The sequence below is a fragment of the Cricetulus griseus genome, chromosome 6 (assembly GCF_003668045.3).
Source record: "Cricetulus griseus strain 17A/GY chromosome 6, alternate assembly CriGri-PICRH-1.0, whole genome shotgun sequence".
In the NCBI taxonomy this organism is placed as follows: Eukaryota; Metazoa; Chordata; class Mammalia; order Rodentia; family Cricetidae; genus Cricetulus; species Cricetulus griseus.
Genome location: NC_048599.1, coordinates 83,634,484 through 83,706,572, shown reverse-complemented (window position 1 = coordinate 83,706,572; position 72,089 = coordinate 83,634,484).

Below are 72,089 nucleotides of genomic sequence, written 5' to 3'. Positions count from 1 at the left end.
CCATTCAGGCCACAATCACTAAACCCTACACTCCTCTCACAGGAGTGAACCAAGTACCAGAAATTCTAGCTCTCTAAAAACTAACAGAGAGGGAGAAATAAACAAAATAGATAAGTAAGGCATAAGATGTGTTGTGAAGACAGAAAGCAGGAAGCTGACATAGGGAGCTGTGCAGGTTACAACTCTCAACAGGAAAGTGTCCCAGAAGGCAATGTTTTGGCAGTCCTGGTGATGGAGATGAAGGCACATTAGAGCTAAGTGGAGCGCCATACCACAAGGAGATGGAGGCTCTGTCCGAGGGCAGGATAAAGACATTGCTCTGCTGTACTCATTCCACGCTCTTGAACCCACACACTCACCAACCATAGATTCACTCTTTCCTAGGCTGTCCACAGACACGGATGCCTCTCCTCTCTCCCTCCACATCCTGCACATCCTTCAAAGCCCAGTATGAAGGCTTCCTCCTCTGAGGAGACTGTGCCCTGACTGGGACTCCTCAGCTATCCCTTTTGCCATCTAACCATAATCTATGACATCTCTGGTGCTTAGCTTTTCACTGGCCTGTGAGCTGTGTAAGGCAAGGACTGTGTGGCCCAATCCTGGCAGCAAGAATATATGAGCTTGACGAGGGAGTGAAGGGCAGGATGACACCCAGTCCCAGGCCCCAGGCTTTCCCTCCTGCAATTTTCTGGGGGGGACGCCACCAGTATATGTACACTGTGTGTGTGACACTGTGTGTGTGACACTGGCCCTCTGGCCCCCACAGTATCAGCTGATATGAATCTGCAATAGGAAATGGGCTTTTTAAAAATAACAGCACACATTTTTCCTCTCTCTCCCTCTCTCTCTCTCTCTCTCTCTCTCTCTCTCTCTCTCTCTCTCTCTCTCCCCCTCCCTCCCTCCCTCCTTCCCTTCCTCCCTCCCTTCCTCTCCCCCCACTCCTGGCTTTCTGCACGGCTTGTTTTTCCAGCATGGCCCCCGGGCCAGCTGCCAAGAAGCCCCTCCCTAGCCCCACTCTGAGAACGTGGGGCTCTGGAGCCTCCAAGGACTTGCAGGCTCTAGTCAGAGGTGGAGATTACCAGGCAGCTTCAGAACAAGTCCTCAAGCCCCACTCCCAGGTACTCCTAGGACAGGCACTCCTCTGCTCAAACCTCCAAATTAGAGGGGTGTCCAGAGGGGTCATTTGACCCCACATGATACTTTCACAGAGCTTGCTCTATTACACTCTCACACCCACACACTCACCGGCCACCAAGACACTCTGCCTCTCCCAGGCTGGCCATAGGCTCCTTCTCCACATCCATTGCCTCTCCCCTCTCCCTCTACACTCTGCCCATCCTATTCAAGGAGGTCCCAAGGGCCTCTGCCTTTGCTCCAAGATACCACTCTCAGGAGTTGGTGACATCAGACTGCCACTTACCAATTCTGATCATGCCATTAGCTCTACATCCCTCACCCCACCTCTCAGAGCCTTGATTTCCCCACCTGTAGGTGTCTCCAGGACGGGAATGCTGTGGCCAGCACTTGAATGTATCCCTAGTGGTTCATGAGAAGGCCCTGCAACACTGCAGAAGTGGTAGCACTTGAGAACATGGGGCTTATTAGGAGGTCCCTGGGTCACTGTGGGTCCTGTCCTGAAAGGAACTACTGTAGTTCTTTGAGGTCTCTGAATACAGTCCTTCCAGACTTCCTGTCTTGCCATGTGATCTCCCCTGTCACATACTCCTTCTACGGTGTCATCCATCACAATGAGACACTGTCAAGGGGACCCTCTCTAGAGCTGGAGCCATGCTGTTTGGACCTTCAGATTCCAAAACTGTTGGCTAAATGAATGCCCTTGCCTCAGCCAGTATATAGCCTCGGGTGTTTCATTATCATAATGAAAAAATGACCTATACAGGATGGGGCTGCTTAGTGTCTGATGGGCGTAAGCCCTTAGGAAACACTAACTGCTATCAACCATCCTCTCCACCTTTAGCATCCGGGGTCTCCACCCATTGGCTCTTGCACTGAATCACCATCCCCTTACATCAGCAGAGACCCTGGGGTCTCCAATCTTACTCTCCTTTACTCTCCTGGAATTGCCTAGCACAGTTCTCTAAAGCTCAGCACTGCTGGGCCCAGACATCTGCAAAGACCAAGAGCTTCGCATTTACCCTCTACAAGTTACCTAATGCTGTGTCTGAAACCTTCCAGCTGTGATTGCAGCTCAGAGAGGCTTGGAGCATACTGCCTGTCCTCGGCCTCTTCCCATGGTGATTCCCAGTCAGGGTCAAGGACTCACAGAAGACATCCATCTAGCAGCTCTCAGACACAAGTCACTACCTGAAACATGGCCTGTGGCCTGGTGATGGTGTAAAACCACCACCAATTAAGGATGCCAGCATGTGGAGAGTTGCTACAGAAAGAGGAATCTAAGGAGAAGAGGATAAGACCAGAAGTACCTGTAACCCAAGGATTAACCTAACTCACAAAGGTGTCCTGGAAGAGGTGACCAAAGCTATCCTGAAATAAATAATAAGCAAGCCAGGGTCTCGGTGGTTTAAAACAACAAAGGTCTATCTCTCACTTACACTGCATAGTTATGAACCATTAAAGAACACTGCTCACAGAGTGACCCAGAAGCAGTTCCCATCCTGCTATCAGATGCCATACCACCAAGAATGAGATGCCAGGAGAGTCTCCATTGACAGTTAAATGCTTTAAACCTCAAGTAACACATCTCTGTGGGTCCCAACTCCCTAGCTAGTCACATGGCCTCATCCTAATATAAGAGGACCTGAACTCCACCCTGTAGTATGCCCGGATTCACCACCAGACATTTCCACACCGTTCTGCCCCTCACCATCTTTCACTCATTCACAAATCCTAGGTCAGGATTCAAAAAGAGGTGACCAGGGCAGAGTGGGCTGGACACAGAAAGGACAGGGCTGGACATGAGGCTGAGGGGAGGGGCACATTATAGGCAGACTTCTAGGTCTAATGACAATTTGGTCCTTTATCCGGAAATGTACTGGGCAGACGGAGGGGGAGCAGGAGCAGGGACTAGGGAGCCTGAGGTGACCCTAACTGCAGTGGGGAGCTGGACAAGAGCAAGCACATTCTCCCGGACTCTAGAAGTTGGGCAGTGTAGCTTCACCAACGTGCTGGGAAGAGAGGGGAGGGGAGAATTAGGAAGCCAGGATGGATTGACTAAAGAGAGCTTCCTGGGCCTGGAGATGGGTGAAGTGGCTGAGGGAGGCAGAGACACCAGCATGTTTCGCATAAAGACCTGTGACATTCTACACCCTGGTGGAGGAAGCTTATGAAGGAAGGTTATGAATAGATTAGCATCCTCAATCGAGAGACCACAGAGGCATCTCAATAAATGGGCCTGACCCTCCAGCTCCGCCTCCTATGGTCTTTGCCTCTTTCTCACTTGCTGATAACCCTATGTTGAATCTTGGAGAAGAGTAAACCAAATGGTAGACAGACAACTTGGAGAACCAATCTGAGAAACATGAGGACTGGAAAAGTCCAATAACTCAGGCGGGAGGAGATGACTGTAATGACAGATTACAGGCTCCTGGGACAAAAGCCCCTCATCCCTGAGAAGGACACTCAGAAAGTACTCCTAATAACAGCTGCTCCCTTAGGAACTGTCAGTTAGGGGCTGGGTAGAGCAGGTGGGGTCTGGCAAGCAATTATGACATTGAAGATGGTTCACAGAGCATTGCCCAGGCTCAGAGCTCTAGCTTCTGAAACCATGAGCCGGACCCTGGGCCAAGTACTTGATTGTTGCTATCTCAAGGCTCTTCCGGCTGACTCCCAGACAGCTGCCCTGATCCACTGCAGGAAGGAAAACTGGCTTGAAGAGGTCAACTGCAGCCCTGCAAAGTCCAAAGCCCAGTGGGAAGAATCCTGAAGATGCCCTTTCCAAGGGGCCTGGGCTATGGGCCCAGAAGGTTCCTGACAGAGACCATGCCCCACTCCCCAAGGATGAGGCAAACGAACTTAGTCTTCTTCTGCAGGGGACAAGTGGGCAAGGCAAGCTGTGGTGCCGCAGGCATCACACTTAGTGGAAAATGAATGGACAAAACTCCAAAAGTTTATAGGGTTCCCAAGATAATGCACAGCCTCCGTTCACAGCTCGCGGTCCCCACGCACAAAGGACTGGGCGTGCTGATCATAGCCATTCTCCATAAAAAGCCATGGTCGGAAAATAAAATAAAATAGGAGGTTTCCTCCTCTAGGTCGTCAACTCATCCTAAGGGTCTAAGCTCCTACTCTGGTGTGCTCAAGACACCAGCAACTTTTTGCAGTCATCGCCCAAGGCTGCTCCTTAGTCCCTGCAGCGACTTGCCTAGGGCACGCTGGCCTTGACGGAGGAAGGTCATTGGCCACCAAGTTTCTGCAGTTTTTGCATCACATAGTACCTTGGGGACCAGGAATAGGGAGGTGGGGGTGGAGACGACACTCAGGAACGATTTCCCGAAGAGTCCACGCCGGAACCGAGACTTAAACAAATGAAAGCCACGCCCTCCCTCTGCCGCCCCAGGCCGGCGGTGGGTCACAGAGAAGGATGCGGTTCCTAAAGCCCCTAGCCTAGCCCCGGAGCACCGGCTACCAGGTCCCTGCAACTAGGCCAGCGGCTGCATCCCGCCCTCGCCCCGCCCTGCCCCCTGTCTACGCGTTCTCTTTCTGAACGCCGGGCCGGGGAAGCCGCTCCCATTGGCCGGCAGCCGCGTCTGTCAGCGCGCGGCGGAGCCGAGGAAAAGGCTACAGTGGAACAAGGCGGGCGAGTGCGCGGAGGAAGGAGGCGGAGGCTGGGCCGCCCGAGGCCCGCGGCGGGCGGCGGCGGCTACCTGCGGGCCCGGGCCACCTTGGGGCTCGCCCCGCCTACTTCCAGTGCTCCGGCCCGTGCCCCGTCGCCCGCAAGCGCCCCGTTGCCCAGTGTCCCCGTGCGCGCGTCGCCGCGGTCCCCGCGCCGGTTGGCGAGCCGCCCAGCGCCTTCCGAAGCCATGTTCGCGTTCATGGCCACGGTGGCCACCGGGCCCACTCACCTTCGCGGGCTCCCCCGGGGCGGCGGGCCAGGCGGGGCCGGGGCGGCGGGGCGCGGCGGGACGGGCAGCGCGCGCGGGGTCCCCGGCCGGGCAAAGTTTCAGCGCCGGCAGCAGCACGGCGGCGACTCGCTGCTGCTCTCCTCCCCTGCTTTGACCACCATCTTATTAGTACAGGAAATGACATGGAAAACGGAAGAAAGCGGCGTTTGGGGCAGCCGCGGACCCCCCAATTCAGGGGGCCGGAGCCGGGCCTCGCCGAGCCCCGCGTCCCCCGAGCCGGCCCCGCGCGGGAGCTAGCGCGTCCCCGCCGCGCGCCCCACGGGGAGGGCGACGCTGCGGAGGAGGAGCGGGCTGCGCCAACTTTGCGCCCGGGATACTTTCGGGGGGTCGCGCTGGAAAGTTGTGGCGTTTGCGCAAGCCCATCCGAGGGTGCCCACTGGCTCTGCCCAGCTTCGATGCTGTCGGTCTGGAACCGAATAAATCGTCAGAAGACGATAGATGTGTTTATAATTTTTAACCCTTACTGGGTCCCCTTTCAGGCTCCTTTAACCCTTTGGGTGCTTGGCAGTTTGGAAATACCAACTGAAGCTGGGTGATGTGCGTCCCACTGAACACCAAGGAGAAGGGCCCTGGGGCGCGGAAGAAAAAAATGACTATTTCCGTGGGGCTGCAGGCTGAGACTCACATGCTGCTCAGATCTAAGAACAGTACAGAGACAGAATAGAAAACTGGGACTGGCTGCTCTCCAGCTGGTTTGGGAAAGATGCCTGGTGCCTCATTTTCTCCAACTGTGAAATGGGACTCAGCAAGAAAGATATTTGAAGGGATGTGGTGAGGCTGGGGTCTTTTGAAGAAGGTGTGGATGGGGAGAGGGAGGATCAGGATAGCCATACCCCAAGCCGCCCCTTCTTGGTACTGCCCCAAAAGGGGAGTCTTTGCAGGGTAGGTTTCCTGGCCATAGGAGGGCTCACCTCAGGTTGGAAGTTGCCAAAAAGGATTCTACCCGAGTAAGAGGTCTTGGAAGGCCTGCCCAGTGCCAGATGGTCCAGAAAGGTCCAGACAGTCCCAAGAAAGTGTCACCTCAGGGGCGCCAATTAACAAGGGAAAGGAGCTTGCATCAGAATGATCCTGGAGGGGTGTCCAACTGTGGACAGTACTCCTATGGTGTAGCTCCTGGAGACCTAATGGGGGCTGGGACAGAAGGGAACATCACAGAATGTTTCTCTTGACCTTGATATCACAAATGCTTCTTGGAATCCCTGGTCTGTCACTTGCTGTATGACCTTGAGTGTCTATAGCTTTGACCCTATTTCCTCATCCTGTGAAGCTGTAAGGTCCAGCTGCCAGCTCTAGTGTGAGACCTGGGGGGGGTGTGTAAAGAGCCCAGAAGCAACTATAATACTGCAGAAATATCTAGATGCTATGCTGTTCAACAGCCAACAGCTGTAGCTTTCTCAAGCACTCGGTACTGCAGGTAATGTGGATGAAAACCTGGAGCTGTGTTTTCCAGTGAGGCTCCAGTCCAACCAGAGGTCTGTAAGCCTACCTCAAATTCATGCCATAACAGTAGAGGGCAGGCCTAGAAAGAGGTGCTGAGGAATTAGCTAGCTACTTGTCTCTTCTGAAACAGCATCAAAGGTGTGCCAGGAATCCGGAGAACAGCATGCCTGGAGGGCAAACTGTAAAGACCTGGAGGTTTTGAAGTGCCCAGGGTTTGATACATGGCTTGCAGTGACTACTGCCTGGTGCAGAGTGGGTGAAATGAAGAACCTTAGAAGAACCTTAGAAGGATAGAGGAAAAGAAAGGGTGTGGCCACAGACCAGAAAGCTCTTTAGGAATTGAGCAGTCCTTGGAGACTGGTTTTCTCTGGTCTGAACCATTTGACAGGGTTTGTGGGAAGAGGTCAAGAGACAAGTGGTCAAGGCAAGGTGAGCCCCATGACACAAGCTTCCCTCTGTGGGTAAGTTGGGCCTGAATCTCAGAAATGTGGTGGGAGGGTGCTCACTGGAATTCCTGGAGGAATTCCTTGTGGACAGGAACTAAAATGAATAGGGTGCATGGCATCCCTTTGCCCTCTCAGTCTTCCAAAGTAAGTGTCGTTTTCACCAACAAGGAAACATGCTCAGAGAGGTTCAGCCTGCCTGAAATCACTCAGCTAGTTAGCCGGATCTGCCTCCCTGCATTGAGCAGTGTCTTCTCCTCTCCTCCTTAGTTGCTCTTTCCCAGAATGCAACCAAGAATTTCCTTTGCTTTCCTCCATAAATGTTGCACACAGAGTTCGCCAGTGTCTTGTGAGGGGAAGTCAGGTTCTCCCTCACCTTTTCTTGCAAAAATGTCCCCACAAAGATGTCAAGATGTGATTTGTGAATAGATCTTAGCTCTTCAAAGGTCAAGTCAGTGTGAGATCTTTTAATAATATGGATGCCCATCCAGACAACCAGGGCTGTAGAGAGAGACCCTGCCTCAAAAAGAAATAAGTAGACAAATACAAATAAAAAAAATAAAATAAAAGCCAAGCGTTGGTGGTACACGTCTTTAATCCCAGCACTTGGGATGCAGAGGCAGGCAGATCTCTGTGAGTTCGAGGCCAGCATGGTCTACAGAACCAGTGCCAGGATAGGCTCCAAAGCTACACAGAGAAACCCTGTCTCAAAAACCAAAATAAAATAAAATCCACTAATACTAATAAATAAATAAATAAATAAATAAATAAATAAATAAGGATTCCCAAACAGAACCCATACCCAGTAAACTACGTGGTAGGTGCCCCCCCCCAGGTCCCTAGAGAGTCATTTCCATACTTAGGGTAAGACAAGCATATTATTTATCCCATCAATTAACGATATCTCCAACAACCTCAAGGGAGAAATTTCATTCAGGATTTATTGCCTGGAAAAATGAAAACTGGAACAAATTACATCTCCCCCGAGGAACAAGCAAGCATCTTCTTGCTAATGAGAGGAACTCTGTAACTGATCAGGCTTCCCTTTTCACATGGGCTGCCAGGAAGCTCAGAGCCAAATTCCAACCTCATTCCCAACAGCATTGGCAGTTGCTTCCTTCTCCTTTCTGCTTTCCCACTTCTAATCCTACTGGCTCAGCCTTGTTTTCTCTGCCTTTCATTAAAGATGTCTCTCTTTGCTAATGGCAAGAAATAAATCATTCAAATGAATCCACATTTGGAAGAGTTGCTGATGTGACCTGGATCCCATGGGCCATCTACTTGGCCAGGCGTGGTTCCATTGTGGTCTTGCCCACTTGCCCAACAGCTGAGGGAATCTCTGTCTTGGAAGGAAAGAGAGACTGGATTAAGACCAAGGGATTGCTCACACAGCTGCCGGCAAAGGCTAAGATCAAACGGCCAGGGTCAGGTCATCAGAGCTATTTTGTTCTTACTGAAAGCAGCCAACCTCTCTCCTGCTAACTCCCTAGAACTACAAACAACCATCCCCAACTCAGCACTCAAGTGTTCCCTAAGGGTTCATCCCACTAAGACATGGCAGGAGACAGCCCCATCTCTCTGGAGGAGCCACTGTCACTGGATTCATGCCATGTGCCAAGCAAGGAGGGGCAATAGGGTTCAGGTGGGAGATTGGGGTGGGAGGACCAGGGCACTGGAGAATATCTTTAGACTGGGAAGACCTATCTAAGGAAGTAGTACTTCCGAGGGTTATACTAGATGGAAGAGACAGTCTTGCCAAGAGCAGAATTGCAGCATCCTCTGCAGGGAACACAGCCACTGCAGAGACACTAAGGAAGGACAGAGGACACAGTATGGGAGGGAAGCGGAGAAGACGATGAAGGCAGCAGTGAGGTCCAAGCCCAGTTTTTCCAGTTATATTTGCTTGAAGAGCATAAACTATTGAGCCTCAGAGCTGGGAGATAGGCTCTGATTTGTGTTTGCACAAGCTCACTCAGCTGCCACGGTCGGTGCCTTAGTTTCCTTTCTGTTGTTGTGAGAAAGTATTCTAAAAAGAAGTGACTTAAGGAAGAAAGGGCTTATTTTAGCTTGAGATGTAAGGTCTAAGTCACTATGGCTAGAAGTCAGAGTAGCAGGAGCTTGAAGTGGTGGGTCACATTAAATCCACAGTCAGAGGGAGAGGGGCATGAATACACACTAGGGCTCGACTTGCTTTCTTGGTCTTATACAGTCCAGGATTCCTTGTCCAGGATTGGCCTCACCAATAATTAAGATGGATCTTCCCACACCAACTAAAATAAGCAAGATAAGATCGCACAAGCATGCCTGAAGCCCATTTCCAGGTAAGCCTAGATTCTGTCAAATTGATAACATATTCCAGTTCCTTGTCAGCTTGGTACCCAAACACATCACTTTTAAGTCATAACCTTCTACACCTTGTCCTCAGAGTCTTAAGACATTATTATAATTCAAAATGCATCTCCAGGCTGTAGTGCTCATACCAGGGAAATGCTTCTAGGCAGTTGCTCTCCAGAAGGGAATCCAGTCAGTGGATCTTCACAAAAGGGAGCCTTTGATGGGTGGAGTTTTGCCCTCAGGATACCTTTCCCAGCTCAGGTCAGGAAGTTTCTCTTCAATAGTGCTGATCTCTTTAACAACTGCAGTGGCTTTCCCAGCACCAGCAGGAATGTCTCTTGTCTTGAAATTTTTCTGCCAAACAAGCTAGTCTGTTACCTTCAAATTCAACTTCATTCAAGTTCTCAGGGCATGGGCAGAATGAAGTCAGATATTTGGACAAAATACCACATGAATGGTCCCTCAACTAGTTCTTGACAGAGGCCTTGTCCTTTGAAACCTCTTGAGCTGGCCCCCACACTCCACATTTCTCTTAGAATTCTTGCCTTCCAAGCTCCCACCAGAATTGCCTATTAAGCTCTGTGTCCAGAATTCAAGGGCTTTTTTTAGCCCACATTTCCAAAATTTCAATTCTTTCATAAATTCCACCCACAAAACAGTTCCAATGAGCTAAGAAACACATGACCAGGTTTGTCTATCAGTGGTCCCAGTTCCCAGTGCTGATTTCTGTCTTGGTATCTTTCCTGGTTGCTGTGTTAAAACTCTGACAAATGCAACTTAAGAGAGAAAGGGTTTATTTGGGTCACAGTTCTCTTTCCGCTCCTCAGCCTAGCTGTGAGAGCTTTACCACCACAAATAGGGCAGGCCAAGCCTGATAATAGCTGGAAAGAACTGCCCTGAGCCCTGGGTAAAGCTACTGAAGCAAGTTGGATAACTGGGTGGGGACTGCCCTTTTCTTGGGAACCTGTGACTGGAGAGGAGCTGCCCTTACCATCACTCTGCTTTTTGTGATTTGCTGTAGAAGCGTTCTGCGGTGGCAGACTGACAGTGTGGCATGGATGATTTTGAGCATGCCCTTTCATTTCACAACGCACTGTGAAGATCTTATAAGACTTTTTAAACAGCACTTTTTATCTCTAAGATTTTAAATGGCTGCTTGTGCACAGCATGCTGTGACATGTTTGGATGTTGCCAATTTTTGCCGTTATATATAGTGGCATGATGATATCCTTATTTGGTTTGGGGAGAATTTTCTAGGAATGAAATTACTTGGGAAATCATCAATGCCTTGTTAAGATTTTTTCTTTAAGTTTCTCTCCAGCAGGAACTTTTCATTGACCTGTGATGATGTCAGCAGAGTCTGAGCATGTGAGCCTATACTTCCATTACTGTCACCAACTTGCCTGGTGAGCATGCCGTTTGTAACAATGAATGGTAAACTTTGTGACCTTGATTGGATTAAGAAATACTTAAGGCAATGCTGGGACACACCTTTGAGTTTCCAGGCAGGCTTAGTGAATGTGGGTGACACCATCCAGTGGGCTGGGGGCCTGGACTGGATAAAAAGAGGAAAAGGAAGATGGCCACTGGGCAGAGCACTCTTTCAGCTTCCTGCTCTTCCGAGGTGTGAATAAGCAGTCTCACATTCCCACTGCCACAGACAGGGGCTGATGCCTGACCTCCAGGCTTCTCATCCACTATGGACTACATCCCCTCAATCTGTGAGCCAAAATGAAGCCCCCTCCCCTCTATTCATTCTTATCAGGATTTAGGCTATACTAACTAGAAAAGTAATGTCTAGCCGGGCGTTGGTGGTGCACGCCTTTAATCCTAGAACTCGGGAGGCAGAGGCAGGCGGATCTCTGTGAGTCTGAGGCCAGCCTGGTCTCCAGAGCGAGTGCCAGGATAGGCTCCAAAGCTACACAGAGAAACCCCATGTCGAAAAACCAAAAAAAAAAAAAAAAAAAAAAAGTAATGTCTAATTCTCAGAGCCTGAACACCTCCATGTAGTCAGTACTGAATTGGGGAACAGAGCAGTTCCAGGCTCAGGACTTTCGCTTTACCCAGCATGTAGCAAAGGGACAGCCTCTACTTAAGCCACCATCTTGAATTTCCTGTAAAGGAAATCATACAGTCCATAAATGTCTAGGTTTGCTCCTTCTGCTTTTTGGATATGTGTGTGATTCAGCCACCATTCTGAGACAAGCAGACGTGTTCCTTTCATTGCTATATAACATTTCATTGTATGAACACACAGTTATCCATTTTGCCATTTGTAGACATTTGAGCTGTGCCTAATTCATGCCTCCTTTAAACAGTCACTATGAGTATTTGGCACATGGTTTTTGATAGATATATGTATATTGACTTTCTCATACTGTATTTAGATATTCATAGAATTCATATTACTCAGTGATGGGTAGATGTATAGTTAATTTCACTTTTTAAAATTCTAAACATCTTTCTAAAATAATTGGTATTAGTTTATCCCTTCAAAACTGAGTATTAGAACACGTATTTAGAGGGTATCATTTCCCCACTAATTTTCTTCTGTTAAACATCAAAGGGCCATGGAGATGGCTTAGTGTGTAAACACACTTTTTGTTTGGTGAAGCCCACATAACCTCCCCGCAAGGCTGATATGATGGCCTGCATCTGTAACCCCAGCACTCCTATGGCCAGAAGGAAAATGGAGACAGGAGAATCAGCCTGAAGCTCACACATCAGCCATCCTGCAGCAACACAACAGCAAAGACAGCAGAGAGCATGCCTCAACAAGATGGAAGCTGAAGTTGGGTGTGCTGGTGCACATCTAATCCAAGCAAAGGCAAGAAGATCTCTGGGTCCAACCCAGCCAGGGCTACATAGCAAGACCCTCATCTTAAAAGAAAGGAATATGGGAAGTGAGAATCAACTCTTGAAAGTTGTCTTGTGACCTCCATACAGGTGCCTGCCACTCCCCTCCCATATTATCAACCCACTTTCTATGTGTGCCCCTGTATCAATCAACTCTGCATGTGTAAGTCTTTTTGGATTCTTTCCTACCCTGTGCTGGCTAGTTTTATGTCATCTTGACACAAGCTGGAGTCATTTGGGAAGAGGAACTTTCCAATGAGAAAATGCCTCCATATGATTGGCCTGTTGACAAGTCTACAGTTCATTTTCTTGATTGGTGACCAACGTAGAAAGAACCATCTCTCTGTGGGTGGTGCTACTCCTGGCCTGGTGGTCCTGGGTGGTATAAGAAAACAGACTGAGCAAGCCATGTATAGCAAGCCAGTAAACAGTGTTCCTTCACAGCCTCTGCTTTAGTTCCTGACTCCAGGTTCTTGCCTTGAGTTCCTGACCTGACTTCCCTGGGTTGGTGCACTGTGGACTATAAGATGGAATGAATGATTTCCTCCCCACGTTTCTTTTGGTCGTGGTGCTTTATCACAGAAAGCTTAAGCTGGGTGTAGTGGTGGTGCACACCTTTATTCCCAGCACTCAAGAGGCAGAGGCAGGTGGATCTATATGAGTTCAAGGCCAGCCTGGGCTACAGAGCAAGTTCCAGGAGAGCTAGGGCTACATAGAGAAATCCTATCTCAAAAAACCAGGAAGAAAAACAAGAGAAAGGAAAGAAAAAAGAAAGAAGGAAACAAGAAAGAAAGAAAGAAAGAAAGAAAGAAAGAGAAAGGAAGGAAGGAAGGAAGAAAGAAAGGAAGAAAGAAAGAAAGAAAGAAAGAAAGAAAGAAAGAAAGAAAGAAAGGAAGGAAGGAAGGAAGAAACTAAAACACCATTCCCCATTCTCCTAACCAAAGCTGCAAGCACTCATCACTGTAGCTTGAAACTTTACTGTCTGGTGGGGTTTGGCAGTCCTGCTTCTCTGCATTTTTGTGCATGTTCTAGAATTAGCTCTTCGATTTGTTCACAAGGCACCAAGTCTTCCAATTGATAAACATACAATTTTTACTTTTTCTTAGCAATGCTCATAACATCCAGTGTGTATCTATTACCATTTATTCTTAAGAATTTAATTTTAACAACTCAATTCAAATGAAAGCCCTTTTCCATTTGTTTTACTTGTTTATAGAAATACAATTGATTTGGAGGTCACCTTATTTAAACAACACCTTAAAGTTTGCTTTTTATTTCTAACAGTTTGTTTTTAGATCATTTTGGAGTTCCTGTGTACACCATCATGCCATGTGTGAATAGATAGTGGTTTTCTTTCAAACCATATTTTTAAAAAATCTCTGTTGCAAGTAAGTACAATGAGAAGAGAAGTGCTGATAGTAGCTTTGTATTTCCTTAATTGCAGGAAGAGAGCATTTGCTATTTGAACTTTATATTCTCCAAAGGTGTTTCTAGACATCTGTGACTAGATGAGGAAGTTCCTTTTTGTTCCTGTGTGCTGGTGAGCTGAATTTTTGTCTTGTGATATTTCTGTTTCTCTTGAGTTGGTTATGTAGCTTTTTTCTCACCTGTTATGTTAATGTGGTTGAATTGCATTGAAAGATTTTTAAAACAATCTTAAACACACACACACACACACACACACACACACACACACACACACACACACACACACACACACAATAGGACTGGAAAGATGGCTCAGACATCAACAATGCTTGCAAAGGACCTGGTTTAGGTTCCCAGCATCCACACTGGGCAGCTCACGGTCACCTGTAATCGATGACTAGAAGTCTAGCCTTGGATACCCACAGGTACAGGTGTACACGCAGATAAACAAGCACATGTACACCTATATACTTTTTAATCAGTCACATTTGGTCATAGCATGTTATCCTCTTTCTCAGATTTGATTTGAAAATGTTCAACATATTATTTTTATTCTTATATTTATGAGAGATGTGGGTCTGTAATTTTCTTTCCTCTAAAATATACTAATAAAATGTCATATTTTATCATAAGTGGTAGCTGGCCTTGCAAAATGAGTTAAGAGCTGTTTCCTCTTTCTCTATTTTCTGAAAGAATTTATGCAAGATTAGCACTGGAAACTCCCAGCATAGTTAGCTGGCCCTACAACTCTCTGTGCAGGAAGATTTTAATTTAAAATACAGGTTCTATTTCTCAGTGCATACTGCCACATTTTAACTTCATTTCATGTGGCAAGTTGTATTTCCAATGAATGTGTTCATTTAACTTAAGTTGTTACAGATTAAATCAGATTGCATGCATAAAGGTCTGAGCAGAGTCTTGGCAAGTGACAGCCTGGTGTCAGTCACCAGGATCTCACAGTCGATTAGACAATCTGCATACTGATGGTTTGGTTTTTTTAGTGACTCTAATTTTCCAATTTCATTTGCTCTTATACACATATCTCATGATTCCCATTATATTCTCATTCACAATATTTAGGAATTACTATGGCATGGTATTTTCTTGCACCCATGGACTATTTTGAAATATGCTGGTTAATTTGCAAGCATTTTGGAGATCTTGCTGTGACCTTTTCATACATTTCACCATTTCATTCCACCTCACCAAGGAAGCATAGTCTACAGAATTTCAGGCCCTTGAAATGCTCCTTAGCTGCTGTGCTAAGATGGTCTATGCTAGTTGTAAATCTAGTCTGTGGATAAATGTACCATGGAACAACAAGCAGATACCCCTTCTGTAGTTATTCCGTATGGTGGTGAACATATGCCAACTGGATAAAACTGGTTAATCATGTCATACCATAATTTGAAAATAGTGTAAGTCACCAGGTAGCCAATTCCTGCTAACCCTAGTCCTTATTTCCCACAGAGAATTTGGGAAAGCATCAGGGCATGCACCCAACACTGACAGGTAGAGCACAATTCTCCTAGAGGGAAGATTCTATCTTCAAATCAGTTGGGTTATTCTGTATGAAATATTTCTCTCTCTCTTCAGTTTCTAACTTATCACATCACTAACTGTATCAGTGTGGATTCAAAGATTCTCACTTCTCACTTTCGTTTTAATCCAGCAGCACCTTATTGATTTTATTGCTGAGTTGTTCCAGCTTTAACCATTTACATTTCTTTCAGTTGGTTCCTAGTCTCTGACTAATTCCTCAACTTGTGAGATTTCTCCTTTTCTTTTAACTACAAGCTCTTCTGAGTTCATATCTTATATTTCCTTCCTCAGTACTAGAATCAAGAATCCTGATTCCTTTACTGGAGTGTGCTGCCCTGTGCAGGGCATCTGAACTTCTAGTGGAGATACGTAAAATAAACCCATCACAAATTGAAACTATTCTAAATCCCTGTGTATGATGACACATGTCTGTAAATCCCAGCACTTGGGAGGCTGAGGCAAGAACAACACTGATTTGAAGATAGATTTTACTACAAGCAAGATCTTGATCTCAAAAAAAGAATTTTGAAATAAAAAATACTTAAGGGGGCTGGGAAGACAGCTTGTTTTGTAAAGAGCTGAGTTCAGATTCTCAGTGTTCACCCACATACAAGCCAAGACTGCTCTTCACATCTGTAATCCCAGCACTGCTGTGGCATGGGGAACACAGATATAAATGGATACTTGGAGTCCAGCCAGTCTAGCCAAACTGGTAAGTACCAGGTTCTGTGAGAAACCCTGTCTCAAAAAATAAATAAATAAAGTGTAGGGAAAGATGGAGGAAGGCACTTGATGCCAGTCTCTGGCCTCAACATGCACATGTACACACACACACACACACACACACACACACACACACACACACACACACACCTAAACAAAGTAAATAAAATGGATACACCCAAGGGACTTCCATGGTGGTACTCACTAGTAATCTTAGTACACAAGAGGTAGAGGCAGGAGAACTGAGAATTTGAGGACAACCTGGGCTACATAATAAGTTCAAGAACAAACTGGACTACACAGTGAGTCTGTCTATCGTCTGTCTGTCTGTCTGTCTGTCTGTCTGTCTGTCTGTCTGCCTATCCATCTATCTATCTATCTATCTATCTATCTATCTATCTATCTATCTATCTATCTATCTGTCAGTCTATCTAATAAGCTCTCCCTACTGGACACCAGGGCTTATCTCAGCCTACCTTATACATGCTTAGAGCACACTGGCCTCCAGTTGGGCAAGATTGTCTAACACGTAGTCTGTTTTATAGTGAAGAGTTAGAACATGTCCTATAAGCTATTGGTTATCTACATCAGAAACTTCTGGCAACACAGTACACTGCAAAGTGTGGGTTGTTCACCCCCACAATCAAGTGACTGACTGGAGCTGTGGCTCATGACTATCCTGAGTGTTCTACCTCTTATGCTGCTAGCCAGGTGTCTAGTCAGGGTTTCTATTGCTGTGAAGAGATAACAGACTGTCTTTCAGTTTCAGATATTCAGTCCATTAGCATCATGGCAGGAGGCAAGGCAGCATGCAGGCAGACATGATGTTGTCGCTGAGACTCCTTACATCTTGATCCAAAGGCAACAGGAAATGCACTGAGACATTGGGTGACATCTTGAGCATGTGAGACCTCAAAGCCCACCTCCATAGTGACATACTTCTTCTAACAAGACTGCGTCTATTCCAATGAGGCCATACCTCCTATAGTACTACTGCCTTTAGGGGCCATTTTCTTCCAAATCACCACACCAGTTCTAAACTCTATGTGTGGTTTCCACTAAAGTCCTGCTGCTTTAGCAACATTTTACTATCAAAAGATCCTAAATTAGACCATTATCTGTAACAGTGTGGTAGGGTTACCTCTGCACAGGACAGGTAAGTGTCTTTCCTCACAACCCAAGGCTGCAAGTCTTGAACTCACTTTTAGTGGCTTTCCTCACATTTTGAATGTTGTCCTGACTTTACTGTTTAGACTCAAAGATTTTATAATTGCCTCTCTGATTGCTTCTTTGACTGATGCACTATTTAAAGGTATGTTGTTTAATTGCCAATTATCTGCAGGACTTTGTAGATTTCTAATTGTTATTGACATTCAGTTTGATTTTTTTGTTTGTTTTGTGAAAAACTTTTAAAAATAATTTCAAGAGGGCTGGAGAGATGGCTCAGAGGTTAAGAGCACTGACTGCTCTTCCAGAGGACCCGAGTTCAATTCCCAGCAACCACATGGTGGCTCAACAACCATCTGTAATGAGATCTGGTGCCCTTTTTTGGTGTGCATGCATGCAGAAAATTGTATACATAATAAATAAATAAAATCTTTAAAACAATAATTTCAAGTGTCTAAAATTTTGCTCAAATGACTGCAAAACCTGGAAAAGCTGTTGCTGCTATAGATGCATAACATACTGCTATTTTTGGTCTTTTTATATAAATATATATATATGTACATATATAATTTGAATTTTTGGAAACTTTAGTTGTGCTGTCAACTTTGGAAAAAAGTATCCCAATTGTTGAGTTGGCATTGTACAGAAATTAACATTTCTATACATATTCTAGGCCATATTGGTCAAGAAATGTTGAACTTAATTTGTTTTCCATTTGTACAGGGGTAACACGCTGTATTAATATGTAAGGTCTTATCTATGTAGGTTTGATTACAAAAACTAATAAAGTATTCTCTAAATAAAAAAATAATAATAATTTCAAGAAAAGTTAGTATATAATGTAGCACAATATGCAAACCATCAGTGTGGAATATTTTAAAATACCTTTCATAACTGGCTAGGCAAATAATTAAATATTTTATGTAAAATAATAAATCATGTGTAGAATTTTCAACAATTCTAAAATTCAACATTCCCTTGGATATATTAGTTTCTTTTTTAAAATAAATAATACAGTTAAAATATAAACTTCTGATTGTTTATTAGTAGCATATAAGACAATTCAATTTAACAGTTACTGACAGAAAACATAGTCTGAAAGATTTCAATTAAAAAATATAAGGCTACTAAGTAAGGGCAAGACTGTTCTATACATTTGTACAAATAATCTAGTGTAGTCATACAGTATTAAAGTCTGTAAGTGACAAGTGCATGGAGTCTGTGTAGTGCCGTTCAGATCTTCTGTATGCTAGCTCATCTTTGGTCTGTTCCATCATTTCTGAAAAGGTATTTGCAATGGGTAGTATTAATTGTCAACTTGAAAAAATCTAAAGTCACCAGGAAGACGGATTTCCGGGCATGCCTGTGAAGGACAGTCTTGATTACATTCGGTGAGGTGGGAAGAGCTGCCCATTGTGGGTGGCACCATCCCCTGTGTAGATCCTGTGTAGAGAAGGTAGCTGAACAACAAGGATGCACTTTCTGCATCCTCACCTCAGGTGCTGTGTGACCAATTGACCCAAACTGTCTTTTCTTGATTTCCCTGCTGTAATGGACCTCGAACGGAGTCAAAGTTAACCCTTTCTACTTTAAGTTACTCTTATCAGGGCATTTTATCACAGCAACAGAAAAGAAACAAAGAAATACAGCATCGTTGTAGATTTTGTCATTTTCTCTTTTTACATTTATCAGGTTTATTTTCACATGAGTTAAAGCTGTAGGGGGAAACACACATATGTAATTGCTGTGCTTTTTGGTAAGTTGATCTTCACAGCACACTCTTCATTAGAAAGCTACTGTCTGATTTAAAGTCATTGGACCTAATGCTAACATCACCGTTTCAGCTTCCTAATGTTGGTGTGGAATATCTTTGTCTTGCCTTTTGTTTTCAGCCTGTCTTTATATTGGAGAGTGCCCCTGCTAGGGGACAGGAGTCAGTTCTTATCCCTTTGTGCAATCCAGCCCTGCCTTCTAAATGGAGTGTTTAATCTGCTTACATTTAATGTAACTGCTGATATAGTTAAATGTCTACCAGCTTTCCCGTCTACATTCCTTCATCTTATGCATCTTTTATTCCACTGTTTCTCCTTCCCTATATTCTAATGAGTTAAACCTTAAAAATCAGTCCTCTTTTGACACTGGTGAGTTTCTGTGCATTATTTTGTAGTATTTGCTGTAGGAATATGTATTTACACCTACAGCTTATCATTCTGTCAAACTGTGCAACAACCGTCCCACTCTTCGTATTTCTTTAATGATATGATTTATAAACTCCATGATACCAAGTTACAATTTCTGCTTCTAGTAATTATGTATCTGTTAAATAAAGAGAATAAAAATTGGGTTTTCTTTAATGACTACTTACACATTTGCTTACTATTTTTAGTACTCATCATCCCTTCCTGTAAGTTGGAATTTCCTCTGACCTAAATTTCCCTGCACACTTGAAGAGTTTCTTTTTCTTATCTTTTATTCCTTCTTAAATATTTTTAGCCTTATTTCTAATTTTCTAAAAATACTATCTTTCAGCTAGGTATAGTAGAACATGCCTTTGATCCCAGCACTCAGAAGGCAGAGGCAGGTGAATATCTGTGAGTTTGAGGTCAGTCTGTCTACAGAGAGAGTTCCAGGAGAGCCAGAGCTACATAGTGAGACCCTGACTCGAAAAAAAATATTGTGCATGTATGGGTGTTTTGCCTACATGTGTGTTAATGCACCATGTGCAGCCCTGATGCCTGTGGAGGTCAGAATAAGGCAGAAGATACTCTGGAAATTGGCGATGAGCTGTCATGTGGGTGCTGGGAAATAAACTAGGGCCTCATGGAGTTTTTCTGGTGATGGTAACTGCTGCTGAGACATCTGGTGGGTTTTTTTTTTTTTTTTTGATACAACAGGTCTACTGGCAATGAACCACCTCAGAGATGTCTTTGTTTCCCCATGTTTGATGTCTGTGCTTTGTCATCTCTGCCGGGAATTCCCCAGCTGTCTATATGAGCACTCCTTGTGTGTGACATGTGCTGGAAAGCCATTCTTGCCACTGTTCATCTGTATTTCACTGGCTGCTTTTAAGATTTTTCTCCTCATCATGTTTTGAAGTGTGTACAGAGTGCCCAGGCACAGCTGTTTCGCTTTGTAGTGTACATCTTGTAACTTGGGGAACGAGTTGGGTGAATACATTGTTTTTTAACCACGTTTAGACTATTTAGCCAGTAGTTTTCCAAACATCTTTTTCTCCTCTGGTGCCCATTTTTTCTCCAACTTTAATATATATGTTAGACCCACTGATCCTGTCCCAGAGATGTTTGAACACCTGTTCTATTTATTTCCAACCTCCCACACATGTTCCGTGCTTCAAGTCTGCCAGTCCTTTAGTCATGTTCTGTCTGTGGCCACGCACATCCATGCGTTTTTGTTTTATACAGTGTACTTGTCTAAAATTGTTATCGTTCTTTAGAGTTCTCATTTTTCTGCTGTTTTTGTCCGCTTACTCATTGTGAACACTTTTCCTCTAAGTCTTTGAGAGCTTGTTCAATGTCGTCTGTAGGCTCTTTGTGCTGATTCTAAGGTCTTTGACACCCAGTATGGTTGCTATGCCATTGTTTTCTCTGGCCTCCTCACTTCTGATGAAGTACTGACATTTACTGCAGCAATCAGTGAATTCCTCCCAACTCCATCCACAAGCTGCCTTCTCTCCTTGGGCAGCCACCAACATCTTCTTCCTTTTTTCTCTCGCCTGCCTTTGCTGCTTGCAAGCTGCCTTGACCTCTCTGAGGTCAGCCATGGATTTTGTAGTTTAGATCTATTTTCATGGTTCCAACCTTTCTGGAATTTGCCCTCGTGGTCTGTTTGCTCTCTGGGCTCCATGTTCTGTTCTATGGCTCCTTGAGCATCCTACCTCAGTGGCCATTCTCCTCCCCTACTGTACAGGCCAGGGACTTATTTCAGGAGACACACCAATGATGTGCTTCTCAAATGGCTCCATTCCCTCACTCCTCTGCTCAATACCACTCCAATTTCTGAGGTTTTAGCTACTTTTATTTTCCCTCTGGTGTCTTCAAATAGTATAAAAATGTTGTGTTCTGAGCAATTATTGCCTATAGGAAAGCTTAAGTCAATTAAATCAATTTGCTGTCACTAGACCTGGAGCCAAATCAGAGTATGCTGGCAGCTGTGACTCGGAACCCATCAGCATCATTATCCCACTGGTTCCCTACACTCTTATTTTACTGACTACTGGGTAACCATTTCCCCAGACAGATGCTGTATGTAGCTGTGCTTTTTAGAAACTTCCACAGGCATCAAGCCCTAGAACTGCAGATCCCAGCTACTCAGTAGGCTTGAAGTGGGAGGATTTTACACCCGAGGCCTGTCTGAGCTGCAGAGTGAGTTCAAGGTAATCCTCGGAAACCTACTGAGAGCTTATCTCAAAATATAAATTATAGGGCTGGCAAGATGGGTCAGTGGGTAAGGTGTTTGTGAGTATAGCTGAAGATCTGAGTTTGATTACTCAAACTGATTTCTGTAAATTGTTTTCTAGTCTCCACACAAATTCACTGGCATACACACAGACACACAGAGAGATAGAAACATACTCTGGCATGAGCACACACACACAAACATACAAACGAATGAATGAACAAATAGATAAATAAAAAGACTTGTTTGGATGCTTTTCTGCCCCCTTCTGGGCAAATGGAACAATATTACAACTATGAGGACAGCCTACCCAAACATCAGGATACCCAGTTCATCCTTCAGGTGAGGAAGCTACACTTGTGTCCAGGGCAGTATAGTCCATCCTCCTGGGCACTGTGGCCAATAGATCCGGGAACATCTGGTCATATTCTTGGGACCCAGATGTGTGTAGATTTTATGGTGTTTTGCAACTTGGTCTCTCTGAGGATGGTTAGAAGAAATTCCTCAACATCTTCTTTGTACCCAGCACATGTCTTTAAACCCAGGACACGGGAGGAAAAGGCAGGTGGATCTCTATGACTTCAAGGTTAGTCTGGTCCACATAGAGAATCCCAGGCTATCCAGAGCTACATAGTGAAACCCTGTCTTAAAAAAAAATTCCACTTGACTCTTTAAATTTTAATACCAGTAAACCTGCCCACTTCCTACGCTTTTCCTCTTTTCTAGTTTCCAGGCAATTCCATTCAGGTCTGTTTGGCATCTGGACTTGGTGAAGTCCATTTTTCTAAGGCCGTGGGCACACTTTTAACTCTTCAATACTTTACATTTCCAGCCTGACCACACAAAACCTAGTCCTTCCTGGAAACCAAATTAAAGCTGCCTCTCAAAATATGGGGAGGACTTTTCATCACCTTAAGTGTGGGCCCTGCCACAAGCCTGCAGTATAGACAAAGTCACTGGATGAGCCCCATCTTCCTGGAGCACCAACGTAGTGAGTAGTACTGACTCAAAGTGCTATTTTAAGGCTTGTACAGAGCAGCAAGAATGGAGTAGAAGGCAGCCAAGGCAGGACCTGGGTCTATTTTGACACAGAATACAAGACTTCAAAGGAACCTCAGACCTGTGGCAGCTGCTCCAGGCTGGTGGCCTGCAGTGAGCATGCTCATCCCCTCCCCCACCCCTTAGTGCTAGCAGGTGCCTTGAGAGAGTGAGAAAGCATAGTGGGGAGGCACCGGGATGGTCTCCACTCATCACAGGCATGCCCATGGCCTAGGGATCCCAAAGACAGCTCCTGTGGTGGGTCTGCCATACCCAAGCCCCTCCCCACCCTGTGCAAGCACACCTTTTTAGGTGTGGGAACCCACAGCAAGGAGGAAACCTTCCCAGATTCCAACCCAAGGCATGAATATAGGATGGACAAAGGAACCATGTCACTGCAGGAGATGTGAACTGAGAAGAGCAGGAGGCACTGCTGGCTCCTCCATCTTTTCATGGAGCAGTGGGTGTGTGCTCAAGAGTGACTGTGGAAATAGGGAACTCCAGATGTTCCTGGGGGAAACAGAAAGAAAAAGATTCCAGCCTAGTGCCCACGAACAATACTGGTTATGTACCTAGATCAGAGTACCCTTGAGGTGCTTGGTCATGGGAGATGAGAGGTCAGCAGTACCGGAGTGGTAGGGAACACTCACAGGGCACAGTGGTGGTGGATATCACTCACAGGGCATAGGGGGTAGGGAGCACTTATGGTGTGTGAGGGCAATGGGGAACACTCACAGGGCATGGAGTGGTGGGGGGCACTCTTGGGACATAGGGACAGGGCAGCATTCTAAATATATCAGGGAATGAGAAGTACTCACGGGACACTGGAGCAATGAGGAACACTAGTTGGAGACTAAGATTATAGCTGGAGCCGACACATTCTAACATTTTAATAACTAGAAGAGCCGCACCAGCTGAAAATGAGCCACATATCTGGACTGATCAAGCAAGATCCAACTTAGCTTGTGTCTACTGAGAAGCTATTGGGAGCTGGGAGTTGTGCCGAGAGCCTCGACCTGAGGGTAATTTACACACAAACCATGCCTGCTGTTGAGAGTATAGAAGACTGATACTAAACAGAGCTGGACAGCCAGTAGGCAAGCCCTACTGATTCAACCTCCTGCCCTACTCACCCGTCAGCTGCAAGTGGGTGTGTCCTAAAAGGCAGACACCTGCTGCGGCCTCCCCATTGTCCCTTCTCTGTTAGCATGGGTTAGTCTTCCTCTTCGCAGTGCTTTGCAGAAAATCTTGGGTCTCCATATTGGAGTACCCAAGTGGCGTCTTCAAGAGAAGCTTTGTCTGTAGCGATCTTTTCTTCATATCTAAAACAGATGGGCCCTCTCTGCTAAAACCATGTCCTTTTGCAGGTCAGAAAGGAGAAGTCTGGGGCTAGTACCTATTCAAGGAAATGCAGATGAGATAGTGGCAGCCAGATCCAGGCCTGAGAGCATCTGAGTAAGGACCCGGCTCCTGCCACTCTGGCATCTCCTAGGCCAGTGTATCCATCCTTTCCAGATATGCTCCTCTGTGTGCAGTTGCAGATACTTACACATCACACCATCACTAGGGGCTTCTGAGACTCTTTGCACCAGGTGAGAGCCCTTAGCTAGCTGTCTACAAGTCTGTGGACACAACCGACATTGACCTGAGGTCAGTAGGACTGCAGTCATCCTGAGGCCAGTGGGTCACATACACTTTCTTTAATTTGTGAAATTCCAGACGAGGGGTCCCAGCTCCAGAACATTCCCTGGAGACCTTGGAAGGCCTCTGAAAGTACATGATATCACGCATGTTTGACTTCCTGGGACCCCAGGTTTGGTGACATCCAAAGGAGATTGTGTTAGAATGGCCTGACTCTGGGAGAAGTCTCTATCAAGTTCACACTAAGCCCTGGGGGTTCAGTGCCAGGCACTTTGGAGGGTGTTCCGAATAAAGGACTTCTGAGGGAAGCCATGAGCTCCTCCTCCCCCAGCTCCACCCCTGCTCTTGTCTGTTACCACGGGAGAGATGGGCCCAGAGAAGGGTGCATTGTCCTGACAGTTCTCAGTTTATCCCCTAGGTGGCGGGTTAGGCCATGTTTGGTTGTCTAGAAGGGCCATCCTCAGGAACCCTGGATCAGGAGCTTCAGTTTCCTCCAGCCCTGTGCCTGTCCTAGCTAGGAAGACAGATGGTAGGCTCAGAGGCAGTCATAAAGCCTGAGGCTGTGTACTCATTTACAGGGACAAAATGCTGAGCACCAACAGTCCCTGCCCCTGAGGCCTGATGCCAGGATAAGTGATGCTGCTGGCTTCAAAGAATCCAATCTCCTTCTCTGAAAAACAAGATTTGCATTAGTTGGGTCCTGAAGTTGTTGTGGTAGATGGTGGCTGGGTGGTCGTGGAATGCTGTGGCCTGACTAATACATTGGATCCTAATCACTAATATGATGGGATCAGGAGATGGGGCCTTTGGGGGTGGGTTAGATGGTGAGAATAGAGGCCTGAAACATGCCCAGAGAGCATTCCTCACAAGTGTAGCTTGTGAAAGTGCTACAAGATGGTGCCATGCGAGAACAGGGAAGCCAGTCTGTCCAGAAATCAAAACCACTGGCGCCTTGTTCTTGGTCTTCCAGCCCCCAGAGTGATAGGATATGGATGCTCATCTGTAAGGCTCCACTTGAGCCTCACTGTAGCACCTGAAGAGACCAGGACATGGTGAGTGTCCCATGGTGGGGTCCCACCCAGTCATGATGGGTGAGGTTACAGGTGAGGAACCACTCAAAGCTCCCCAGGAGGAAGGTTGCTTAGAAAGTGGCTTAGTCATCACAGCCCAAGGGCCTATCCTAAACTCTGGTCTGAGTCAGCCTCGGGACTAGATCAATAATTCTGTCCCATGAGTGTCTTTGGCCACATTCACTGTCTTATTTGCTCTGTGCCCCTAGGTTTCTGGTCTGGCTGTAGGGTCCCTCTTTATAAGTGTCCCTTCTTTTCTGGCCTATGTTTATTCTTTCTTTAGCTGGGGTCTTGGGTGGGAGGTAGATAGGGGCTAGCCTGTGATTCATTTTTCCTTTCCTGTAAAATAGAGAGGCCCTTGTCCCCTTGCAAGGTCAGAAGGCAGACAGAGAGGTCCTCAATTCATATTTTACTCATCTCCATGGAAACCTTGAGACAAGAGGGACAAACAACCTTGCCCTGTGTGACTGATGCACTTGTCCCAGATCACAGGGGAACCAGGCCTAAGCCCAATTCTGTTTACTTCTTCCCTTCCCCAAACCCCCACACTGCCCTCCATTAGAATGGCTCCAATGCCATGCTGCCTTGGACCTGGCTCAGTCCAGGGCCTAGAAGGCAAGGCCCAGGAGGAAAATTATTGTTTGTGCAAGAGATGAGAGGGGCCAGCTATTGTTGAGTCCTATGCCTCTGCTCTAAAAGCCAGCCATCTTACAGGCTCTGAGGTTATGCTGGGCAACCCTGGAGAAAACCATGGCACTCTCTGTGTTATGGGTTTTGTATCAGGCTCTGAGCTAGAACCCTTCCTCAAAATCTCACACCTCAAAAACCCTATCATAATGCATGGAAATGGGCTACTTTTTTGAGGATTTTTTGTAGTCTTCAGTAAGTAACAGGATTGAGGGGTCTTTGGACATCCCTCCCTCGGGATGCCAAAGTATGTACATACTCAGTGCTTTCTAGAAAATCCTATTGTATATTTTTAATAATTCCTGGATTATTTATGATACCTAATATGAGCTGGAAGTGTGACACTTCTGTAATCTCAGCACTCAGGGTATGGATTCAGGAGGAGTGCCAAGGGTTCAAGTCCAGCCTGGGCTACCTAAATGAGTTCTAGGTCAGCCTGAGCTACAGAGTGAAATTATGTCTCAAAATGACAAACTGATTTTGAATCAAATGGTTAGAGTCCCAGCACATGGGAGGTGGGGGCAAGAGGATCAGAAGTTCAAAGCCAAATTGGTCCACATGACAGTCTGTATCCATGAAGCTAAGTCAGGGTTACTACCTGTGCAAAGACATCCTGGGTCACATAGTGAGTTCCAGAGAAGCCTGGGCTACAGATTGAGTCAACACACCAGGCTGGACATGACAGCACATGTCTGTAATCCAAGTACTTTGGAGGCAAGGATGAGGAGTTCGGTGTCTTTCTCCAGTACTCAGGAAGTTCTGAGCCAGCCTAGGTTACAAAAGACCATCTCTCAAACACACACACACACACACACACACACACACACACACACACACACAAAACAATATAACAGAGCCATGATACAATGTATGTGATTTGAAAATAATTGTCCCTCTGTATTGAGAGGATGTGTTTGATACAGACATAATTGTCCCCAGCTGCTCCCAGAGTTGATGCTTTTGATTGGTATTATTTATCCACTGCTCAGCTGAAAAGTGGTGACAGTCCCACAGTCCCATGGCTGCTAAGGGCTATGACACAGACACTCAGCATCTCTCAGAACACAAAGCAATCCACAGAATCAACAAACAGGATTTTTCCCCCCCCTCCACCTCTGTGCTTCCCTAATTTTCAAATTCCTCTTTGAATAGTTGCCCTTATTGGTCAGTTGTCACTTTACAGAATGACCACCAGATGGTGCCAAAGGGCTAAGTGCAGAATACAGGCACCAGAGTCCAAATCAGGCCTGGCTTTTGGACTTTGGAGTGGTAGACAGGGTTTCAGCCTGGGTCTGGTCCAGTAGACGTGACTGGTTACCCTGTCCCAAGATCTTTCTCTCATCTGTGCAAGCCTGCAGCTGCCACCAGCACACCTGGGGAAGAACTAGGTTCAGAAGAGACCCCTGGGACCATGCCTCACATCCAGCCTGGTCAAAGTGTCTCCAAGCCCATGGCTCCAGAAGGCCCCATAGGAGATCCAGAGCCCCAGGGCTTGCAAGTCTCTGTTGTGTGGCCTGCCTGCACCACTCCTTGTCAGGAAGTTCTCCCCAACTTCTTCCTATGGAGTAGGCATTCTGGGTCCCCTCATCCAAGCTGAGTCTCAAGGGCCACCAGCAGATCTGGACAGCTGATGGTTAGTTCTTAATTACTGACTCTAAAAGTCACTTAGAATTTGTTGCTAATGCTGGTGTGGTGGTGGTCATATGTGTACATACACAGGTAGACAGATCAGAAGACAACCTGGGGCATTGCTCAGGGCAGATTGCTTTTTTTTTTTTTTTTTTTTTTGAGACAGGATCCCTTCTTGTCCTGCAGCTTTGACACATAGGCCAAGCTCACTGTCTCACAAGCTTTCAGTGATCCTCCCCCCGCCCTCCACACACACACAACATTGCTGTGATTCCAGGGACACTCTGGCTTTTTACATGGGTTCTGGTGACCCAAACTCAGGTCCTTGTGCTTGTGAGGCCAGCACTTTACCCAGTGAGCCTCCTCTCCATGCCCTTCATTTGCACTTTGGATGGGAATAATTTTTAAAAATGACCAGTTCCCTTACTCTATTAAGTATGGTAACTCTGTAAGCTGTGTTGATAATTCCAAAGTCTACCAAATGATGCCATTTCATTGTTTTTGTTTTTGTTTTTTAAAGAAGATCCTGGTCTCTCAATGGCAACTCTCCTCCTCGCTGCTCCCATTAACAAATCTGCACCACTGTGCGGCTGCTGCTTTTGCCTGCTAGGGTTTGGGGTTGAGACCCTCTTTCTGTAGTAGTTATATGTAAAGTCAGAGCAATGGGGTCTGAGCACTGTGAAAGCATCCCGGCATGCAGCCTGGTTCATCACTCTAGCTTTCTACTGTGAGACCAGGATAAAGCAGGAACCTCACTCCTGGGACTTCAGCTCCTAGAGTGTTATTGTTCATCCCTTACACACCGTCATGTCAGCCTATCACAGATCCCCCTTCAGTGGGCCCCTCCCCAGCACAGTCATCCACTTCTCAACACACAGCCCTAAGCATACACTTCAGTGTTCCTTTGTAGAGCTGTAGGTTCAAACTCAGAATCCCCAGATTAGTGCAACATCCCCAAGGTTCTACCTTTCAAGGCCTCCTGGCCTCACCTTTGTCAATTCTGTCCTTGTATCCTCCCTGTCACTATCCCACACCTGCCTTGGGGTACCAAGTTCCCTGGACTTCAGTTATTCTCTGCTCTTTCCAATTCCCTTTCTTTCACCTCCACAGAGCCCCTTCTGATCTGGGCCCAGGGCTCCCTCTCTGACCTCCTCACCTTGGTAGTGGTTACAGAATCCCTGAGTGCAGATGCAAGACCCAGTCCCCAGATACTCAGCTTTCTGGATTCGGGACCTTGGACACATCAGTGACCTGGTGACTCCTATGTAAAGAAAATGAGACTCAAAGGAGTAGCTGTCAACACCCCTGCTGGGTCAACCTTCCAGTGCTTGACATCTGCTAAGCATTGAGCACAAGTTATTTGTCAGCCTTTGCTTTCCAGTCTCCAGCATCAACTAGAGCTTTTCAAAAAGATCGTCTAGAGTCTGCACCCTTCCTTCTGTGGTGGTTTGTGGGCGAAGACACACAGTGGTCACCTCTGTCTCACCGTAGTGTGAGGATGAGTGTTAAGGTTAATGCTGGCTAGAACAAGTCTTCCACCTGAGCAAGAGTCCCTGACCTGACAGTTCTCCTGGCTGAACCAGAGGCTGAGTCGGGGGAGCAGAGCAGGGCCATGCCTTGTGTTTGTTGGGGTGCTAGTCCCTGAACCTGGAGCTGTGAGCATTGGGAAGAGGGGCGGGTGCTGTCCGCGGTGCTGAATATCGTTTTCAGTGACTAATCCCTCTGCCTGAGCTGGCCGCTGGAAAGTAAAAAGATTTGCTTGGGGCAGCCAGGAATGAATTTTCATCTCCAGCCTCAGCCAGCACATTTTGTTCTGACATTTCCCTGGCCCTCTGCCTGTGATGTGATATTGTCTGCACAGCACTTTCCCCTGCCTGCCCAATCCCTTGAACAACTGTCCCGCAAATTCCCCACCCCTCCACCTCTGTGGGCACCCCCACCACCACCACTTGAATGCTTCCTCTAGAGCTGTGCATGGAAGAGACCATATCACAGGCCATGACTATCACTGTCCATCAGACCTCTCCACACTCATTGAAACAGCCCTGGAAGCCTCAAGGCCTCATCTCAGGTCAAGCAGAATGCTAACCGAGGATGGGGAGGAAAGAAACTGGCTTTCTGCTCTGCATTCATCAGAGTTAACCGGCTCAAACTCTTGCTTTAATTCAAGTCCCACCGCCCCTGTGTGAGCTTGGGTGATTTTTTTTCCATCTGAACCTCAGTTTTCTCATTTGATAAATGGGACTAATGATAAAGTCCTCATGGCATTGGTGCTGGAGAGTCTCTGGTTAACAAGAATAGCTCAGTGAAAAATTTCCTTTGCCAGAAATAAAAGTGGAAGAACTTTAGGCTATGAGAAAATGTGGTGTACACCCCAGTTTGTGTTCAGGGAAACTGTAGCCAGCCAAGAGAAGGGACTTGTTAACTGCCACATAGCCAGTTCATGGAGGGGAGGGGGCCTTAGAGTCAAGGAGACAGAGCTCAGTCAAGATATCTGATGTGACTGGAGCATGGGGCTGCCCACAGCAAGGAGGCCACACTCTTTTTCATTTTGTTGACTGATTGTCCTTGATAGGAACCACCAAATTCCCATCTCTTCTTCTCCTGCTCCTCTCTCTGCAACCACACTGCCAGGTTGTTGTTACCAATATCCCACTTTCCTGATGAGAAATTGATGCTCTCAAGACCTTGGAGCTTGGGGCATGGTACCAAGTCTCTCTCTGTTGGCTTGGCAGGTGTTATGGAGAGGAGAAGATAGCTCAGAAGCCTGCCTCTAAGAGGCATGCTGGGAAATGGCAGTGTCCCCTTCTCCCTCCTGAATAAGCCCCCCCATGACTCTTCTGATTCTGTCAGACTTTGAGCACCATCTGTGTGAGTGAAAATGAGTGATGCCGGACACAAAAACCAGAGAACTGGTTGGTTGCTTGGGAGGTGAAGGGTAGAGCAGGACCATAGCGAGGTGTGGGGGGAGAGAAAGGCTTAGTGGGGGGTATGGAAGAGAGCAGAGCCATGGGAGCCATGAGGGTGGGTGATGTGTGGGGAAAGCAGGACCATGGGGGTATGAGGGTGGGGAGCAGAAAGAGAAGGGTCATGTAGGGGTGTGAGCTTTTAGGGGTGTGGTAGGGAAGAAAAAACTGAGTAGGGGTGCTAGGGAACTGAGGGACACACTATCCAAGAGCATCCCCACATCTGTCTGGAACACTGCAGCCCTTTGGATTCCATCCAGGACCCCTGAATTAGGGTCTTAACCCCACTTCTCAGAGCTCTGGGCTCAGGGGTGGTGTGATCTGTGACCTTAGGATTCTGCATGTGAATTCTAGAACTAGTAGCACTAAGGCCCAAGGACATGAAGAGGGTGTGAGGGTGTGAGCCTTCTTCAGTGTCAGCTCTGGCATAATCAGCTCTCGTGCCCTTCCAGTCCTCCCAGCCCACCTCTATCTACTCACCAACTCTATCATGGACTCTGTGCACCCACTTATGGCTAAGTGGGAAGTCCCTGTACCCAGTCTCATTTTACTGAAAAAAAAAAACGCAGAAAACAAAGAAGAAATGGACAGGTGTGAGAATTTTAGTTATCAGCAAGTAATATAAAACAAAAACAAAAGCAAACTTCTAGGGTTAGGGAATGTATCAGTTGGTAGAAAGTCACCTAACATCTGTGAAGCCCCGGGTTTGATCTCCAGCAATGCACATGGAGCATGGTGGCACATGTCTGTAATCCCAGAACGTGTTTACTTAAGGCAAAAGGATCCAAATTTCAATGTCATCCTCACCTAAAAAGCAAGTTTGAGACCAGGCTGGGCTACAAGAGGCTGTCACAAAACAACTCCCAGCTTTACGGAGTGCAAGGGGAAAGGAGTCAAGGCTCAAGGAGAGCTGGGATGGAACTTCCTAAGGGGCTTGTCATGGGCCTGGGTGCAGTTAGGGAAGAACATTCTAACTAGGGGAAGGAAATTGTGAAAGTCCTGTGCTAGTGACGAGCCTGGTGTCCTGGAAATGAGGCCAGAGAAGCTGCTGTAAGGAAGGAGCTGCCTGGGTGGTAGGGGATTAGGTCCCCTCGGGCCCAGCCTTCAAGCCCTTGGAGGTATCTTCAGTGAGGAATGTCCACTGTTCAGAGGGTCAGCTGGGATCTGGAGACAGGAAAATGCAAGCACAAAGTCATATGCCAGCTCAAGATGCTGCCAGTTAAGATTATGAATACACCCAAATTGTGGGAAGCACTAAAGACAGTGTGACAAGCAAACTATGTTTTCTCTCCAGGAAACAAAGAGTAGTGGGGCAATACCACAACCACCAGGGACTCCAGTTCCTTCTAATTTGCTTACCATTAACCTCATGGCCCAATGTGGCTGCCTCAGCTGTAACCATCAAGTCTGCCCTTTGGGAAGAGACATGCCCCCAGAATTGTAGTTATATTTGTGTTGGCTGAATTTAGTCACATGATTATACTTTGCTGCAAAGGAGGCTGGGAAATGTAGTTTTGAATCTGAGAAGCCACATAGTTCACCCAAGATCAGGTATGACATTCATCAGGAAGGAGAGAAGAGACAATGTGAGTCAGATGGCCACGCCCACCTGCGGATGAAATCCGGGCTGAAATCCATGTGTCCTGATCTTTTCATTGCCCAGTCCCTCTGCCTGCTCCCAATGCGATCAGGGAGTAGAAAGAGCCAGTGTGGGGCACCCCTGGGGAGAGGGTCTGGAAGTGTTGAGGACTAGAGGGAGCAGAGGGTGGTGGACATGGAGGGCTGCAGCTGACCCTGAGCCCTGGGTCAGGGCACATTATTGCTAACTCCTTCTGGGGTAGGGGCTAGTGACCTAGCTCTGGATGGCTCCCCATTGTTCGCAGCGGAAGGAATGGCAGATTGGTGTTATCCCACCATGGCAGAGGGTGAGAGTAGGGGATGCCAGCTGCTGGAAAGCCATGTCCAGCCTCTTCCCCAAGACTCCCCAAGACAGTGTTTCTGGTGGGTCTGATGTGGCCACTCTGTCTTTTAGATGGCACGGAGTAGGGAGGGCCTCTTCTCATTCCACCTCCCTCCCTCTCTATCTTCCTCCCTTCCTCTTTCCCTCCTTCTCTCCTCTGTCCCAGTCTTTCAAATCCTTCAAATGTCTGTCTTTCCTGCCCTCTCCTTCCTCCTCCTAGCCTCCCTCTTCATGTCTCCCTCCTATATCCTTTCTTCTGCCCATTTCCCTCCTTTTCTGAAAAAGCTCACCAATTTTCCTGCTCTCCCCCCCCCAATCCTCTTGTCCTGCCACAGTCCAAACCTTACTCTCTGGGAACCTCAGAGGGCAATGGAGGGCAGGCTGGGTAGGAGGCCTGGGTCTTGGCCTCTCCAGCTTTATGTTCTGCATTAGGGGTCAGGTGGGGTCAGGGCACACCTCTGGGGGATCAGCAGCTATCTCCTGCCACGTGTACCTGCTAACCTGTGGCTCTAGCACTCCCCAGTGGGGCAAAGGGGCTGAGGCTTACCAAGCTCCATCTGCACACAGCCACCTGTCTTTATTTGGTCTAAGTCTTCTCCCTCGTACAGAGACACCTACTGTTTTTTTGCCATTTTACAGTTGGGGAACCTGAGCCCTAGAGAGGCAGAATTGCCTGAAAATGGCCGGGGGAGTTTCTGAGGACCAGCCTCTGGCTGTCCTCCTGCCTGTCCTTATCCCGCTCTGGCTCTGAGCCCCTGGGCCCTTGGATCCCTGTGTACCCCACCTTTGGGTGGCCCAGGCTGGAAGTTCCTGCAGGACCTAGCAGACAGGCCTCAGCACGCTCCCCTGTAGCCCAGCTCTGCAGCTTCTCAGCTCTTAAGCTGCTAGGCCTCCACTCTTTAAATAGCCTCCTGTTGCTCCCCAACCACAGCCCTGCACCCACAGACACTCGCCCACAGAGGAGCACCCAGAGCACACGTGACCTCCCACAAGGCTGCGGGGGTGTGGGGACATGGACATGTTGATGTCAGGCAGAGGCGGCAGAGATGTGGTCGGGACACAGTTTGGGGATGGGGTGGTGATTCCCAACATACTGTCACACAGTGTAGAAACAGCTGACACAGATGTCACAGGCAAGCTGTAAGAAACAACACCATTAACACCAAGCAAGATGTGACCAGCTGACAAACAACCTCTGACTGAGAAAGAGATGTAGCTCCACCCTGCAGCTCTACCCCATGATTGGGTGAGTGCCCCATCTCCTTGCCCTTTCCCAGAAGACACTGCTCCTCAATGTCACAGCATCAGCCTTCTTTACCCTTCTGACCGTCATATCAACCTGGAGTACACACTCTAGACAACATGCAGAGGACTAGATTCTTGGGTTCCCCACGCCTGGAAAATCCTGTGCTGGCGTCTATGTTCACAGGGCTCTGCTGGGAACTCCTCCTGGTGGTGGCCATAGGCTGGTGCAGCCAGGCTTCTCTTCCCATGGGAGTGGCATCCCTGGGACTTTGGGCAGCTGATCCCATTATTGGACACTCAACCCAGTGGGTGACTGGGGTAGATCACGGGGGTTTAGAAGATGTTTATAATGTTTCTCATGCTGAGGGGAGGGGTGCAAGCCTTCGTTTGTTATTTCAGGAATCAACATATTCTTTAAAATGTGCCTATGTCAGCGCGTTCTTCCTTATGTTCCTTTCCTAATAAAAAGTAAAAATAACAAAGTGCAGTCCAAGAAGGAAAATAGAAGCTGCATTCCTGCCGACCAGTCAAGAAAGCACTCTGGCCTTCTTCCTGGCACAGCTTGGCAGACAGCCAAGGAACAACCTGAGGCATGATAGCCTGGGTGGGTCTTGGGGGTTGGGGACAAGGCCTTGGAGAGTCCATGGTCTGGATAGGCAACTTTCCCACCTCTCCTTTTGGATGACTCTGACCCTAGTTCTACGCTCCCAGCCCTGGGGACAAAGGCGGTGGCTTTGAATGTTTGTTTAGGGACACAATCTCCTTAAATGGAAGGCTTTAAAAAACATATTTGCCCTGAGTTACCCTCAGGCTTTCCAATACCCAGAGCCAACAGCTGCAAGAGACAGACTGGGCAGGAGGGGTTGGGAAGGGCAGTTCCCCAACCCTGGGGTCCCCTCACTTTGTGCATGTTGCAGTGTGAACAGTGACAGAACACAAAGAGTGTGTGTGGCAGGTTAACATCCACAGAGTGGGCTAGACACCTGTCGGATTCAATTCTTTTGTTGTTTTGTTTGAGACAGGCTCCCAAATCTGTAGCCCTCTCCGGTCTGGAACTCACCATGTAGATTGGGATGGCCTTGAACTCACAGAGATCTTCCTGATTCTATTTCCCAAGCACTGAGATTAAAGGCATGCACTACCACTTCCTTGCTCCTCTGGTGACCAGCAGCCCATATTCTCCTCACCTCTCAAGTCAGGCTTTTCCTAACCTTGGGGTAAAAGATGTACCCATAGTGTGGATGCCTGCTTGTTGTGCAGGTCACCCTCAGAGTATTGGCATGGCACACACTCTGGGACACACCATCATCCTTCCATGTGGAAATTCCTTCTGTCTGTTTTCTTTATAGCTGCATCAGAAAAAGCAACTCTGACTCCTGGGCTGTATTGGCCTAGCTCTTTGCCACTGTCATTTATATAGTGTGCGAACCACCCGTCTTTCATGGAGTTCACAGCAACCCCAGTGAGCACTTGAGAACTTTTCTAGAGAATGTGTTATTTACCCAGGAGACTAAGTTTCGACACTCTGCTTACTTTTCCTCAATGAGGTTTGGGAATAATTGACAGTCACCAGCTATGATTTCTGGCTCTGTAACCTTTGGGCTTATAAATAAAACTGGAGTTACTTTTAGATGACATGGAAATAAAGGCGTCTCAGCTTGGTCACTGTGAGCATGCAGGATGGGGTAATGCTACCACTTGCTTATTTTTGCCATCTCCTCATGCCGTTTAATGTCTGTGATAACATACAGATTTAGCATGACACTATTTACAAAGAGAAGTCAGGAGAAAGGCATTTTCTTGTATTCCCAGAATAAATTTACTTAGCTGTTACTTAGTTAAAAGGTCCCCCGAGGTTGCCATCAGCCCTTTCCCTGCTCAAGGCTCTCAAGGGACCCTTGCCCTGAGGCCAAGCCTGGACCTTGGAAGAGGCAGGATCCTGAATCCTCCAGCGCCAGCCTCCTGCCTCCTTCCCAGCCTGTCTGCTGCCTATATTCATGTTGGAGCTCCAGGCCCATCCAGGCCCTGCTTCCCACCTGAAAGCTGTCATTTGCTTCCCTCCAGGCCTATACTAGGCTCCTTCTACTTCTCTACTAACTCACTGTGATGTGGCCTCCTCCTCCAGAAAGCCTTCCCTTGTGCTCCTGAAGGAGGAGCCAAGTTCTTTCTTGCTGGGGAGCTGCCCACCATTTTTGTTTGTCAGAATACTTGGCCCATATTTGGAAGTTGAGAACCTATTTCTTGTAAGTCTTCTCCTGATGCTGTCTGTTCTGAGAAGCTGGGATTGTGTGCTTACTTGATATGGGGTACCTGTGGTCAACATAGGTTAGAAGGGTAATAGGTACTCTGCCAGGGAAGCAAAACAATGCACAGGCAAAATGTGACTGAGATCTGACAGGTCTGGTGGCAGAACATTCACAGTCTGTCATTCATGGTCTGTCACTGTCACTTCTGGGATGAATTCTTAGTCATTATCTTGGCCAGTCACTGAATCTACACATCCATTTGTCTGTCTGTTCATCCATCGTCTACCCACCCGCTCAGTCATCATTTGTTTACCTATTCCCCCATCCATCTATCTACTCCTTCATTCCTCTATCCATCCACTCACCAATCCATCTGTCACACATCCATCTAACCATTTGCCCAGTCAGCCATCTATTCACCTATCTACCCATCTACTCATCCACACACCTGTCCACTATTCTATCCACCCACCTGTTTGTCCATCCATCCATGCAGCCATGCAGCCATGCAGCCATGCAGCCATGCAGCCATCCATCTATCCATCTATCCACCCAACAAGCCATTTAGTTCCCTATCTTTTCATCCATCCATCCATCCACTCATCCATCCATCCATCCACCTATCCACCAATTTACCTTCTGATTCATCTTTCCAGCCACCCTCCCATTCACCTGCATATTCATACATCCACCATTTAGTCCCTTTCCATCCACTTACGTATCTATCCACCTGTCTATCCACGTACTCACTTTTCCATCCATCCATCCATCCATCCATCCATCCATCCATTCATCCACCTATCCACCAATTTACCCACCCACTCATGTTTCCACACAGCCTCCCACTCACCTATACATCCACACATGCTTCCATCCACTCTTTCATCTGCCTGGCTGTACCATCTATCCACCAACCCACCTATTTCTCAATCTATCTATCCACCCATTTACCCACAATCAACAATACATATGTAAGCTCATCCATCTATGTAGCTAGCCCATCCATCCATCCATCCATCCATCCATCCATCCATCCATCAATCCATTCATTCATCTTTCCACCAACCCATCTATTTCTCCATCCATCTACCCATTCACCACTCACCCATATATTCACACACTCATCAACCCACTCATCCATTCACCTGCCCAGCCCAGTTATTTGCCTACCCCATTCATCAATCTACTTATCTACCCATCTTCCTATACATCTATCTACCCACTCGCCCACCCCCTCATCCATCCACTCATCCTCCAACCATCATGCATGCATGTGTCCATCGATCCATCGATCCATCCATCCATCCGTCCGTCCGTCCGTCCGTATCCATCCAATTGTGTGGCATGGAGGAAATGGTGAGATTGAGCTTGCAGTAGTAAATCATAGTTTTAGGAAGAAATAAGGAAAGCAGGATTTCTGGTGTGAGTGTCAGATTTGATGTGAGGTGATAGATCAATCTCTCTCCAGTCAGAGCCACGTGTGGGCACTGAGGCAGGGAGTGGAGATGAGGGTGGGATGAGTCATCCGCAGGAGCTGAGGCATTTTCAGTCTCCCCTTCAAGCTGCAGCCCACAGTGTCTCCTCTCATTTCCCCTCCCCCGACACTGTTCCTCTATGGAGTCTTCTCACAGCCCTCTCCCAGGCCCAGCTCGGTCCTGCGAACTTCTGCTCTACAGACACTACTCGCTTACAGAGGGGCTCTGGGACCGGCACAGAGAGAAATCCAGAAGATAAACAGGCATTGCAGTAGAGAGGCTCTGATGATATGCTGATTCCCTGAGCATTCTTGCAGGGAGGAAGGGGGCATTTGAACTGGATGGCTGGGTGGGGTTTGGATATGTAGAATGAGGAGATAACATCCTTCTAGAAGGATGCTGTCAAAGGAGACAAGACACAGGACAGTGTGAATCCAGGTGAGTTCAGCTGCAGGGCAGAAAGGGAGGGGAGATGGAGAGGATGAGTAAGGTCAGGGTTGGGGGAACAACTGAGTAATTTAGTCAAGAGCCAGTTCTTGGCTGGGGGAGAAAGGTGAATATCTGTTACTGGAGGGCAACAAGGCCACTATCATTCCTGTGTAAGACTCACTACAAGGGTTTGAGCCTGAGGAGGGGCCTGGCTGCATGGGCTGGGTTCCCTACTTCAGATAATCTCCATGTACAGGGTCCTCTTTTTCTCCACAGCTGCCACCACCTTTGGCCTATGTCCTCTTCCCTGGAGGTCTGCAGTAGCTCTCAGCCTGCTCCCCTGCCCCAGCCTCAGCCAACCTCTTCTACCAAAGGGCAACGGAATCACCAGAAAGAAGCACATTGTGAGGCCTTTCCTCTGCATAAAACCTTCCATGGCTCCCCAGGGCTCTGATCCTTGGTTATAAAATACCCCTTTCCCAAGGCTTCATGGAGCAGGTCCTCTAAGTCCTCAAAGGGTCCTGAGTTTTCTTCTGCCTTGCTCTAAGCAGGCCCACTCTAAGACTTCATATTGAGGATGGGTTTTAGCTCCTGGTGACACTTTCTGGGATCTCCAGTGTCTTTTATTTATTTATTTATTTATTTATTTTGGTTTTTTGAGACAGGGTTTCTCTGTTGTAGCTTTGGAGCCTATCCTGGCACTCGCTCTGGAGACCAGGCTGGCCTCGAACTCACAGAGATCCACCTGCCTCTGCCTCCTGAGTGCTGGGATTAAAGGCATGCGCCACCAACACCCAGCCGATCTCCAGTGTCTTAGGGTTTCTATTGCTGTGAAGAGACACCATGACCATGGCAACTCTTATAAAGGAAAACAATTAATTGGGGCTGGCCTAGTTTCAGAATTTTATTCTGTTATCATGTTGAGAAGCTTGGCAATGTGTAGGCAGTCACAGTGCTGGAGAAGGAGTTGAGTGAGGGTTCTACATATTGATCTGCAGGCTGCTGAATGAGACTATGTGTCACACTGGGTGTAGCTTGAGCATGGAAGACCTCAAAGCCTGCCTACACAGTGATACACTTCCTCCAACAAGGCCACACCTACTCCCCCAGGACCACACCTCCTAATAGTGCCACTCTCTATGGATCAAGCATTCAAACATATGTGTCTATGGGGGCCATACCTATTCAAACCACCACACCTAGTGCCTTAGTTGGGGTTTCTATTGCTGTGATAAAGCAATAGAAAACTACTTGGGAAGGAAAGGGTTTATTTCATCTTACATCTTGTAGTCCGTTCAGGGAAGTCACGACAGGAATCTGAAGGTAGGAGCTGATTCAGTAGCCATGGAAGAATGCTGTTTATTGACTTGTTCCTTATGGGTTACTCAATCTGTTTTATCATAGCACCCAGAACCACCATTCAGCTCATGGGTGGCACCACCCACAGTGATCTGGGCCCTCACACATCAATCATCAATCAAGAAAATGCACCACATTCTTGCCTGTAGATCAGTCTGGTGGGGGTATTTTCTCAGTTCGTATTCCCTCATCTAAAGTGACTTAAGCTTGTGTCAAGTTGACAAGAAACTACCTGCATACCCAAGCTGTTAAGAGTCTCCCCCTGCCCCAAATGACTCAGGCTGTAGTTGTCTCCTGTTCGGTGCATGACTCAGGGCTATGAGCTCACCAGCATGGTGTCTGTAAGCTCACCAGCTACACAGCTTACTAGTGTGTTGTCTACACAGCTTACTAGTGTGTTGTCTACACAGCTCACCAGTGTGTTGTCTGCACAGCTCACCAGCATGGTGTCTGCACAGCTCACCAGCATGGTGTCTGCACAGCTCACCAGTGTGTTGTTTGCACAGCTCACCAGTGTGATTTCTGCACAGCCCACCACGATGCTGCTTTTGTGTCCTCAGCCCATGTGGGATTAACGAGTGGCTGACTGCTGGCCTTAGTGGAGTAGGGTGCCCTTACCCTACTCTCTACAGTGGGGAGACTCCTGTGTACTTGGCAACCCCCAGCTCCACCTCTGGACAGCATGAGATAGGGCAAGTGACCCAGGAGCTCAAGACTTCCAGGACTCCCAACAGGAGTCCTGCTAGCAGGAGGCTGGCACCAATGGGATCCAGGGGAAGCAGGTACCCTGCCAAGTACCAGCAAAATCCAACCAAGAGCTCTGGGCCTAGCAGCCACTTGGTCAGGAAGCCTGCGGCTTTGACCTCTGCACTCTGGAATGATCCACCCTTTCTGCCTTTTCCTCTCCCCTGGGTGCCTCCCCTGCAGCTACTTTTACTTTCTTCTTGTTCAGTTGCTTGAGCAGCCTTATGTCTTTAATTGGCTCATTTTCTGCAGCTACAAAGAGGGTTTTTTCCCTCATCTGAGGCACACCTCACCCTCAGCACACACACCATGACCCACAGGGGCTTGAGACAGAGGCTGAATGTAGAGAAAGTGGACAGAGATCTGAGCAGAAGAAAGGGATGGGGGTGAGAGATATGTTGGGGGAGAGAAAAACAAAAGGAGTTAGAGAAGCAGACACACAACTCACTCTTCTTGGGTAACAGGGAGGAAGCAGAGATATGTACCCCAAAGGGAGAGAGGTGGCCCCACAGCCACAGGGCAGAAGGGCCAGGATCTTGGAAGAGACTGAGCTTCTGATATCCCTGCTTCTCCAGATCTCCTTCCTAGTCTGTGTGTGATTGTGTGAGAGTGTTTATGAGTGTGTGTATGAATATATGTGAGTGTGTCTATAAGTGTATGTGACAGTGTATGTACACGATAGTGTGTGTGACACTGTGTGTGCATTCATGAGTGTGTATGAGTGAGAAGATGTGTGTAAGTGTGTATGTGAGTGTGTGAGCAAGTTTGTGAGTGTGTGTGTGTGTGTGTGTGTGTGTGTGTGTGTGTGTGTGTGTGTGTGTTTGCAGGCTGCCCACTGGAGTTCTGGTAGTTTTGTCAGCTGTAAGACTTTGGCAAATAGGAGTTGAAGTCCTCTCGTGTGAGGCTGGGTATACTGACATCTGTCCTCCAGACTCTGAGCATAAGCCAGGGGTTCAGGTAGGAGAGAATGGATTAGCACACCTGCTTGCTGTTTATTTTCACAGGATGCCTCTCCAAACCACCTTGAGTAGCCTATCAGGGCTCTGAAGGTGAACAATGACAAGGTCAGAGCTGCTGCCCCCAGCTGAGTCCTGTCCTCTGGGCTGTCTTTGAATGACAGAAGAAGCCCAACAGCAATCAAGCTGGTGCTTTCAGAGGGTAAGCTGACACAGTTGAATGACAGGCTGGGCTAGCAACTGAGGAAAGGTAGCCAGCTGGGAAGCAAGGCCCTGAGTGAGCAGTGTGCCTGTGTCAGTCCTGCTGCCTCCCTAGCCTGTCCCATGATCCCCTGATGAGAAACTTAGTGACTTAATGGAAGCTTTGAACCAGCCAGTCCAGGGCACTCAGACTTACATGCTTCAGATGCTGGGTACAGATGGCAGGAGGCAGTGAAGCCTGAGACAAACTGGGGTGTGACTGGGAGGGGCATATTGTTCAGAAAACAGTGTTTGTTGGTCTAGCAGTACATCGGAGCAGGTCTGTCCCCAGGAGCCACTGGTGTGAGTCCTGTGATCTCATCATCTGCTCCATTTCCCAGGGATAGAAAGGGAAGTGAAGAAGGAACAGGAGTGTAGTCCACCCCTCATAGGGCTGTGCACCCATGTTCCTGAGCACATCAGGGAAACTGAGGTTCAGAGTGCTGAGCGGTGAGGCTAAACTCACATAGCTGCTTCCTCCGATGCTGCTCCTTTTGGGAAAATGACTCTGATGGGGAGAAACTTGTAGACTGGGATCCAGCCCCTCATTGTCCCAGGGCAGCTAATTGGTAGTAGGGGAAGGATAGCCTCTAAGCAAGCCAGGGACTGGGGAATCCAATCAAGGCTAGGATTAGGCAGGGGAAGGATGCCAGGTAGCTGCAGGATGGGAGCTAGGCCAGGGTGGGAAGGCTCAGCCTCAAAAGCTCAAGTCTCCTTGGCTGGGCCCCAAAGCAGAAGCCCTGATGAAGTTAGTTAGACTTCAAAGTACACCCATGGTGGCATGGCATCCTCTCTCACCCCACCATAGATCTCCCACCTTCCCAGTTAGGAGACAGCAGCCTGGCCTTATTCAAGGAATACCCTAGGATGCAGTGCTGACCCTAGAGCCTGGGAATGACCAGAAGAGGTCACTGTCACTGACTTTTATTTCTGAACCTGTTTCCCCAACCACCTCCATGACTTTTTAGCTTGTCTCCTTCCTCAGACAACCACCTTGTCACATACACCATTATAATCCACATGTAGCCTTCTTCTGGGAAATGGAGGTGAGGGTGGGTCTTAGGACTCATTGGAACCTTATTGGGGACAAGCCTGGCCAGCTGTTTTGTTTGACCAGCACCCTGGTTTTTTGAAGGACCTCCCAGGCACAGCCCAGTTTGTCACAGGTCCACTATCAGGACACACACTGTTCTGTTGACATTTGGTAAGGTCTGAATCTTACACCTGTCTCTTTCCCATGATGTCTGAAAGTTCCCAGAGGCCAGAGTCACCGGCCCTTACTTAGCTGTGTCCCTAGGTCCAGCATCACTGGTACTGAGCACAGGTTTTGAGTTCTGTGAGTACTGGACCCTGTTGGTCACTTTCTATGTTTTCTCTAGTAGATTAAGAGCCTCTGGTGCCAGGTCTGCAGCCTCTTTATCTTGATAAGTGTGGCATGGCTCAGGAGACATGCTCAAAATGCTTAGGTAGAAGCCAGGTCATGGTGGTGCATGCCTTTAATCCCAGCACTGGGGAAGCAGAGGCAGGCGGATCTCTGTGAGTTCAAGGCCAACCTGGTCTACAGAGTGAGTTCCGGGACAGGCTCCAAAGCTACACAGAGAAACTCAGAAACTCTGTCTCAAAAAAACAAACAAAAAGAAAGGAAGGAAGAAAGGAAGGAAGGAAGAAAGAAAGAAGTAGGGAAAAAGAAAAGATGCTGAGGTAGAGACCTAGGGTTGTGGCTCAGTGTTTGTCTAGCATGCACAAAGCCCTAGGTTCTGTTCTAGCACTACATACACCAGGCATGGTTGTGCAAGCCTGTAATCCCTACACTCAGTATGCGGAGACTGGAAGATCAGCAATTCAAATCAAGGTCATCTTTCATTACATATCAAGTTCAAGTCCAGCTTGGACTGTTTCAAAAAAGGAAATGAAAATTCACAGGTGTATACACTAGTTGGTTGTAAAAAAAAAAAAATGAGGGAAGGGGAGAAACAGACCCTTAAAGACAAGAAGAGAGATAAGCAAGAGGCTCAACGAACAGGCTCTTGAGGTGGAGGGATGCCTGTATGTCTGTAAGCATGTATCTACAAGTGATGCTTGGTGGGTTGTGTATATACGAGCACAGAGGCTGTGTGTGTCTGTGTGTGCAAGCATGTTGTGTGCCGTGGTGTGGGAAGGTGTATAGTGTCTCTGTATGTCAGTGTTATATGCCTGGAGACTGATATGGTCTGAGAGTGTGCAGTTGTCTGAGTGTTCCTGGTACATGTGGGCGTGTGTCTGTGTGTGTGAGTATGTGGAGGTGTAGTGTTGTGCCGTGCTGAGTTGGAAGATGAAGTAGGAGGAGAGGAAAGAAAAGACACAACTTGGGATTATCAAATGCCAAGCGCAAAGAGCGGGAGCTCAAGATATTCCCCCAGGGAGACTCCACCCCCTGTAGCTCCCACTTCTGGCTCCAGCTCCATTCACTCACCCATCCTCCATCCATCTTCCTGGTAACTGAGTTAGGCTGTCTGCTGGTGCTGCCTGTGACAATCACCTCAGAGCTCCAGGGATAGCTGTCCAGATATAGCTTAGCCTGCTACTCAAAAGCCCTTCTTTCTTGTACCCCAACCCATTGCTCTTGCCACAAGGCCCCTCACAGAAGAGAACAATTCTAGGGAAGGAAGAACTCACTGTCCCTGGCGAGAGTCCTCTGGTGGTCTGGTCAGGCCCACCCAGACCCTTCCTCCCCATGGAATCCCAAGCACAGGGCCATGCTGCCCAGGAGATCTTGCAGGTGTGGGCTCATTTGTGCCCCCAGTCTGCTTGTCAGCCGGAAGTCCCTGGGGCCTAAAGGGATTCTTTTTTTCACAGACTCGTCCCCACTCCACCTTTGAGGCCAGGCTGTCAAGGGCTCCACATCCAGGGGCCTGACTGATCTGTTGGTCCCACAGCCCACATGGAGAGGCATGCCACCTGCTGTGGCTGGCACAGGAAGCAGGTTGGCAGAGAAGGCCCTGGAGAGAAGATTCTGGGTTTCTGGTACTCATGAGATGTTAAGTCCTTGTTTGTAAGGTGGTAGCATCAGTTCTCTTTCTTTTTTTATCCTTTTCAATTAAGAGAAAAGCTTGGCAGAATAAATGAGAATGAGCCTGGAGTCTGGTTTTCAATTCCACTTAGCTAGCAGCTCCTACTGCACATCTGCAGTACATTGGGCTGCAAGCTGGTGAGAGAAGGCCACTAGGGGCTAGCAGCTAGGGGCCTGGTGTGGGAGTTAAGAAGACAGTACCTAGAGGCCTGCTCACCAACCCCAGCATGCTGCTGTGTGATCTTGCAGAAATTAGTTCATCTCTGTGCTTTAGCTTCCTCCTCTTTAGAAAGGACTAGCCAGCCCACTTCCCAGGGCTCCTGTTAGGATGAAATGAGCAAACACTGGGGAATGCTGAGCTCACAGTGAGTCCCCCAGCCTTCTGTCTCCCTGCCTTGGCAGGGCTGCCCTTCATGGGCTAGTGTCTCTGGAAACTGTGGGAGCAAATGATGAGGAGCCTTGGGAGTGCACCTTCCAAACAGACATAGCTTGCCTGTGGTGGAAAGGCGAGAGAGGAGGCTGCCAAGGAGAGCCTGCCTGGGTTTACTCAGCTGTGCTGGGCCCACAGGTTGTCACGGACTTGGCCACTTGCCGATGCTGGCTGAGCCATCTTCTGTGTGTGGGACTCTGAGGCTTCAGGAGCCTGTTGCAATGAGTGAGCTGGGCACGGGGGTGGGGGGCTTGTGGGTAGGTGGTGTGAGATGGAGGTGGCAATGACAATGGGAGCGGGAATCAGCAGGGAAGGCTCCTTGGAAGGGGCAGGTCTCCATTATAGACCACTCCAGGTTGAGCTGGACACTGGCCAGGAGGGAGGGGGTAGCCAAGTAAACACATCCAGTCCTTGGAAGGCTTAGATTCTTCTCTGTTATCCCCAGCCCTGGTTGAACTGGAGAAAATGCAATCTGACCCCCAGTCCCAATTCTAGAAGTTTCTACTTGCTCTCAAGGGTCATTGTTTAAGGACTGCTCACAGATTGACCTCATGCTGAAGTCAGCCTGGAATTCAAATGCCCTCCTTTCTGAACACTCCCCAAATCCAAATTACCTAAGGTCACACCCCTCCTCTTCCTTCCTCCTCCCTCTCTCCTGTCTTCTTCCTCCCCATTTTCACAGTTGTCTGTTGATTTTTGAGGAAGTGTCTTTTTCTTTAGCCCAGGCTAGCCAAGAACTCTCTATGTAGCTCAGGTTAGCCCCAAACTCAAGATCCTCCTGCCTCTGCCTCCCAAGGACTGAGTTTACAAATGTGTGTCACCGTACCCAGCACCTGGCTACTATGAAAAACACTGAAGAGCTGAGATACCCACCTGTCTAGGAACCCACAAAACTTCCCTTGGAAAAATCATATGACAGATCCCTTTGGGGCCATGGTGAGGGTAAGTGGGTGGAAAGGCAGAGTCTGTGGCCTTCCATGCCTCCTTGTTAATAGAGCTCTCTGCTTCTCCCCTGGGCCTCCCAGTTCATTGACTCAATCAGGCAGCAGCAAAGGGCACCCCGTGTACTTAGAGCAGGTCCTAAAAGCCTGCAAAACTTTCAAGTTCCTAAGGATACAGGACTCCATTCTTATGACCAGCTGGTACATGAGGAGCTGAGAGAGAAAGATCAGTTGAGTTCACGAATTGCAGACCAGCCAGGGCATGCTTTAAAAAACATCAAGAGGTGAAAACTTAGGCTGGGGCATGAGGGTCAGTGGTAGAATACTGGCCTAATTTGTATAGGTCCTGGGGGTTAACCCCAGAGACATGAAACCAAAACAAACACAAGTTCTTGAGGTCAGAGTTCACAGGGCAGGGCAGGTGCATGACAGAATAAAGGCCCCTGTCCTTCACCAGTAGCCGGAGTCTGAGCCAGCTTCTGGGAGATGCTTTCCTGTGGAACCCAAGAGTCAGAACCAACAAACAGGGTCTATGGTGGTTCTCCAGGCCACTTGCGCATATGCACGCACGCCACCCGAGCACACATACACACCCTAACTGTTCTGAGCTGCCCCAAACACAGCACCTCAACTCACAGTTCTCCCTTGGGCAGCTAGGTTTCCCTAGTGGCGTGTGCACATTCTCACTTCAGGAAGATGCTGAGCTCTGTGCAGTTGGGTGTGTAGGAGTCGAAACGAGAGGATCTTATTTTTTCATTATGTGCTCACTGGTAATACTGAAATGGTTTATCCTATTAGAGAGAAGACCTAATTATTCTGATTTAAAACGCAATTGAGTAATTAACTTAGATGTGTGAGTTTCCTCCGAAATCCTATGAGGCTCACAGTCACCAACCAAGAAGCTGGGAGAAGGTAAGCTTTACTGCACATGGATGGGTCATTTACTAGATGGGAGGGAATTTTGTTTAAAACAGCCAAACGGGGCAAAAAGACACATCAGAAGGCTTTTACATTTATACCAAGATAGGCTACCCAGGCAGAAAAGTCCTGGGGTTACAAGGGGTATGTCATAGCCCCTAAGAACCCAAGAAGCATGCCAGTAACTGGAAACTCCCAAGGCTCCCTGCCTCAAAACATCTGACATGAAAATCTCCAGCTAAATTGTCAAAGGAAGGTTTAATTCATTACATTTGGAGACTGAACTAACTCTCCTTCCAAGGTTTCCTCCAAGCCGTTGCTGGGAACCTGTTTACTATAAACAGAAAAAGATTTGTAAGTGAATGTGAAAGCTTAAGATAGAATCAAGGTTGCAGCTTTACTTAATAACTTGAACTCTAGAGGCCTGGAATGTAGCTCAGTTGGTAGAATGCCAGCCCAGCATACATGAAGCTCTGAGTTCTATACCCAGTACCACTAAAACCACGTGTGATGGTGATTCATGAATTCTGGGGGTTCAGGGATAAGAAGTTCAAGGTTATCCTTGGCTACATGTTGAGTTGCAGACTAGCCTGGGCTACATGAGACCCCCATGTAGTGGTTTAACTAAGAATGGCTCCCATTGGTTCAGATATTTGAATATTTGGTTTCCAGTTGGTGGAGTATTTAGAAGGATTAGGAGGTATCGCCTTGTTGGAGATTTGTCACTAGGGGTGGGCTTGAGGTTTCAAAAGCCATGCCAGGCCCAATCTCTCCATGTGTCTACAACTTGTGGACCAGATACAAGCTCTCAGCTACTGAGAGCTACAAGCACCCTGCCTGCCATCGTGCTTACTGACACAGTCTAACCCTGTGAAACTGTAAGCAAGTCCCAATTAAATGATTCCTAAGTTGCCTTGGTCATGGTGTCTCTTCACAGCAATAGAAAAGTAACTAAGACAACGCATCTAAAAAAATGAGTTATAATTGCTTAAACTCAAAGAAAACCTCTGTGTCATTTTTGGGGGCCTAGCAACCACTAACAAAGTTGCTACAAATCTGAAAAGAGCATGTGAGTCTGGTTCAGACTCAAGGTCCCAAGTCCTAAAGGAGATTTGTAAACCACCCTCATACAGTCTTCCAACCAAATCATGTTCAAAGCCTTGGGCTTTGCCAACCTTCGCTCCAAAGTTTCTTTCTTTAAGATTTGTTTGTGTGGTGTATATGTCTGTGTACGAGTGTGTGTGCACATGTGTGTGCTGTACCTAAGGAGGCCAGAAAAGGGTGTCGGGTGTCTTCTACCATCCTCTATTGCCCTGTCTATTCCTTCAAGTCAGGATCTCTCCCGACACCTAGAGATCTCATTTTCCCAGCCAGGCTGGAAGCCTGCAAGCTCCTGCAGTCCTTTGATCTCTGGACTGCTGAACCTGGGGCTTCAGGTCTGAGTGGGATACTGGCTTGTTATATGGATGGGATGCTGAGATCTGAACTCCAGCCTTCATGATTTCATGGGAAGTGCTCTTAGCTACTGGGTTATCGCTCCCTTCCCTCCCTGTCCTGTCCTGACTTGCTTTTTCTTTCCTTCCTCCCTCCCTCCCTTCTTTCCTTCCTTCTATCTGTCTTCATTCATTCTGTCTTCCCTCTTTCCTTCCTTCTCTTTCTTCCTTTTTCTCTCTCTCCCTTTCTTTCTTTGTTTCTTTGTTTGTTTCTTTCTTTCTTTCTTCCTTACTTTCTTTCTTTCTTTCCTATCTTTTATTTTTCTATTGGAGATGACAGTTTTACTCTGTAGACCAGGCTGGTGTTGAACTTTGATGCTTCTAGCTCTGCCTCTGAGTGTTGTGATTACAGACATGCACTGCCACACCCAGTTTGCTCTTTTATTTGAACAGAGTGAAACTGCTGATGGGTATTTGAGAAACCTCAGGGCAGGGCACCGAAGCCATCCTGTTTGTTACTTTGAATCAGCACTCTAGGATAGACAGTTATGGGCCAAGAATCCCACATTTCAGGGATGAGTGATTGCCATTTCCAAATGAATAAACCCAGGTTTCACAGGGATAACTAGGAGGGTTGTGATGGTCTTACCTCCAATCAGGATTTAGTCACTTGCATAATGTGACCCAAATGCTTTCTCACTGATGTACCTGGTTGTGTAAACGATGTGTTCATTGGCTGGATGTGCCACAAGCACTGCCTGGCTGCAGTGGTCTAGTTGCCTGAAGAAATTGCCAACCTTACTGGCTCAGCTCTGGGCCACCGTGCATGGTGCATCTTGGACCCCAGCTCCCTTATCTGCTGTGATGTGCTCAGGGGGGCTCAGAGCCTCACTCCTGGCTAATCCCATTGTTTGTTGGACCTGGAAGGCTGGAGTGGGGGTTGGAATAGGGAGATGGCTTGTTATTGGAGAGTGGCAGTGGGTCTTTTTGCTTCCTCCTGATGCTAAGGTAACTTAAAGATGTTTCAACAGCATCCTGTAGTCCTGGCTGCCTGAAGGTGTGCATCTTAGCAGCATCCAGGAACTGGTAGAGACTGTGACTCATCTTGGGGTCCTTTTAAAAATGCCTTTTTCCAGCCAGGCATTGTGGTGAATAATCCCAGCACTCAGGAGGAAGAAACAGGCAGATCTCTGAGTTCAAAGCCAGCCTGGTCTACAGAGAAAGTACTAGGACAGCCAGGGCTACACAAATAAACCCTGTCTAGAAAGAAAAGAAGGGAATGCCTTCTTGCAAAACCAGAGAGCCCCTGCTTCTGTGCCTCCTTTCTACCCCCCTTTACTCTTTCTCTTTAGTCCCAGGCTAACCATGTGTGCAGTGAGAAGCTCAGTCCCCTGAACCCTTGCTTAGCTTCAGTGACTCTTCTGTCTCCTGTTCCCTCCTTTCCTTCCTGGCAGAGCAGCCCAGCCTGGGGCCCTGCAGAAGACACCTCCTTTTGGCCCAGTGTCCACCTGAACTCCTGGTTGTTTTTCTAGAGTTCCTAGAATGGTCCAGGCCATTCTTTGGCAATCCTACACAGGGATGGTTCTGTCCAGCACCCCATGGCTTCCCTCCCTCCAACCCAGGGGCCCCCAGTTGACAGGAAGGATGGGCTCTCTTTGCAGCCAGAGTTCATGTCTGAGACCTTAGACAAACCAGCAGCCTGGAGCCTGGCATTGGACACCCAGTCTCACAATGTGGGGAAGGTGGCAGCGGTGGGTGGGGGGTGGGCAGAGTGGGATCTGTCAACAACCTGAGTCCTAAGGGACCTGGAAGTGATTTCACAAGGCCCTTTCCACTGAACCCAGCATTTGGGAAGGTGGGAAAAGTCTCTTAACTGAAGAAGCTGGACCCCTTCACTCCTGTCCTGCTCCTCCTGACCCAGAGTTTGCCCTGGCCTGGGAGGAAAGAGTGGAGGAGTCGTATTTCTGCCATCTTACCCTATGCCAATACCAGAGGCCACTCTGATCACAGCAGGCACACCTTTCTATACCTGGTTGAGAACTGATCTCGAGGAAGGGCTGGACTCTTCACTTTGACCTTGTTTTCTCTAAGTCTCTGGAGAACTCCTTAATCCTCAGGGCACTACCATCTGGGACCCTGCAAAGGCTGTAAGTTTGTGCTCAGGAAGGCCTGGGTTTAAGTCTGCTTCCACCGCTGTAACTTTGGGCATGCTACTTAACCTCTCTCCCCCCATCTTCTGATCCTAAATGAGATTGGTCAAGTTGTTCTGGGGTCATTGGGTTCACAGACCAAATCAATTACCTGCTGTATTTTCCTTTTGGAAACAGGGTGATCCTTCCTTCCTTCGGGCCCCTTCTATGCCAGGTGTGGGAAGAGGTCCTGGGGTTGCAAGGAGCCTGGCTGGCTCTGCAGTGGATGAGGTCCCAGCTTGGGTCTGTGCCAACCATCAGATCCCAGTGTTTCCACAGCTGCAGAGGCTGACTGAAGAGCCCAGGGGGCCATGGAGCCTCCTGGCCCCACTGTGTGGGGCAGCTTGACTGGCAGGGTCCTGGGCCTGGGGCCTGGGGCGTTGAGAATCCCCCTGGAGGCTGTCATCCTGTGAGCCAAGCTGTCATTAGTTGTTCTGCGCATAATTGGGCTGTAATCACCCTCTGGCCCCAGATGGGGTGTCGCTGTGATTATGTGTTATTAGCTTCTCCGTGCCTCAGACTGCTGACTGCATGCTGTCCCTGGTGCCCACCCCCACAGTCCCCCCCCCAACACAGGGACAACAGCCTCCTGCACAACCTCTCTCACCTCTGCGTTCTGTGCTGTGGAAGTCACAGCTTGGCCTAGAACCAGACACCATTGGATCACACTGGTTCTGAGCTGTAAGTTCCAGCTTGCTCTGAGCTAGGAAGTGATTCTGTCTGCAGGACTAGGGGTGGAGTACACAGAAGAAAGGCATACAGGCAGATTTCAGGCTCTGGCCTTGGGCAGATGGTGAGGGCTTTCTGAGCTTTTCTTACCTGGCAGTGAGGTGACAGCCTCACTGAGCCAGGGTTAGGACTCTAGGTCCACAGGCCTGTCACCCAGCCAATCAGCATGCTCTGAGCTTCCCCAGTGCCTAACTGAGCCCCAGTGCTCAAAAGTGGAGCAAGTGTTCCTGTTCCAGGGACACAAAAGGGGCCTAACTGGGACAGTATAGCCAACAGAAAGGATAGAGGACAGCATGGCCCAGAGCTGCTGCTCAGTACTCTGTAGCCCTCCTTGTTAGGCAGGCCCTCAGCAACTGATGAGCTTCAGGAACTATGGTGTGACTTCTGGGGAGAGGTGAACAAATGTCTATTCCCCCTAGATAGGGAACTGACCACAGACCAAAGCATTGATCCATTGCTTTGCTTTGTTTTTTGAGACAGGGTTTGCATAACCCTGGACTATCGTGCAACTCACTTTGTAGACCTGGGTGGCCTTAAATTCAGAGATCCTTCTGCCTCTGCCTCCTGAGTGCTGGGATTAAAGGCGTGCACCACCACTGCCTGGCTCAATCCACTCTTGACCAGTTTGGTGAACCAGTGAGTTTACTGGGATTACTTCCAGAAGTGTGGGCAAGCAACTGCATCTCAGAAAAACCCACCCTTGCACGTGACTCACCAAAATTGCATCCCAGGCCTTCCTACCCATGTGTAGGCAGCTCCACTGAAGAGTCTGTCCCTCTCAGTCATTAGTTACTGAATTTATAACCTTAAGGAGGGACCTTGTGAATCTTGTTAACTCTAATCCTCCTGAGCCTAGTAAGTTTCCTTAGCTTCTCAAGTCTCAGGAGCCTTCCCCACAAGACAGAAGATTTCAATACCCATGAAACAGTTCAGCAGGAACAGTAAGAGGACATGACACGGCTCTGTCTGGTGGAGTTACCAAGGACTTCTCTACTGAGGCAGTGCTTGAGCTAGACCTCAAAGGATCCAGCCCTCCTTTCCCCTCCTCTCTGCACTTCTCCCTTCTGCACTCTTTCCCATGGCACAGTTTTGATACTCTTTGTGCCCAGGACTGGGGCTCACTTTTCCCCATGCCTTCCTGCCTGCTCCAGCCTTCAGTCTGATGTGAGCACTCAGGCTGTAGCAGCTGCAGGCTGCTCAGCTTCTGACCCTCCCCAAACTGTGCCTTTCAGAAAGACCCACCTCCTCCAGAAAGAGCTGCCTGACTTCAGCCCTCTTGGTCCTCTCCCTTCTAGTCTTCAGGCTCAAAGGCCTGTGCCTGGAGTACCTGTCTCGAGCCCTTACCAGGTTTTGACCTGGGAGGAATGACAAACTCAGCGAGTTGGTTTTGAGTATATAAGTTTTACTTCACACTTATGTCAAAGCAACACACAAGCAAAAGCAAACAATCCTAAGAACCACAGACAATAGGCTCACAGCAGTGATCCCTCTCCTGCAGCGGCCTGCAGGTTCAGGCTCGGGACTTCCACTCCTCTGGATTCAGGCTAGCGAGTCTCCTGAGGGCCTGGTGTCGTGGAATCGGGCTTAGCTTGGTGGACTGGTTGTCATAGGTTAGTGGAAGAGAGCTCCAGGACATAGAGTCATGGTACACTCTAAAATTCCCAGTTCTGAGCTGGTTCTTAAATAATTCGCTAAATCGTGCTGATCACACTTTGCCACACTTCACACATTTTCACTCTTATCTGGCTTTGCTGCTTAGTGGGCCTACTCTCCCTTTCCTTTAATCTTTCTTCAGCCAGGCCTTTGCCTGCCTGGTTGTAGCCTCTGTCCTAATCTCCCTCCAGCCAGGCCTTTGCCTGCCTGGTTACAAGGCTCCTTACAGAACCACTTGTCTATCTCCTGACCTCTGCACTGTAGACTCCAGTAGAACACATTGTTGATTTTTTTCCCTTGAGACCTTGGGTTGCCCTCAAATCCCTCTACTCTAAGCCTCACAAGATATAGCTAAAGGCCTTTGAGCTTGCTACATCTGAATCTAGCCTGTGCTACCTGCATCCACTTGGGGCATCACATCCTGCCTTTGGCTTCCTGTTTTCTCATTCCTACATCTCCTCCATCAGTAAATCTGTCAGGTTCAAGTTGGGATTTTCTTCAAGTAGATAGGGCAGATCTAGCCTAGCTCTGCCCTGAAGCCGATTTGGTCCAAGACTTGAGCTGAGAGCAGGGAGGGGGCTTTGCAGGGTCCAGGAAAAGCATCAGGGCTTCCCAGTTACTGTTCAACAGAATCAGTGGTGGTCATCAGATCAAGTAGGTGGAGAGCCTGTTCCTCTTGGAAACAGGCCTTTCAGGCAGCAAGGCTCAAGGTAGGAAAGACTGCAGGTGGTGTAGGGATGCCCTGCCTCCATGACCTCATTCTCAGGGTTACGGAGGTCATATATTAACTAGACCCATTGTTCCAATTATTCAGATATATCTCTGGGATTTCTAAACACAGCCTCAGCCCATCCATAAAGAACATGGTGCTAATGCCCTACCTGGTGATGCCCACTGACCTTGGAACTACTTCCCTCTGCACCTAATTACTTCTCCATACAGGAACTTGAAAGAACATCCTTTTTTCTCCCTGCCTAGGCTCAATGTTTCCTTTAGACTCTATGTGTCCAGTTGTCTGCACTGACAAACTTTTTGCCTGACTGGGAATGGAAGGGGAAGGACAGGGAAATAAGAGAAAGAGCACAAATAAGATGTCTCATTGTGCAATGACACTTTTTGCCAGATCTGACAGCCTGAATTCAATTCGTGGGACCCAAACGATGGAAGGGAAGAGTCAACTCCTGCTAGCTGTCCCTTGACATCTACATGCATGCTGTGGCATGCATGTGTATACACACACATGCACACACACATACACACATACACACGCACAAATACACACACTTGCACACTAAGTGTAAAAAGCTTTTTTTTTTCTTAAGAGTAGCTCTCTTTGTTTTGTAGAGCTAGGTGAACAAGCCACCAAGCTGTGGGACAGACATACAGAAATGACTATGTGGAGGCAAGGAACTGAAAGTGTCAGCAAGGAAACTGTGATCCCAATCCTTGAGCTACAGGGATAACTCAGCCTTTACCTTCAAGACTGCAGGCCTGCCAGGACTGAGTGCATAGGGCCGGGAACCAAGGGTCAACCCTTTGGAATCTGTGAGCCAAAGTAAGTCTGTCCTCCTTTAAATCGTTTGTATCAGGCATCTGTCAGAGCTGGGGAAAAAGGACCTAATATAACCAACTGCAGACTCAGCTGCATTAGAACAATGAGAGAGACTGCCATGTCCACAGTGGAATCTATGAACCTATGGTGACTGGGTGGCAGTGGGAAAGCTAGCCTCTAACAGTGGGTCTGACTTGTGGAGAGGTGGGAGTCACCATGCCTGGCCTCTCTCTGCCTGGTGCCTCCTATACCCACTGGGCTCATAGGGAGGCAAGGAAAGATCTGGGTAAACATTGCTAAGTGCAAGGTGGGCATATGTGCTTGGTGAAGTCATCAGGGTGGCTTTCAGATTCATCCCCAGAGCAATCTAATGATCTGCAAATCTAGCTTGCCGGTGAGCGGGGGAATGAGGAGGATCTGCCTGAGAAGGAGCCACATACAGCTCCTCCCTGGGATCTCAGGCAGACACAGGCAAGAAGGTAATCAACACTAATGAGGAAGGCACTGCCAAGCTTCATCATTAATGTTTCATCCTGGCACTGACAGCTCAGATGGTGGTCCATTTGAAGGTACTCAGCAGGGGATGACCATTCATACTGCTGGCAGGGGAGGTGACGTTTCTCAAATCATTAAGCCTAGTTCTCTCTATCTCAGCTCAGAGCTCTAAGTGTCAGTGCTTAGGCTAGAAGGGAATGAGGGCATATAATGGCTAAGAGCATCAATTTTGAAATCAAATCTGGCAGACACTGGCCCAACTTTAAGCTCTAAAAATTTCAGTGTATCAGCTAGCTTTTTCTGTATAGCAAGCAGCCCCAAACATAGTCACTTAAAGCAAAGAATGTTAACTCATATGTCTATTGTCTAGCCAGGCAGTTTGCTTCCCTATACTCCACCTGGCTGAGTTTTGCAGTTTTGCTCAGTGCTGGCCAGTTAGTGGACTGACAGGCTACTCACAGATGGTGTTCTTAGAGCTGACATGGCTGTGATTGTTAGATGCCACTCATAGTTTCTTACTTTGCAGTGGGTTAGCTCAGGCTATTCACATGGGTAGCTCCAGCTATCCACATGATAGTAGGCAAAGTTCAAGAGAAAGAACAGAAACTCAGAACAGGAATGGCCTTTCTTTTCTTTTCTTTTTGCATATGTATGTGGTGTGTGTGTGTGTGTGTGTGTGTGTGTGTGTGTGTGTGTGTGTGTGTGTGTGTGTTTGTGTGTGTGCACATATGTGGGTGTACATGGGTGTGGAGACCAGAGGTTGACATTTGGTGTCTTCCTCAGTCTCTCTCTACTTCATTTACTGAGACAGAGTCTCCAGCTGAACCCGGGGCTCTGTTTGGCTTGCCTAGCAAGCCAGCTTGCCCTGGGATACTGTTTTTGCCTTCTGAACATTGAGATCACAAGGGGCTGCCATGGCCATCTGGGTTTCACACTGGTGATGGGTATTCAAGCTCAGATCCTTAGGTTTGTATGGCAAATGCTCTACCCAAAGAACCATCTCACAGGCCTGGCACAGCACTCTCCTTTGGTATTGTATTGGCCAAATCATGCCTTAAATGTAGCTCAGATTGAAGGCTACAGGAATGCTTCAGCTCTGTTACACAGTGACTCAGCCCATACAACCTATGGTGCTAGAGTGCAATGGGACCTTCGAGCCCTGCCCAGTGTTTCCAGTCCTGTGTGCAGCTTGTTTTGTATACACATTTGTATAGAGACACTTTTGTGAAAGTGAACTCTTGGCCTGCAGCACTGAAACACAAGCCTGGCTAGGACACTCAGTGACCCTTCAGTCCTCCTTTAAAAAGGGAAATCACCAGCCTGAAGCAAGAACATCTGGAAAATTGGATACTAAATATTCTTGAGAAAGGATACCTGTCAAAGGATGCATGCCAACAGGGAAAGAGCAGGAAACAGGAAGGTAAAATGTCCCCTGGCCTACTGCAGTGGGGTAGACATGTATCTAAGAGGCCTGCCTTCCTGGTTCTTGTGCATCATGGTGTGGGATTCCTTATGTCTTACTTACTTGCATTACCTTTAGATGGTGACCTCTCCAAGGGCTTCAAAGTGTTGGCTCCACTCACCTGTGAGCTCTGTGGTCTGGCTCAGCATCTGGTTCCACACAAGTTCCATCCAGGCTGGTTGACAGATCAGAGTGGAGCACCTGTTGAAAGTGACTATTCTGACCCCTTGAAAGGAGGTGTCTGCAGGAGGCGGGGTCTGCAGGAGGAGGGGCCTGAAGGAGGAGGGGTCCGAGCCTATGGACCTGGTGAGAAGGCCCCAAGTTCATTTGCTCCAACAGCTGTCTGCCCACTCTGAAGAGGCCACCTGTACCTAGCACCTAGCCTCTTCCTACACAGGTGCTCTGCCTGCTTCCAGGGTGGTGTGTCCACACATTTTTTTACAGTCCCTTTTGGGGGCTAGGAGAGGAGTGTTTTTATCAGGGGTGTGTGTGTGTGTGTGTGTGTGTGTGTGTGTGTGTGTGAGAGAGAGAGAGAGAGAGAGAGAGAGAGAGAGAGAGAGAGAGAGAGAGAGAGAACCTATCCTTTAGCTCACTGGACAAGTACTCTACCCTGAGCTAGAGTCCTAGCCCGTGTTTACCTTCAACTCACTCTGCAGTCCAGGATGGTTCGAACTTTTAATTTTCCTTCCTCAGCCTCCTGTGTATCTGGGATGAGAGGTGTGCGTCAACTGACTCCTATGAGGATTTCCTGATATCCCAGGTATCTGCATCAGCAGGGGTCCAGCCTTGAGTAAAATAAAGATATGAACAACAGCAAAACAATGACTCCTTCTTGTCAGAAAACTTAGTGTTCTTAAATTCGGAAACGCACACCCTGAATTATCCTGCATAGCTTTATAATTTCAAAAGCTCAGACCTTCAAGGGCATGGCCCAGGAAAATTACCACCTTCTTGTCCCCAAGGCCCTCTTTTAGATTAGCGCAGCAGAGTTTCAAGGTCCACACAAGGACCTGATCACATGGAAAACTGACTTTTGTATGAGATCACATCCTATGTCTCTAAAGCCAAAGACCTGCAAGGGGCGGTGCCTGCTGATGGTCTTCTATTAGCCTGGGATGCCCTTTGTGTCAACACTAGCTCTGGCATGACAGAGGTATTATTATATAAATTTAAATAAAAATGTAAGACAGAATACCCCATTATGCATGCCTTGTGTCTATGTGAGCAGGAGAATTGGTCACCCAGTCAAATACACAGAAATACAACAGCTGTGCAGGATGAGGTTCCCGATGTCAGTTATGAATAAACATTAAGACGTTTGCAGAAGAATCAGAGTTAGTGACTGGTGGCGCACGTCTCCTTCTCTTTTTAAACTTTTTTGTAATTTTGCTGCCTTTATGACAGAGAAACAAAAAAAAGCTTTGTTCCCCCAGCACAGCAACGGAAATGATATCAGAGTTTAACAGCTAGGTTGCCTCTCTGCCAAGGGCCTACTGACCCTCTGGAAAATCATCATATTTATCATCATTATCAAAATTGATGCCACAGGTCCCCCAGTGCGTGCATGTTCTGCGGAGCTGTGGAAGAGGGTGTTTGGAAGCTCAGGGAGGGAAGCTTGGTGATCTTAGCAGGGTGTACTGCACTGAGGCAATTATGGACCATTTGTAGCCAGCAGAGCTCTCAAGCACCCAGGGTGCAAGCTCAGCTGGTTGTATAGGGAGCCATGGAGTAGGGAGGACTGCCCACAGAGCAGGTGAGGGAAGGACACCAAGGGTCCAGGAGGCCCTAGAGTATTGGCTTTCAACTGGAGATGATTTTGAAGTTCTGGGAGGACATATGGACATGTCTGAAGACAAGGTCAGTTGGAGAAAGGTCCTCCTAGCTTCTAGTAGGGGGAGGTAAAGGATGCTACTTGGAGTCCCAGGATAAGCAGGACAGCCACTCATAGCAGGTTACTCTGCCCTAACCAGGACGATGGAGGTACCTGGAGGGCTGTGCCACAGGCTCAGGGGCTCTCGAAGTAGTGAAGGCCCTGATAAAGAAACTGTCCAGTTTCTACGCCAGTGCTGTTGGTGACAGCTGACACTGAGCAGGGAAGCAGCTGGAGAAGTTCTCTCTAAACCAATTCTATTTAAGGCGTTGGAGGCCAAGGTTCATTAGAATCTCTTGGTTTAGGGTGAGCTCCTGCCCCACTGTCAATCCATCCTGCTGGGTTATAGAGACTGCAAGCTAATATGTGAACATGCCCCCATACCCCTGTTCTTTGGGCTTGCTGAATGCTATTCAACTACTTATGAGAGAACCCGTCCTTAAAGGCTTAAGTGCTGCTTCCTGCAGAAAGCCTGCCTTGATTTATTCCCCTTGTTTCAGTGTGGATAAACTCTTTTCCTTTATTGGGCAAGCAGGAAATGGCCTGATGACTGGATCAGTGTTGGGTGGTGTGGAAGAGATACACTGGTTGAGCAGACCCTGGCTCCTGCTGCAGAAGCTGGCATCCTGTCACTGGGCCTCTTAGCCTTCCCTAGTCTAGGATAAGTTCATTTGCCTCCAGGGGAACACAATGCATCTCTCTATCTGAAATGCAACTGGAAGAGTCAATGCTTATAATGTGTCAGCTAAGCTCAGCACAGGGTGGAGGCTGAGGGCTATCTGTCGAGGTGAAGCCACACTAGGTGTTTATAAACATGTCTCAGTCCAACTCTGAATGCCTTCTTCCTGTGGACATCAACACTATTCCACCTTCCAGATGAAGGATTTAAAGGATGTGTTCCACAGGGAATTGTAAGTGATGTGCACCCACTCCTTATAGGACCCCCAAAGACAAACCAAACCTGAGAGGCCACATAGCTTGGACAGGACAAGACCAGGTTCAAACCCTCGTCTGCTGTCCCCACAGCTAGCTGCACTGTTTTCATGATGATAATGGGGTGGCCATAACAGTAGCAGTTAGCATATACTGAGTACAGGTGTTATGCTACAAGCACTCAGTAGACATCACCTTACATGTCCCATTTTTTGCCACAGGCATGGAGGCCAGGACACTGGGGCTTTCCTGAGATGCCAGCTGCCTATTTTCTTATAGTTCACAGCCAGCCAATGACCCAGGGGCTTTGCCCCATGTCAAAGACTCTATGCCCACCCACAGGCCACCACACCCATCTCTAACAGTTGGCTGTGAACACACCAGGGTGACCAGTCCTGCCTCACCCCAGACTCCTCTCAGCTGCTCCCTAATGAGCACCTCCGGAGACAAAGACAGCAGCTCCTTGTTCAGCTGGGACAAAGACATGAATAGACGCATAGACGCATCCTTCTCTGTCCCTTTGTAGAAAATAATTGGCTTCAATTAAGTGGGCTGGGTGGAGGAGGCATGTGGAGGCACAGGACGTGGACCGGGTGGAAATGAAGGTGTGAGAAGTCCTGTGTGGGAGCTGTCCTTCACCGCTATCCAGGGGCAGGACTTCAGTCTCTCTGGGTTCATTTCTGTGGGGTGGGGAGAGCAAGAGGAATATCTGGGTCTTCAAATGGCACTCGGCAAAGCCACAGAGCATGGGCTAGTGTGCTGAGGACAGTCGCTTCTAGAACCGAGTGAAATGGCTCCTTATGATTGGCTCACATTTGTCCAGGATCATGGCAGCAGAGGGGGGAAAAAGTTTGAACCACTAAATAGAGCTACAATGACTCCATCCTGGCCACAGGTTTTCCTGAACTTTCCTTGCAGTATGGGGGTCTTACAGTAGGGGGCGCCCATTTTTCATAGAGGGATGCCCATCCAAGTGGGCGGATCTGTGGTTGTCCACAGGTCTTGGAAACCTGAGCCAGACTTTGTGCCCCTGGAAACACACTCCCCCACCCCGTGCACACACACCCCCACAAACCAGAACCAATGACCAGCATATTCACAGGCTCCATCCTGAGGGTAGGAGTTGGGGGTAGCAGGAGTAAAATAATTACTGTATAGAGAGAAGTTGAGAAGGTGGAGGGCATGGGAGTCCTGGGTGGAGGCTGTGGGGACCCTGTCATCAGGAGGAGGTTGGCAGTAGAGCTAAGCAGACAGACCCAAGGAGGCTTTATGTGGGGTATGTCCTTGAGGGGATCAGGTCACCCCTTGTGGGGTTAAGAATGAGTTGGGTGAGGGGCTAGAATTGGCAATATGAAGAGGGATTGGGGCTGAAGGATTCTGAGCACAGAAGCTTGTGCCTGGGTTGTGCCATGATCTTTGAAGGCTGATACTGGGAGGAGAGGAAGTGAGGGGTGTGTAGATTAGGAAGCTACTGTGAAGGACCAGGGTGGGGCAGGGCTAGTATAGTAAAAGGAAGAGGGATGTGGAGGACCGGACAGCATGGGGTAGAGGGACCACACACCAGAGGGCCAGCAACAAGCTGAGTGCCCAGTCTGGGCTACTGTGTGCCACTGGTCAGCAATGTTAAGGACAAAACAGAGTGGCTGCAGGACTCTGGCTTTAGAAGCCTAAGCTGACAATGGGAGGCCGGAAGGGAACCAGGAATGAGAAGCTAAAGCGAAGGGGTTGGGGAGTAGGACGTGGGGGGGGATGAGGGTGGGGAAGGTTGGGGTGGAAGAGGTGGGGAGAAGGATGGAAGAGGAGAAGATGAAACCTGATGAGAATAGGCCAGAACAAACGGACCTGTTCTCAGGCAGCCTGGCTGCTCTCCAAGACCTTTGTGGGAAGGGCAGCAGAGGACACAGGTGTGCAGGGGGGAACGGGGTGGGGCTTTTGTGGGTTCCAGTTAAGGTAGGGAAACAAGTGCCTGTTTACATGCTAAGAAAGAGAAACTTAGTCTGAGGGAAGGGGAGCGTGTATGTGTGTGCATGTATGGGGGTGTATGTGTGTGTATGTGTTTTTTTTGTGTGTGTGTACACGTGTGTGTGTGTGTGTGTGTGTGTGTGTGTGTGTGTGTGTGTGTGTTTAGGCATCAGTCCAAGCAGGTCATCAGGTATGGCCCCAGGTCAGTGGGATGAGTGCCTGAGTGCCTGCCTGGGATACTGTCTCCAGGGAGGCAGTTGTGGGGAGGTGGAGACAGTCTTATTTCTCCTGCAGCTGGAGGTTGCTCATCTCTGCTAGGGGTGGCCTGGAAGAGTTGTGTGTTCATCTTCCCTGCCCCCCATTGTTGGTATGATTGTCCACAGCCACCAGTCTTCAGCAACTCCTCAAACAGGCTGAGTTCCAGGAGTGAGATTTCTTTAGAATGTTTCTGAGGAGGGGAGGCGTGTTTGGAGTGCTCCTTGGGTTTCCAGAATCTTGCAGATTTCTGCACCTGCTGAGGTCACACCCCCAGCCTGCTCCACAAACAGACCCAGGGAGATTGGTGGTAGGGAAGTTCCCTCCTCCCCTTGCCCTGCCTTCCAAGGCACTCAACCATGTTCCTGCTCCGTTCTCACACTTGCCAGGGAATCTGGAGTCACAGAGGTGGGACAGGAACACAAGGAGTCCCAAGTCACCTGTAAACACTGCCCTCTCTGGCCCCAGCAACCTTGGGCCTATCCATTCCTTGGGGCCCAGGAGGCTTCTTCTGGAAATTAAACAGGTGTTTAATTTCGTTCCCTGCAGAAGTGACACTGCAGGTTCCCTGGAAATGTGCAATTTCTCCTGTTACCTAGGCCATTTTCTTCCTGTCCCCAACTTGCCATTTCTCCTGTGAGCACCACCTGGGCAGTGAGGAGGACAGCTGGGGACCTAGTGTGAGCTCCCAGCTCAGCTCCTGGCTCTCAGCAGCTGGTGGAGGGATTGAAGTGGAAAACTAGAAGAGAGAGAGAGACTCAGTAGCATTGAGCCTAAGCTGGCCCTTCCATTGCTTTTCTCTTTTCAGTGTGTGTGTGTGTGTGTGTGTGTGTGTGTGTGTGTGTGTGTGTGTGTGTGTTTCTGCATATGTGTGGGTTACTTGGAATGCAAATTCCAGCAATCACTTTAACCACTGAACCATCTTCCCTTCTCCCAGCTAGGCAGTTATATGGGAAGGGGACAGAGTAGATTCGAGGTGTAACATGAACTTACCCTCCCTCATCACAAACATTTGAGTGTAGGAAGGAGGCTTGGGTTGCACAGGACTCAGGTACTAGTGCCTCAAGTTGCTGTGGAAGTCAACTCCAACCTTCCCTTACAGGATACAGTGGAACGTGGACAGTGGAATATTATTCAGCCTTGAAAATGAAGAGATCCTGATATGTGGGATGATACCATAGACTTGAGGTCTTGAGGACACTCCCTTAAAAGGAACAACTGCTGTGAGATTCCTCTTCTGTGAGGAATGAGGGCCATCGAGTACATAGAGATGGAGACCTGAAGGGGAAAGATCCAGGGCTATGGGAGGAGAGCAGGGCATTGTTAAATGCCCGAGTTTGTGTTTTGTGAGAGGACAAGAGCTCTAGAGATGACGGCACTGCGGGCTGCAAAGCAAAGCGAGTGCACTTAACCGCTGCAGAACTGGACACTTACAGATGCTTAAAGTGGCAAATTTCGTGGTAAGTGGCTTTATCACAGCGAAAAAGAGCTCAGTGGGGAATTTGCCCAAGGGTAACAGGAAGTGGACCTGAAATGGAAGCCAAAAGGGTTGACTAAGGGATGCACTTGCTTTATCCTGACAGTTTTCCCACTAACCACTGAAGCAAAATGTTGAGAAAGATCATGGTAGGTTAACAAAACTGAGGCACTGTGCAGCAACTGGAAATTCCTCTGGACTGAAAGTGCTGGGACTCAGCCCGGCCATGGCACCTGTTGGATAGAGGTGGAAATGACTCTGGCATCAGAAAAGAAGTTCTCCCAGTCTGCCCTGGGTGCAGTGCAGAGAGAGGTTAAATGCACACAAAAAAAATCAGGAGTCCATCACAAAAGTCCCAAAGCTACAGTGGAGGGGCAGGAGGGAGCAACTTGGGGTGCTCCTAGGCAGCAGGTAATCACAGGGTAGAGGGAGAGATGAATGGAAAACTGTGGTGTGTGTATGGGGGGGGAGCTTTCCTGGGTGTGGTTGTCGCCTTAGCAACTATCTAGAGTGGGATGTGTCACATGTGTCCTGAGGTTTGTACCAGGCTTGTCTAACTGAGTGGGACTGAAGAGAATTAATCAGTTCTCTGGGTCTCAAGCCACTAAAACTCTGCTTATGTTAGCTAGGCTTTCAACTCCAGGATCTGTGAATTTCAACTCCAGCCTATGTCATTTGGGTCCATTCTTCCCTTTCCCATCTTTCTTGCTTTTGAGATAGGGTCTCACAGTCCATTCTGGTCTCCGACTCACTATATAAGTGAGGCTGGTCTTGAATTCCTGGACCACTCCTGCTTCTACCTCCTGAGTGCTGTGTTTACCCAACAGGTGCACACCCAGTTCTGCTTTTTTGACTCTGTTTTGGTCTCTCCTGTTTTCCATCTTTTCTGGCTTAGACTACCAAGTGCCAGAATTGCGGATGCAGGCCACCATGCTCATCTCTGGCCTGGCTCCGGTCTTTTTCTAAAACAGAATGTTCACTAGGACTTCCTCCCCCAGTTTGGGAGTGTTCCCCTCTTTCCTAGGGATCCCAGCCAAAGGCTCAGTTCTTACTGGCTGACCACCCAGCAGCTAGCTAGGCCCTGCACTCAGAAAGTGGTCTAGGCTGGGGCTGGGGACCTGAGAATGCAGTCAAGTAAATACTAAAGGGAGTCCGGGATGGTACTTTTAGATGGAATAATGGATTTCTGGGAAGTGGGAGCACCAGGAGTCCTCCAGGTGGCTGGAGCAAGGGCCACAGTCAGCTCTTCTCTAGAGCACAGCTGCACCCAGCCTGGCTCACTCCCTCCCCAGCCTCCATCCTGCTCCACAAAATGCACTAATTCTCACCTCCTGGTTCCTTTTCACACACATTGCCAACCACCCAGGATGCTGGGTGTATTCTGGTCCCTGCTTAGGTGCCAGAGACACATTCTGGTGGTGCTTCACCTGCCAGCTGACACCCCCATCGCTCCCCTGCTGCACTACAGGAGTTCGTGGGAACTGGTGGCTGGTGTGCCTTTGGTTACTTACTGATTTCTCTTGCTTTCTCCTCCCACCTGGCAAAACCTAGGCCATCTGGGGTAGCATGGCTGCCATGGCTACACACAGTGTCAGTCTACTGGGGGGTGGGAGCAGGAAGAACTTCCTCACACAGGGGAAGGACATTAAGGTTAGCTAAGTGAGCAAGAGGGCATTGTCTATAATGAGCAGCTGGGATCACTCCAAGATCCTGCCGTTAGCCTCCAGGCCTTCCCTGCACCATGCCAATGGGCTCCTGGACTGTCTGCAGGCTGGGTAGCTGTCTGTCTTTCTCAGGGCAATGGGAGTGACTGCAGGGTGCTTCTAGCTTTGCCTCTTCTGGTCTAACTCTCATTCATTCATATAGCTCACACAATGCCTTCCAGGCTGGTGCTGGACTCTGGACATAATGATGAGTCAATGCAGATTCTGGGACTAGAGAATGATGTAAAATGAAGTCTGCATACGTTGGAGGAGAAACCTTGACATCACAAAAAGAACTCCTCTTGGAGGCATGGAAACTAGGGTGGAGATGGGCACTGCCTCTCAGAGATGCTGGCTACACACAGTGTCGGTCTACTGGGGGTGGGGGCAGGAAGAACTTCCTCACACAAGGGCAGACATGCTCCAGCCCAGGATGCCACTGAGGAGACATGGTCCAGCCTCAGGCACAGACAGAATGAAGATAAGGAAGCAAGAATCTGGAGTGGCAGGATGCTGGGAAATCTGGAAGGTGGCTTGAACTCCATCAAAAAGCAATGGTCTCACTGTGAGGGATTCTGGGTGGTGTCGGGTCTGGCCTGAGTTGTCATAGTTGCCTGGATCTGACTGACACTGTGAACCTGTCAGCCAGCCATATTTATATTCCAGATGCAATGGTCACTTTTTGCTTATTTGTTTGTTTTGAGACAGTGTCTCATGTAGCCCAGGCTGACCTCAGCTATGTAGCCAAGGATGACCTTGAACTCCTCCTGATCCCCTTGCCTCCATCTCTCAATAGCTGTGATTATGGTTATGTACCACCACATCCAGTTTATATAGAGCTAGGGATTGAACCCAGAGTTTTGTGTATGCTAGGCAAATGTTCCATCAACTAACCCATCCCTCACCCTCACCCTCACACTCACACTCACCCCCACAAGCTCCACCACTCACTCAAAAAACAAACAAACAACTATGTCCTGGCCTCTGTACTCTTTGGCTGGGAAACTACAGCCTGTTTGAAAGTCATCTTTGACCTGGCATTCTGGTTTAGTATGTTTGCTGTCTGACTGAATTGGCTACCTCGGGGCCCTTTCTTACCTTCTCTGTTTAAAGATAATGCTTCCTGCTCACTGTCCCTGACTGTCACTGGGAGGCAGTTACTGCTTCCCACCAAGCCTCTGGTTGGACTTCCTTGAACCTCAATTTCCCAAGGCTCACCCACGGAACACAAGGAAACATTCTTGTTTAAAGCCCTAAAGGCCTGCAGGCTCCTGGATTTTCTTTGTCTTTGCTACATTTGCTGCTACAGAGCAATTTGGGACGCTCAGCCTGTGACTCAAATGCCCTGGGGATCCCCAGTCTCTCCAGCAGAGGCAGCAGCTCTGTCACCTCTGCTGCTCAAGTCACACACACACACACACACACACACACACACACACACACACACACACACACACACCAGGCTGAGCCCCTGCTGCTAGTCTCCAGGAAGAAGAGTGGGAATGGGGCCGAGGGAGCTCATTTAATGGGAACTTACTGAGAAAGAGGAAGGAGGATATGAATATAATTGGGTGATAATAGTTACTCATCATGAGTCTTTTTTCAGCACCTACTGTGTGCCAGAAAACACTTTCAGCTAGGTAGTTTATAGTCGTGGACACAGTGGCATCTTTTCCCTAGCAACACTGGTATCCTCTGGGGAAGAAGCTACAATAGCTGACCATCACCCATGAAAACCACCAGCTATGTATGGAGGTTCATGTCTCAAACCTACAAAATAAAGAAAAACTTAAAAACCCAGGTTCTCTGTCACAGTGACCATATGTCAAGGACTCGGTGGCAATAGGTGGCTGTTGACTGTGGTCCCAGAGCATGTTCAGACAGCACTGCTGGAGACATGTAGGGAAAGGAGTAAAATGGGAAAAATTAATAAAAGTCTAAAACTTGGACTCCAAAGCCCAAATAGAAAAACTCTTAAGACTCTCTGAGTTCCCAAAAAGGGCAGCCGGACAGATAAGGTTAAACAAAGAACTGTGTACAGAGGCCTGGGAACAGATAACATCCCCAAGCTGTTTCAACATTTCTCTGTCCTAAAGAAGATTAGATAGTTGTCAATTTGTAGTTGTAAAAGTCCCTGCCTAGGAGATAATTAACAAATTATTTCCTCTACATCTTCCTGCTTATTTGTATCCTGCTTAAACATAGTTATTGTTTTAGTCTATGTAACCATAAAAACTTTGTAATCTCAAGACATCCAGTCTTTTGCGCTTTCCTCTTTAAAACCCCCTCAGACGGAAAGCAGGAATCCACTTGTTCCCGAATGAGTGTTGTTCTTGCTGCAGCTTGATTCAATAAAGAAACTTTTGTTCTTGAATTCCGTGAGTTCTCTCCTTGGCCATGGTCTTTGTGGGGTTCCAAGATCTGGGCATAACAGTAGCAACAGGTGGGCACTTTGAGATCAGTGGAAAGGGGAAGGTTTGGGGGTCTAGAGAGAAGAGCAGGGATGCTGCTTGGATAAAAGAGTCAGTGAGGAGGGGGGTCGAGCAGTGAGGACAGTGAGGACATGTGTAAGGAAGTGCTCCCTGGGAGGAATGTGGGGAAAGACTACTCCAGCCAGAGGAACAGCAAGCTAGCATGTGCAAAGGCCCTGGGGTGCTAGCAAGGCTGGTCTGCTGGAAAAGGAAACAAAGTGAGAGGGCTGGGTTGGCTTGGAGAAACAGGATAAAAGTAAGACACAGCACGTGATGGAGGATGAGGACATTTGGTGCCTTAACCAGCATGAAGAAGACTTAGGGTGTGACAGAAAAACACTGGCAAGAGTCGAATTGCAAGGGGAAGGATATGATTTTCAGGTTAGGGGAATCACCTAGATGCTGGGGAGGAGGCTGCTAAGCCAGATGGTTTTCACCAGGGCGAGCGGCAGAGACCAGCCAGGACTGTGCAAACTCTGCCTTGCGATGGGCGGGGGAGCCCAGTTCTGGAGTGATCACAGTACTTCTAAAGTTGGGGAACCCAGAACCCTTGGCCTCCCTACTATACATCCTTCAGGTTGTATGACTGTCATTCCACACTGAGCTTGGATGTCACTCAAAGCCTGAAGTAGCTTCCAGGGGTCAGGTGGCCTTAGCCCCACCTGAAACCCTATTCACCCCACTTCACCCTCCAGCCTCAGCCTCAGGGTGGGTGACTCTGTGGGTTTTGGACTGCATTCACGCTGCAGCAGTCTGCCTTGCTGCACGAGTACCTGGCCACCTCCAGTCACGTCATTTATAACCTGGGAGTGTGTGAGGAGTTTCTACCCTGGAAGAAACTTCTCTGGTGGGGTGGAGCCTGGGATAAATGGCTTTCCAAGGCTCTTCTTAGAAGCTGCTCCAGTTCCCAGGCCTCCAGCCCCATCCCCATCACACACTGCTGGACCGAGGTCAAGTTCAGTTAAGCCCCACTCTTGAGCAACAGAATTCCAGGTTCAATGAGAGACCTTTATCCAAAAACAAGGTGGAGAGTTGTAGAATAGTATTAATGATGTGTTACATTTGTTTATGCTGTGGAACATTTGTTTAATGATGCAAAGGTGTGCTGCATTCTTTTATGTTGCACTTGTTTAACGATGTGAAGCTATATTACTTTGCCTGTCTAAAACACCTAATAAAGAGATGATCTGCCAATAGCAAGACAGGAGAAAGGATAGGTGGGGCTGGCAGGTAAAGAAAATAAATAGAAGGAGAAATCTGGGAGGAGATGGAGGAGTGAGAGAAAGTCGGGGTGGGGGGAGAGGAAGACTCCAGGGGGCCAGCTACCCAGCTACACAGCAAGCCACGGAGAAAGAAGTAAAGAAAGGTATACATAAATAGAGAAAGATAAAAGCCCAGAGATAAAAGATAGACAGGATAATTTAAGCTATGAAAAGCTGGCTATAGCCAAACTAAGGCTAGGTATTCATAAGAAAGAATAAGCCTCTGTCTATTTATTTGGGAGGCGGGTGGCTGGTTCCCCCCAAACAGTCAAAGAGCAAAAGATTTAAAAAAAAAAAAAAACAACTACAGAGAGTGACTGAGGAAGACACTAGACACTGACCTCTAGTACCCACACATGCACATACAATGTGACAGTCCTCCCCAAGGTGGACCTGACCGTCATACAGAGAACACTGGTTAAACAAAATGCCAGATTAAATAAAGTCAAGGCCTCTTCACCCTGGGATTTTACTATCTTTCTTTAGAGTAGTAGTATTAAAGAAAGGGTCTCCAGGAGCCCAGATTGGCCTCAAATTCATCATGTTGCTGAGGATGACCTTAAACTGCTGTTCCTCAATCTTGGGATATAAGCTTGTGCCATCATGGCCAGTAAATGTGGTGCTGAGGATGGAACCCAGGCTTTGCATGTGCTAGGGAAACACTGTACCAGTTGAGCTTGGCCCCCAGCCCTCACTCTGCACTTCCAGGCTTGACACTTCAGAGGGGCATTTCCTGAATTCGATTGCCTGGGAAACCCTAGCTCAGGAGAGGACCATCTTTGAGGGTTTCTGCCCTTAAATTAGGCACTTGCTGTAGGGTTTGGCAAGCCCCACCTGTCCCAGATGGACAGACTGCCTCTGCCAGATGGGGGTTTCCCTAAGTCTGGCCTCACTGCCTGGGGAGACAGTGTTCCCTCTCTTGCCTGCTCTGCGGAGAAGCCATGAGTCAGTGTCTTGGGCTGCCAGCTCCAGGGTAAGAGAAAGGATGTGTGTGGCAAGAGGGCATTGTAGCTTTCCTAGCTTAAAGAGCAACTGCCAGCTCCAGGGCAGAGCCAGCTAAGGTGAAGCATTTGCTGAGGAGCGAAGCCTGGGTTGAGGTGTAGGGGTGGGAAGATGCTGGCTCAGTCAGTAAAGTGTTCGCTGTGCAAGAAAGAGAACCTGAGATTGGATCCCAACATCTACATAAAAAGGAAGTTGCAGTTTGATTCATGTAATCTAATTCCTGGTAGACAGAGGGATCCCTGGGGGTTACTAGTCAGCCAGCCTAGCTAAAAAAAAAAACATGACCTCCAGGTTCAGGGAGAGACCCTGCCTCAAAAACAAGGTGAAGTGCAAGAGAGGAAGGTACCCAATGAGACTTCTGCACTAGCGAGCTGACACACACACACACACACACACACACACACACACACACACACACACACACACACACTCACATCCATGTGCACATACAAACACATAATCACATCCCTACAATTCTCCTGTAGAGCAGGTAGAGGCTGCTCCTCTGGGCTTTAGAGTGTTCCCACTGCCATCACTGTCTGGGCCTGAGATGGGATAAAAAGAGAAATTGTGGGAACACAGAAGGAAAAGGGGCCACCCATCCCAATTGTCTGATTGAAGCCTTTTCCAGATGAAAGTCAAGAATTTTAACACTGTCAAGGTTTGGAAGATGCCAACAAAGAGGTAAGATTTCTTTTTTTATAGCACTGTTTCCAACAGGAACACACTGAGCCCTGCTTAAGGTCTGAGGGTGCACAACCTTTACCCCTTCCCAGTTGGAAACCTCCAACTTTCCAAAATTCTCATCAGAAATCTCCCTTACAGTGGAAGGGCATGCCTAACCCGCCTTGTACAACCTGCAGTTCCTGGTTTCATTTCTTTTTCTATTTTAGTTCTATTTGTTAACTTCCCAGTTTAACTTTCATTCCTTTCTGACATATAGCCATATGAATTTGAGGTCACGTTCCTGAAAATGTACTAAAATTACTTATGCTTGCCTGTAACTTTTTAAAATGCTGGTGAGAGAACACCACAAACATTCCACTATTTAAGCACACCTTTTCTTTTCTTTCTTTTTTTTTTTTTTAAAGAGGCAGAGTGGCACAGATAGGAACAAAGCAAAAAAACAATTAGACAAAAACCAAGTAAGAGTAAAAATGCTAATTTCATCAATCTTTGTCCCCATCTTCCCCATATAGCCCTGGATGGCCCAAAGGAATTGCAGGCCTGCATTATCATATCCACCTTCCTCTCTTTCAAATATTTAAATGAACTTGGTGTGTCTAAGTTTAAACTCTTCCAGTTAAATGGAAGGCTGGTATGGATGGAGCTATTGTTACAAGGACAGAGAGGTATAAGGTAAGCAAATGGTACTACTGGGTGCTGGCCATCCATACACACACTCTAGTTAGATCAGACTACCCACTTGGCTGGGATCAGAGACTGCCCCGGGCCTTTTAGATCATTCTTTCTTAATTGGGTTCTATTTTATTCCATATTTTTTGTTCCACTATTTTGTAATTGGGGCAAGGTGAGAATTTCAATTACTCTAAGAATACTTAGTCATACCTCAAACTGTCTTACTCAGATATTTTTATCCTTCGGAATATATACCTAAATTCCATCTACAGTTATTTTAAAGATACACAGTAAGTCAGCTGAAAAGACAGGTGGGGCATAGGGCTAAGGACTACCACCACTCTGGGGCATGGCTCTGGTGAGTGAGTTGCTCAATGGTGGTGAGCAGGACCATCTAGTGAGTCTTCTCCAGGAAGTCTTGCGGCACCTGAGGCATTGCTGGTACACCAGTGCCAAATCCAAGTCATTGTCATAACAGGGATCTTCAAAAATAAGTTGTTTCTGTGGATCATTGATGGAGGATGTCTTTCTGTATGCTGTGAATATAAGTTTCTCTTATTGGTTGATGAATGAAGCTGTTTTGTCCAATGGACAGCCCAGACTTAGCCAGTCAGGAAATCCAAACAGGGATAGAGAAAAGTAGTAGGTGGAGTCAGGGAGAAGCCATGTATCTCCCATGGAAGCAAGAGACCCATGCATTACAGGTAAGCCAAGACCATGTGGAGATGCACAGATTAATAGAAATGGGTTAATAATTAAGAGAGAGTTAGCCAATAGGAAGCCTGAGCCTTCAGCCAGACAGTGTATAATTAACATAACCCTCTATATGTTTATTTGTGTCTAAACCTCTCCAGGACCGGGTGGGACAGAAATTTCTGTCAACATGTGGTACCCTAATGTTTGGCAAGAATTTCCATGTGAAACCTGACAAAAGCTTAAAAAGGGCTACACACAAAAACAAACAAACAAACAAAAAACAAATTCAAATATGACTTATTGGTAGCAATAATTTCTTGGGTGGGCTCTGTTTGTAGAGGCAAGCAGAAGTGCATCTCCCTTAAGAGAGGCTTCCTGATTCAACATTAGTGGCAAAAACCTCTTTTAAGAGGCCCTGCTACCAAACAATTAACTGGTGTTTATGTGCAGCCAGTGGCATGCTTCTTGGTGGCCATATGGACCTAGAAACTCCGCAGAGTTGTGGAAATAAACATGGCTCTCACCAGTACCTCCAACATGAAGCTAGACTCTCAGGTAGCCAAGGAATGGGGTGGAGCCGGTCACCATTTTAATCCTAGCCAAGCTGTTTAGCAGCTTAAAGACTCAGATGGTCAGAAAAAGATAGAGATATACAGTAAAGACTGATTCGGGTGAAGAAAAACCTCTAAATGGTTTACAGTGTGTTTAAAAATATACAGAGGCTTGGGAGAGAAAAGAAAAAGGATAGAGAAAGTCCTTAAAAAAGAAATAGAGTAGCTGGATGTGGTGGCACATGCCTTTAATCCTAGCATTCCAGAGGCAGGGGCAGAGGCAGAGGCAGGTGGATCTCGGTGATTTCAAGGCCAGCCTGATCTATAGAGTGAGTTCCAGGACAGCCAAAGATACACTGAGAAACCTTGTCTCAAAAAAAACCCTGAAAACTAAAAAACAAAAATAAGAGAATAGAGTAATAAAAGCCACGTAAAGAGGGAAAGTACATAGAGGGTCTGGATTCTGTATGCTACTGTGTTGTCTTTAAATTGTTTGACTGCTGAGGAAGTAGCAACAGATGCTAAAAGACATTTGATTATAAATGCTGCTGGATTAACTCA